Source organism: Microcaecilia unicolor, chromosome 2 (genome assembly GCF_901765095.1).
Source record: "Microcaecilia unicolor chromosome 2, aMicUni1.1, whole genome shotgun sequence".
In the NCBI taxonomy this organism is placed as follows: Eukaryota; Metazoa; Chordata; class Amphibia; order Gymnophiona; family Siphonopidae; genus Microcaecilia; species Microcaecilia unicolor.
The window spans coordinates 637,467,853-637,539,941 of record NC_044032.1 but is presented as its reverse complement, the minus strand read 5'-3'; positions in this window follow the sequence as shown (position 1 = coordinate 637,539,941).

The following is a 72,089-nucleotide window of genomic DNA, read 5'->3' as shown; positions in this document are numbered from 1 at the left end:
TCTAAATTTAAGTTTCCAAAAAAACCTGTACAAAAATCGTCGGGTGGAAAACTCATCATAACAGACAAATGGAACAAATGACAACCCATACTGAAGGATTTCTTTTTGAGGGGGTGTGAGAGTCTTAGACGACAAGTTATAGATCAATCTTTCTGAGCCCTTGGTTTCCGGCGCAGCCTGTCTGGTTTGGTGTATGGTTGAGACTGTTCCCCCAATGGCACGGTATCCCCTGTTGGTAAAAAAGACCCTGCTGATGTCGTAGATGGTAAGGCAGTATCCATATCTTGAAGCTGGTTCATATGCGTATTGTTGGCAGGACGTGTCAAAGGTATGTCATCCCCCGAGGATTCACTCGAGGTGTTAGTGAAGCCCACCCGTTTCATTCGCTTATATCACCTTGACCATCTATTAGTGTCCATCCATGGGTATACAAACCCACGGGTATAATCCCTCTTGAACTTAGCCACTTTCTGTGCCCTAATCTCTTGTGTATATTTATCAATAATTTTCATATGTTAATGATATTGTTTTGTTTTTTGTTACATTTGTACCCCGCACTTTCCCACTCATGGCAGGCTCAATGCAGCTTACATGGGGCAATGGAGGGTTAAGTGACTTGCCCAGAGTCACAAGGAGCTGCCTGTGCCTGAAGTGGGAATCGAACTCAGTTCCTCAGGACCAAAGTCCACCACCCTAACCACTAGGCCACTCCTCCATTAGGCATCTAATACCAACATTTCAACTCTGGCTTTAAAGCTATCCAGTAACTGGTTCAATTCCGATCTTTGTTGAACAAGCTGCTTCTGTAGCTTATCTATATTAAGCAGCATGAGGTCAAGGGAACATCGTGAGATTGCTTCATTCCAACTAATGAAAAAATCCTTATCATCTAAAAACCGGGGCTCTTTATTCCATCTCAAGCTCCGTGGTATCCTCTGCTTGTGGCAATACTCCACTAACATTTTAACATGAAACTCTGTCCGTATGACCAATTTATGTTGTCTCAAGATATCTTCCCATTCAACGCCAACATTTTCTGCATCTGTTGCAAAGAGTCTCTCACCCATCAGCAGTTCATGGAGAGAGTGGCATTTTGGGGGGTTTTCTTTGAGCATTGTGAGAGAATAGGAAATGATCTCATTAATATCTGGTTGACTATATTAGGGGTCCTTTTACTAAGGTGTGCTGAAAAATAGCCTGCAGTAGTATAGATGCGTGTTTTGGATGCGTGGTATAGACGTGTGTTTTGGTCACACACAGAATTATTTTTTAGCGCACCTACAAAAATTGCAGAAAATGGATGTGCATCCATTTGGGGTCTAAGACCTTAACGCAAGCCATTGACCTTGCAGTAACCGTGTGGTAATGGTCTTCGCGTGTCAAATGCCACTTGACGCATGTAGCTGCCGCGTGCAAGAAAATAAAAAACATTTTTCAGACGTGCATAATGGACACTCGCCAAAATTAAAATTCCTGCAGGGGCCACACGGTAACTGGGTGGTAACTCCAATTTGGCGCACATTGGGCACACGTAGGCGCCTACGTGGCTTAGTAAAATGGCCCCTCAGCATTCTATTTACACTAATCTTACACTAGAGCCTCTGAGCATTCTACACTTACTAATGTGCGTGCTATTCCAGCGCTAATGACCTCTAGCGACCGCATTTGCTTCTGAGCATCAGGCTCTGGGTGACATCTTCACACTGGAGAATAGCCCCTTCACACTTGAATTCCAAAGCAATCCCCTCCCCCACCTCCCAACACACATCTTTGAACCACCTCAGGGGCCCTTTTACTAAGATGTGTAGGTGCCTACGCACATGAGCTACCATCTGGCTACTGCATGCCCCTGGCGGTAATTCTAATTTCTAAGACCATCCAAAATGCGAGGCAGAAAATAATTTTTATTTTCTACCGAGTGGCGCTAACTGGGCGGTAATCGGCACTGTACGCGCACTGACGATTACTGCCCGGTTAACACATGAGACCTTACCGCTAAGTCAATGGGTGGAGGTAAGGTCTCAGGCCCCAAACGGACTGGCGCTGATTTTTATTTTGCCGCACGTCTATTTTCAGCAAAAAAGGCCTTTTTTGCAGGCGCGCAGAAAAATGGACCTGTGCGTGTCCAATATACGCATCTACACCAGTGCAGGCCATTTCTTAGCGCACCTTAGTAAAAGGACACCTCAGAGATTCCCCTTCTCACAGCTCAAAATATCAGTCCCCCAAATATTAAAACAATCGGGGTCCAAAACTGTGAAGAATCATTATTCTTCCCACCAGTACCATGGTTTAAGACCTTCTTTTTCCTACAGGGGTGTATTTTCCACCTGCAGTAATGGCACGGCCCTTCAGCATATCCTGTGTCCACAATGGGGGGAGGGGGGGTGAGAGGGATTAAAATTCATATTAAGGACCCTTTTTACTAAGCAGCGTTATAGATGTGTTAGTATATTTAACGTGCGTTAACCATGTACGCGCGTTAACTGTGTACGCGCCTACAATATCCATATAGGCTCCTACACAGTTAATGCGTGTGCTAATTTGTAAGTGTGTTAAAAATGCTAACTCACCTTAGTAAACAGGGCCCTAAGGGCATCTTTTACTAAGGCCTGCTCACGTTTTTAGCGTGTGCTAAAAATGTGGGCACGCTAAACATTAGGGACGCCCATAGGAATGCATTGGCGTCTGTTACGTCTAGCACACCTACAATTTTAGCGTGCGCCATAACCGTGAGCACACCTCAGTAAAAGACCCCCTAAGAACAGCCTTCTCATTTCTATGTCCCACTCTGTAGGATAGACTTCCCTAAAAGGTCTAGGGGTCTCCCGGAAAGCTAAACTTTTGCCATGTTTATTCTCCCTGACCTGTAAGCCATGAACTGTACGTAATTTATGTTTGCCAAGTACCTGTGTTCCATTTCATATATCATGCCTGTGCTGCTCTTGGGCACTTTGGCCAGAGTGAGGTATAAAAACTGAAATAAAATAAAAATTGTTTTCCTGTACCTCATACACCCAGACATAAAGTATTACTAATTCTTCTTATTATTTTGACAAAGTGCTTCGATTTGCTAGTCCTGTGGGCCGATCTGTTTACATATTTCTGGCAGGCAGTGACACATTGGAAGACAGACAGCCCGTAGGCAGTATGGGGTTATTTTTGCTGCAAACTCCTGGCACCAACATCACACTGCAGTACCTCGCTATGAATTGCAATCCCCCTGTGTACCTGTTTCTCCTTCTTTTGAATGGGAAAAGGAGCCTATTTAGGGGAGAGAAACACTTGATTTTTTTTATAGCCCCTGTTTCCCCCCCCCCCCCCTTGAATAGGATTAAAGCTCCTTTTGAAAGCCCCTTGCAAGAAATGAAATAGCGTCATGGTCTCTAGTTTCTTCATGTAATCAAGTAGAAAAGAAATACTTTTTTTTTATTGTTGGTGTTGTAACAGAGAAACTGTTTTATGCAAGGACAATTTTCAGGATATCAACACTTCTAGGTGGTAAATACATTCTCTTATATCACTTTTAGAAATGAGCTTTAACAGTTTAGTATTGTAAAGATGGTTCTTTATGTTGCCAGGGGCTGAAATTCAGACCACGGGAGGCAGCCTGAAAGCTGGACATGAGCCCAGATATTCAATGCCAGGCCGTTTTTGGTGACCGGCGTTGGATATACGGTTTGTTTTTTGAACTATAAACTTAGGGACCCTTTTACTAAGGTACTACTACTACTACTATAAATCATTTCTACAGTGCTACCAGTCGTACGCAGCGCTTCACAATTGAACATGAAGAAAAGACAGTCCCTGCTCAAAAGAGCTTACAATCTAAATCAGGACAGACAGACAGGACCAATAAGGATAAGGGTAAGACAGACAGAAGGACACATAGGGAAAGGGACTATTGAAGATAGGAAGACAAGATAAAGGTTACGAGTAAGTGACAAGTTAGGAGTCAAAAGCAGCATCAAACAGGTAGGCCTTTAGCCCGGATTTGAAGGCAGCCAGGAATGGAGCTAGTCGTAACAGCTCAGGAAACCCATTCCAGGCATAAGGTGCGGCGAGACAAAAGGAACGGAGTCTGGAGTTAGCGATGGAGGAGAAGGGTGCAATTAGGAGAGATTTGCCTAGTGAACGGAGTTCCTGGGACGGAGTGTAAGGAGAGATGAGGTTGGAGAGGTAGTAAGGGGCTGCAGAGTGAATGCACTTATAGGTCAATAAGAGGAGCTTGAATTTTATACGGAAACGGATAGGGAGCCAGTGAAGTGATTTCAGGAGAGGGGTGATATGGGCATAACGACTTTGGCGAAATATTAGTCGTGTGTACTAAGGTGCGCCAAAAATAGGCTTTGATAGTGTAGGCACGTGTTTTGGGCATTCACAGATCCATTTTCAGTGCACCTGTACAAAAAGGCCTTTTAAAATTTTTGACAAAAATGGACACATGACAAAATAAAAATTGGCGCACTACCAGCCATTGAGTTAGCAATAAGGTCTCACGCGGTGACCTTGCAGTAATCATCTACACGTGTAGAATGACGATTGCTGCCCGATTTCTGCCACGCGACAGAAATAAAAATTATATTCAGGCGCACGAGGCAAACGCGCGTCAAAAATGAAATTACCGCAAGGGCCACGCGGTAGCCGAGCGGCAACTCAAAATTGACACGCGTTGGGTGCACGTAGGCGTCTATGCGGCTTAGTAAAAGGGCCCCTTAGCTGGCTGAGTCAATATTCAGTGCTGGCCAGCTAAATTCATAGCTGCCCAATTTGGCCACCAAACTTAGCTGGCGATTTACTGAATATTCACAGTTAGCTGTTTAACCAATTAACAATTGCTTAACTAGCTAATCAATGCTGTTAATTGGATGTTAACAAGCAGTTAGCATTAATTGACATTAAGATTTACACGTAAAACTCACTAAGCGTATTCTGTAACGTGCTATGCCTCAATTCTAAGCCGCATATTTGAAGGAGGGGATGTGACTATGGGTGGGGCGTGGGCGTTTCTAAAATCTATGTGTGTTGTTATAGAATATACCTACTTTGGACGAGATTCTATATATGGTGCCTAAAAAATCAGCACTGATATCAGAGCTGACTGTGTATTCAATAATTGGCGCCTAAATCTAGGCATCGATTATAGAATGTTCTTAATTGATATTTCAGCGCCTAAATCTATGCGCATCCAATTACACCAACAAAAATATGGTGTAAATATTGATGAGTAGATTTAGGCAAACTGGGCCATATTCTATAACTAGGCACCTAAATTTCAGAATGCCCATAATGCGCCCGTTTCACCACTCATAGTAGATGACGGCAGAGAAAGACCTGCATGGTCCATCCAGTCTGCCCAACAAGATAACTCATATGTGCTACTTTTTGTGTATACCTGACCTTGATTAGTATCTGCCATTTTCACGGCACAGACCGTAGAAGTCTGCCCAGCACTAGCCCCGCCCCCCACCACTGGCTCTACCACCCAATCTCCGCTAAGCTTCTGAGGATTCATTCATTCTGAACAGGATTCCTTTATGTTTATCCCACGCATTTTTGAATTCCGTTACCGTTTTCATCTCCACCACCTCAGCAAGCATCTCCAGTATCTCAGTGGGGAAGACACAAGCAATTTCTCCAGAGTTATAAGCTATTCTTGGGAGTCCAGGAAAAGGGGTATATCCTCTGGCAGAACAGATATTGTAGGTACAAGCTGAGCCTGAAGAAACAAGCTAAGCCTGAAGAAGTCCTGCAGGGCAGGAGACAGTGCATAAGTCTCAGCCCTGTTCCCTGAATCAAGATACTATGGAAGTTATTGAACAAAGTACCATTTGAAGCTAGGACTGAGATTGAGATTTGTAGGATTTTTTTTTTCTTTTTGCTAAGTAGAGCAGCTGTAGGTGGATGTAGTATACATGTGTATTCACAGCTACAGAGGGAGTTGCTGCTCCAAGGCTGCAGTAAAGATAAAGTGAAGGGAACAAGTTCCTTAGGGGGTCTTTTACAAAGGCGTGCTAGTTTACTTATCATCAATGAAAGACACGGCTGTCAACACTGCAGGTTGAGCGCTGCCAGCTGAATATCAACCCCAGATTTTTAAATCTTTCTCAACATTCTATTCTGGACCAACAGGGGCAACACACCATGCCCAGTTCCTGTGGGGGGGGGGGGGCCCTAAGCCAAATGTATACCCCTTGGATTCCTCCACCAACCACTGAGAGGGTTAAACAGAATATAGATTACACCTTCTGGGGCATGCTGTGGGAATATGTTCAGTAACAGGGGGTTCTAGTGTAGGGGAATTATACCAGCCATACACATTATTTGGCACTTGTGTGTGTGTGTGTGTGGGTGGGGGGAGGGGTTGGCGGGGTAATCTGATTTAGATAGCTTCCCAAATGGGGGATTCCATACGCAAGAGTCGGACCTGTGGACTGTCCCTAGGTGGGCACTCTGATGTATGTATGTTCTCCTATGCTTCGGTCTCTCCCTCTATGGCAATACAGACACAGTTCAATACTCCAGGATGGTAGTTCTTTCTGATATACACCATCCAGCAGATGAATGCACACAGCTTCACTACCCTTTTTGGGCTTATAGATTTTTCATAGGAATATCCACTGCTTCATAATCTTCGTACATCAATTTTTTTAAATATACTACCTGCAACTGAACGTACACTGCTTCAATGACCTCTGGGCCTGCAGGTTGCCTATATCACAAGCACCTGAAAATACACTACTTCATACAGCCTTCGGGATGGCGGGTTTCTATAGACTGGCTGCAACTGGACATTAGCTGCACCTGTATACATACTGCGTCTATAGCCCTCGGTTTGTAAGTTTCTCAAACCCCACCTACACTAGAATGTATGCTGCTGCAATGTCCTAAGGGCATGCAGCCGTTTTTTCCTATATTGTACACAGCTTTGCCATTGGCAGGCAACTGTCCATGTATCACCTGCACAAGGATCTACACTGCTTCATTGGCAGGGGGTACGATGCGGCAAGAGCCTCCAACTGCACCTGTATGTTTGCGGTTTCTATAGCCTTGGGCTAGCCATTGGGATCAGGTTCTTATATCTGCTAAGACACACATCCATGCTACAAGTTTCTGTTCACAGCTTTATTAACCTTCGGGGCGGCAGTTTTCTTACGCACCATCTTCACTCGTCCTTCCCTACACCCCTTCCCGTGCACTACGCTCCATGGATAAATCCTTCTTATCTGTTCCCTTCTCCACTACTGCCAACTCCAGACTTCGCGCCTTCTGTCTCGCTGCACCCTACGCCTGGAATAAACTTCCTGAGCCCCTACGTCTTGCCCCATCCTTGGCCACCTTTAAATCTAGACTGAAAGCCCACCTCTTTAACATTGCTTTTGACTCGTAACCACTTGTAACCACTTGCCTCCACCTACCCTCCTCTCTTCCTTCCTGTTCACGTTATTTGGTTTGATTTGCTTACTTTATTTATTTTTTGTCTATTAGATTGTAAGCTCTTTGAGCAGGGACTGTCTTTCTTCTATGTTTGTGCAGCGCTGCGTACGCCTTGTAGCGCTATAGAAATGCTAAATAGTAGTAGTAGTAGTAGTAGTAGTAATATACAATACTCCAATACATTTGGTTTGCAGCTCTTTTATATACCAGCCAAACCTTGCAGTCTTATGATATGCCACAGGCATATGAAGGAATACTACTGCAATAGCATTCAGATGGCTGTTTTCTTCTATATCATAAACACTTGAATGTACATTGCATGCTTGCAGATCAATTCCAATGATTCATACATATCGTACATGGACTTCACATGCTACACTACTCCAACTACAGGTCATTTATAGCAGCTCTGGATGCCACATAATAGGGCCAAGACAATGGCGAAGACCACCGTCATGCTTTTGCGGCATTCCAATTACTTAGCTGCGGGGCACTGTTCCACTATTGAGTATTTCTACTTGAAACAGCGGAAAATATGGCTCTAATGCTAGCGCGGGCACAAGAAGCATTAAGAGTGGCCACAGCAAGGTTTAGAGTCGGTGGGGGGACCGCAGCAAGTGAGATGTTGCTGCCCTGGTCCATGGTGGTGGTCCTAGCCTGATAGAGTACACAGCAGTATGTCTTACACCAAATAAATGTCAAATGTGATATGGTTTTGTCCCGTGCTAGCAGTGGCACGGACAATATCTAAGACTTGGAACAGTCCCTCTCTTGTACGGAGGAGGGCTAGTGTCTGACAGAATGAGGAGACTAAAAAATTCAAGAAAGAGAGTCAATGGTTGAGAAGAACAAGATGTTTGGACGGCAATCCCATAATCAAGGCTGTAAGATTAGCGCCTAATCACGTCTAAGGCAGTGGCGTAACTAGGTGGGGCCACAGGGGCCTGGGCCTCCCAAATTTGCTCTGGGCCCATGGTTGGTTGGTGGGGGTCCCCAACCCCCCTAAAAGGAGCATGGTGGACATGAGGGAAGAGAGAACAGGGCAGGCAATGCGGCAGCGCCAGAGACCAGCGCTGGATGAAGTCTTCAGCTGGCGGGGGTTGGAGACTCCCACCAGCCAAGGTCTTTGCAGTGGCGGAGGTTGGGGATCCCCACCAGCCAAGATGTTACAGCGGCGGAAGTGGGCAGTGGAGAGGGGTGCAGATGTGGACGGGGCGGTGGCAAGATGGCAACCAAAATGTGCCCCCCCCCCCACCTTGGCTCTGGCCCCCTCCCACCTCAAGGTCTGGCTACGCCCCTGGTCTATGGTATGTGCCCCAGGTGGAACTGAGAATCATCTTAGTGAATAAAGCCAGAAGCAAAGGGAGCTGTCTGACTTAGGAGGCTATGCCTGAAATAGACTTCCTGAGCTGGTACGTCAAGCTCCATCTCTGGCCGTCTTCAAATCTAAGCTAAAAGCCCACCTTTTTTATGCTGCTTTTAACTCCTAACCCTTACTCGCTTGTTCAGAAACCTTATTTTATCATCCTCACTTTAATATTCCCTTATCCCTTATTTGTCCTGTTTTTTTCTGTCCTAATTAGATTGTAAGCTCTGTCGAGCAGGGACTGTCTCTTCATGTTCAAGTGTATAGTGCTGCGTACGTCTAGTAGCGCTTTAGAAATGATAAGTAGTAGTAGTAGTAGACCCCTTGCCATAAAATGCTCTAGATGGAAGGGAAAGTTAGGCATTTAATTGCTCATTACCTTGAACTGTATTCATGTATATAATTGTTCGCTACTGTGAATTTCTTTGCATATATAAGTTGTAGAATGCTGCAGCCATCATAAATTCCATTCTTCTCAGACAGCTTGTCAAGCATGGATATATGTGTGCTTGGTTTGAATGCAAGGAGAGTGCTAAGGTGCCGCCTGCCTAGTTTGTGCTGCTGCTTAGATAAATCAAAGATGGAATATAAGGTACACCCAGTGGCGTAGGAAGGGGGGGCGGTGGGGCGGTCCGCCCCGGGTGCACGTCGCTGGGGGGGGGGGTGTCAGCTCCGCTGGTTCACTGCTATCTCTGCCCCGGAACAGGTTACCTCCTGTTCTGAGGCAGAGAGAGCAGGGAATCAGCGGAGCCGGCGCAGCTCCCAGCGACGACGTGCACTCGGGGCAGAGCGCCAGTGGTAAGAATGCGCTTCGATGGGGGGGTGCGCCATGCTGCATCCGGGGGGGGGGGGGGTGCGCAGCGGTGACCCACCCCGGGTGTCAGCTGCCCTTGCTACGCCACTGGGTACACCCTCCACATAAGAATGGAAATCAGGATTCAGGACAGCCTGTGAACAAATAATGAAACTGTAGAGTTTCAGATCCATAGCAATAAACAAACAAACAAATAAATACATACATACATAATCATCACGTCTTAATAATAACCATGTAACAGCAGAGATTAGTTTTAAGAAATACAACATTCCTTAAAAAACAATAAGGCAAGGAGGGCATTTCAGAATATTATATATAGTGGATTTTGCAATGAGGTTTGACAGACAGAGTCTTTGCTACACTTTCCCAAAGCTTGTTGACAAAATCCAATATTTCTTCCACAGGAAAGGTTAGAAGCAGCTCAGCTACTGAACATGATGAAAGATGCAGACGGATTTCACTAATATCAGAGTTTGGAAACCTCACCATCAAAATTGTTCCACAAATTACCAGTAATGGATAAAAATACAGTGTGCTCACTAAAGATGCTTAGATGTAAGGTCTTTAAGGGCAAAGGGGTACCAGAAAAGAAAGCACGGAGGGATACGCACCAGTAAAGAAAAGCATACACCATAGGGTACTACCTTGTTAATCAAGCCCTAAGTTTAGGATGAATGCTCAGCCTTTAATGCAAATAGCTAACTCAGGTTTTCTGGTACCTACTACAATTATTATTGAAAGCCCTACAAGGACAAGGAAGTATTCCTGCTTTGTTTCAGAAAAAAATGCATTATGCTCAGAGAGAGCTGTTGTGCTTTATCCATCTAAGAACTGTGCTTTCCAAGCAGATTCTAAACAACTATAACTTTTTTTCCAGTACCATATACATTTTTGTTTGCATTCATTTATTACGTAAGTACATAAGTATTGCCACACTGGGACAGACCAAATGTCCATCAAACCCAGCATCCTGTTTCCAACAGTGGCCAATCCAGGTCACAAATACCTGGCAAGATCCCAAAAATGTACAAAACATTTTACACGCTTATCCCAGAAATAGTGGATTTTCCCCAGGTCCATTTAATAACGGTCTATGGACTTTTCCTTTAGGAAGCCGTCCAAACCTTTTTTAAACTCCGCTAAGCTAACCACCTTTACCACATTCTCTGGCAACGAATTCCAGAGTTTAATTACATGTTACTTTGTAGCTTCATCGCTTACCCCCTAGTCCTAGTATTTTTGGAAAGAGTAAACAAACGATTCACATCTACCTGTTCCACTCCACTCATTATTTTATAGACCTCTATCATATCTCCCCTCAGCCGTCTTTTCTCCAAGCTGAAGATCCCTAGCTGCTTCAGTCTTTCCTCATAGAGAAGTCGTCCCATAACCTTTATCATTTTCATTGCCCTTCTCTGTACCTTTTCAAATTCCACTATGCAGTGACCAGAATTGCACACAGTATTCAAGATGCGGTTGCACCATGGAGCAATAAAAGCCATTATAACATCCTCATTTTTGTTTTCCATTCCTTTCCTAATAATACCTAACATTCTATTTGCTTTCTTAGCCACCCGCCGAACACTGAGCAGAGGTTTTCAACATATCATCAACAGTGACTCCTAATGTGGAACCTTGCATCACGCAACTATAGCTCAGGTTCCTCTTTCTCACTTGCATCACTTTGAACTTGCTCACATTAAACATCATCTGCCATTTGGATGCCCAGTCTCATAAGGTCCTCTTGTAATTTTTCATAATCCTTTTGAGACTTAACAACTTTGAAAAACTCACATCTCGATATCATTTATGAATATGTTAAAAAGCAGCAATCCCAGCAAAGACCCCTGGGGAGCCCCACTATCTACCCTTCTCCGTTGAGAATACTGACCATTTAACCATACTCTCTGTTTTCTATATTTTAACTTGTTTTTATTCCACAATAGAGCACTACCTCCTATCCCATAATTCTCCAATTTCTTCTGGAGTCTTTCATGAGGTACTTTGTCAAATGTCTTTTGAAAATTCAGATACACAATATCAACTGGCTCACCTTTATCCACGTGTTTGTTCACCTATTCAAAGAAATGTAATAGATTGGTGAGGCAAGATTTCCCTTCACTAAATCCATGTTGGCACGTCTCATTAATCCATGCTTTTGAATATGCTCTGTAATTTTGTTCTTTATAACAGTCTCTAACATTTTGCTTGCCACCGACATCAGACTCACTAGTCTATAATTCCCCAGATCACCTCTGGAATCTTTTTTAAAAATCAGAGTTATATTGGGCACCTTCCAATCTTCTGGTACCATGCTTGATTTTAAAGATAAATCACATATACTAACAATAGTTCCACAAGTTCATTTTTCAATTCAATCAGTACTTTGGGATGTATACCATCTGGTCCAGGTGATTTGCTACTCTTCAATTTGTCAGATTGTATCATTACATCTTCCAGGTTTACGGAGATGTTGTTCAGTTTATCTGACTCATCAGCTTTGAATGCTATTTCTGGCACCAGTATCTCTCCAAATCTTCCTCGTTGAAGACTGAATTCAAAAAAATAATTTAATCTCTCTACTATAGCTTTGTCTTCCATGAGTGCCCCTCTTGCTCAACTGATTCTTTTGCTTGGTTCTTGCTTTTAATATACCTAAAAAAAACAAACATTTTTACTATATGTTTTTGCCTCCAACACAATCTTTTTTTCAAAGTCCCTCTTTACCTTCCTTTTCAGCCCTTTGCATTTGACTTGCCACTCCTTATCCTGTTTCTTATTATTTTCAGTTGGATCCTGCTTCCATTTTCTGAAGGATTTTCTTTTAGCTTTAATAGCTTTCTTCACCTTACTTTATAATCATGCCGGTTATCACTTGGCCTTCCTTCCTCTTTTTTAAATACATGGAATATAACTGGCCTAGGTTTCCAGGATGGTACTTTTGAACAGCACCCATGTCTGATGTAAATTTTTTTTTACTTCACAGCTGCTCCTGTTTTTGTTGTTGTTTTTTTTTTTTTTGCCATTCTACTCATTTTCTCATAGTCTCTTTTTTGAAAGTTAAATGCTAACGTATTGGATTTCCTGTGTGTACTTACTCCAAAGCTGATATCAAATCTGATCCTATTATGATCTCTGTTATCAAATGACCACAGCACCATTACTTCCTTCACCAGATCATGCACTCCACGAAGCACTAGGTCTAGAATTTTTCCTCCTCTTCTTGCCTTCTGTACCAGCTGATCCATAAAACAGTCCTTGATTTCGTCAAGGAATTTTACCTCCCTAGCATGCCCTGATGTTACGTTTACCCATTCAACATCAGGGTAAATTAAATCACCCATTATTATTGTGTGCCCCAGTTTGTTAGCCTCCTTAATTTTTGCTAACATTTCTACATCTGTCTGGTCATTCCTTTACACAAGGAATTTCAATCCAAATGGATTCCAAGATGTATTTTGTGTCCTTCAGAATTTTCAATCTATTTGATTCAAGGACCTCCTTAATATACAATGCTACCCCTCCGCCAACTTGATCTACCCTAACACTACAATATAATTTGTACCCTGGTATGACAGTGTCCCACTGGTTATCTTCCTTCCACCAGGTTTTAGATATACCTATTATATCTCATTTTCAATTTAGTGCAATATATTCTAACTCTCCCATCTTATTTCTTAGGCTTCTGGCATTCGCATAAAGACATTTCAAACTATGTTTGTTGTTCCTATTTACATCTTGCTCAGCAGTTGACACTGATAATGTGCAATCTTTTGTCTGCGTTTTATTTAAAGACACCTGGTCTACTATAGTCTTTATTTAAACCTCTGTATCGGGATACCCTATGTTCCCTGTTTTGGTTATGTCTTTGTAAAATACCTTGTTCTGAACCATATGCTTTTGAATGACTGTCGCCCTTCCTCGTTTCTAGTTTAAATGCTACTCTATCTCCTTTTAAATGCTGATGCCAGAAGCCTAGTCCCACCCTGGTTAAAGTGGAACCCATCATTCTGTAATAGGCTCCCCCTTCCCCAGAATGTTGCCCAGTTTCTTACAAATCAAAAATCCTCCTCTCTGCACTATCACCTCATTCACACATTGAGACTAGAGCTCTGCCTGTCTCTTGGGCCCTGCGCGTGGGACGGAGAGCACTTCTGAAAATGCTACCCTAGAGGTTCTGGATTTGAGCTTTCTACCTAGGAGCCTACATTTGGCTTCCAGAACCTCCCTCCCATATTTTCCTATGTCATTTATAGCCACATGTACCAAGACACCTGGATTCTCCTAAGCAAAATCTAAAATCCTATCTAGATGATGCATTAGGTCTACCATCCTTGCACCAGGCAGGCAAGTGACCAGTTGATCCTCATATTTACCAGCCACCCAGCTATCTACATGCCTAATAATTGAATCACTAACTACACCAGCCATCCTAACTCTTCTGTCCTGGAGACACAACCTCGGTGTGGGAGAATATTGTTTCCCCTGGTGGGCTGATCCTGGCTACGGGATTACTTCCAGCTTCACCAGTGTAATGCTCTCCTTATAGGAGAACCTTTTCCTCCAAAACAGCACAGGGGCTGACAGATTGGAGGTAGGACTTTTCTACAATGACCCTGTAGGCCTCTGTGTACCTCTCTGTCTCCCTCAGCTCCTCCAAGTCTGCTACTCTAGCCTTAAGAGAACAGACTCGTTCTCTGAGAGCCAGAAGCTCTTTGCATCAAAAACAGACATATAGCCTCTCACCAACTAGGGTACAAGGGATTTCAGATGAATATGAAGAGTCTTAAGATTATATGGTATAATATGTTAGTTGCCTATAAGCCACATGGAAACTGATATTGCACATAACATTTGCATTATCAAATAAATACATTTACAAAGGACTACAGGTGCCCCGTTTATAATACTTACGTCGAGCCCTGAGGTGCTGTCACACGCTCCTTATAAGGCCAGGGTTGTCCCTCCATATCTGGCGGTACCTCCGCCTCAGGGACTCTAAATCCCTGCGTATACCAAAGCGTCTGCAAGATACAATTTTGTACACCAGGAGTCAGGGGATGGCCCTTCTTGCCTTCACAAAACAAATTCATTTGGCAGCCAAATTGTAGAGACACACAACACTGATGATATGGGGGGGGAGGGGGAACATTACATTGGTACAGATGATGTCATTGAGGTGGACATGAGGACAGAGAGTACCGTTTGTGTGCAGTATTGTAGGGATGTGGGAATGTTTTTCCTTTCTAGTACATAGATTCTATTAATGAATGTGCATGTGTACATATCACTGGTTACCCTTGGATACAGACTACAGTTAGTGTTTACATTGCTGAGGGAGCTCTCATATGTGTAGCTACAGGAGGGGGACCTGGTAGCCCAGGACCAGTGTGGGGGGATGGATACAAACAGTTACCTTTCCAGCCTCTCTCCTATTAGAGTCCATGCTCTAATAGACACAGTCTTTCTCAGTGAATAACCATTGGAAAGTGTGCATCACCTTATATGGACGTCCATGCGTGATGGATGTCCTTACATGCACAGTTCCAATTATGGACGGATCAGCACATAGACGTCCTGGCACATAAATTATGCGGTCCGCACATGGACGACTGTCACGCATAGATGTCCATGACATGCATGGACTGTCGTCACGCGTGTGGGGCCTTATATGGATGAGTACTTGTATATGGTGTACAGCGCTGTGTATGCCTTGTAGCGCTATAGAAATGATAAGTAGTAGTAGTAGTACTTGTTCATACGTGCGGAGCCTTCCTTACATGGATCATTATCAAGTGTGCGAACCTCTTCATATATACAATAAAATATGAATGTTCCTAATATTTCTAGTACCTGGATGTTCCGCAAGTACAGTGAATGTAGTTGCGGAACATCCAGGTACGGGAAATATAAATAACATTCATAGTGCAAAGTACAGTAAAAAGGACGTGTTTCTCACAGAACTGCTGAAGGACGGCAGTTCTGTAAGATGGACGTCCTTCTACAGTTCTGCAAGAAACACGTCCTTTTTACTACACTTTGGACGTCCCTGATTTGGACATTTCACACTGCAATTTTGGAATGTCTAAGGACGTCCATACTATTTTTCCATTATAACTACCTGATTTTGGATGACTTCGTGAGGACATCCAAATTCAGACTTGGATGACCTTTTGAAAATGCCCCTCTATGTGAGTAGGTAATAGTAACATAGTAAGTGACAGCAGATAAAGACCTGAATGGTCTATCCAGTCTACCCAACTGTCACGCTCATTATCAATTCATGATTAAATCAACAATGAATGTGATGGTAAAATACTTGATCATGGTCTTTCTTTGGAGTTTCTGGGTCATAGGTCATAGAAGTCCACCCGACCCTGTCCTTATGTTCCAACTACTGGAGTTGCTGTCAAAGCGCACTTGTCATTTGTGGGACACAGACTGTAACAATAACCTACCATTCTAGCCCTTTAGCAGGGACTTTCCTTCCCCCAGGGCTCTGGAAAAATCTATCACTTTAGTAATATCATTCCCGTGGGATATTACACCTGTATACAAATACTAGAAGCTTACAAATTAAGATGAAAGAATTAGAGAATATAGAATTATATGAAAAGGTAGGTATTAGGCATCTTAGATACCTGGTGGAAGGAAGAGCACCAATGGGACATTGTGTTTCCAGGATAAAAATTATATTCCAATGATGGGATGGATCAAATGGAGGTGGTTGCCCTATATAAGGGGTGGGCAATCAATGGTCATTGAAGGCCACAACCCAGTTGGGTCTGCAAGATTTCCACAATGAATATGTATGAGATTGCTCTGCACGTACTGCTTCCATTGTGTGCGAATATTTCTTCACTCAACATATAATTAAACTCTGGTCTTTATAGTTTTTGAAAGAGTGAAAATCAGTTCACTTCTACCCTATTCTACACCACTCAGGATTTTATAGACCTCACCCATACCCCCCCCCCCCCCCCCCAGTCATCTGTTTTTGAAGCTGAAAAGCACTAACCTTTTTAGCCTTTCCTCGTAAGGGAGGAGTTCCATCCCCTTTATCATTTTGGTTGCTCTTCTTTGAACCTTTTCTAATTCTACTACATCTTTTTTTGCGATACAACCATAATTGAACGCAATACTCAAGGTGAGGTCGCACCATGGAACGATACAGAGGCATTATAATATTCTTGGTCTTATTTTCCACCCCTTTCCAGGTTATATTCTGACCTGTGGTTGAGAAGCCTCAGCCTGATACAATTTCTTATTAAAAGGACTATGAGCAGTGTGTTGCTGAGGTCTTTCCCCCCCCCCCCCCCCCCCCCCCCCTCCATGGTTGCATGGCTAAATGTGTGCACAGAAAATGTGCATTTTGAAAAGCTCTTTTGTCCAGGAAAAAAAATATTAGATATGGTTTGCTTAGGTACTTCTGAAGGAAGGATATATATAATTGTGGTTTAACATTTTACGACAAACTGTCTTCAGAAATCAGACCGAGGATTTATCATCATTCCTTTGTGATTTTAGTCATACCCTGAAGGATTTATGAAGATCACCACAGTCAAGGAAGAAGGAAGCCAAATAATGAAGATATGCATGAACAGAATACACTTATTTGTTTCTACATAAACAAAAATGTCCTTTAGGCACAATGCCCTATAATATGACATGCCAGTGTTTTGATTCGGTCTGTTTTCTTTTTTTTCTTCTTCAGTTTTATCACAGCCATTTCCCCCTATCTTGCTCTGAATTTTTTTTTTCTGTAGGCATCCACACAGTCCTTTTTTAATCAAGTTTCAACTGTTATTTATTATAGGGCTTTTATAAAAGCCCATCAAAACTGATCGGGTAAATCACTTCTATCGGTTCCTCCACCCTGACTACCCCAACGTAAATTATTCTCCAACTTATGGAAATGTTCAATCCCCCTCCAACTTCAAAACCTCATCCCACAGTTGACTGAGAGAAGTCTGAGGTCCTAAAAACACAGACACAAGTTCAATTGTGTCCAGTCTGCCTTCCCTCAGCCCAGGCCGAATTATACGGAGGCAGGAGTGATGAATGATCTTTGACTTCCCTGTATATCAGTGTCTACTGTAAGCAAGCATGTGCTGGAAAGAAACAATGTACTCTCACAGATGTTTAGTACCAGCCAGTCCGAGACTATTGGGGGGCCCTAGAAGAATCTTTAGCCTTACCCTCCCCTCCCACAATTAATTTTCAGGTCACTAGCCCATTGGTTGCCCAATCGAGGTTTTCCTAATAACACTCTACAGTCTTAAACTTGCTGAAGGCTTAGAAGGAAAAGTTTGCCTTTTTACTGATGACACCAATATTTGCAACATAGAAGACACCCCAAAGGGACTGGAGAGCATGAGAAGGGAGCTACAGAAATTAGAAGAATGGTCGAATGTTTGACAGTTAAAATTTAATATATAGCACGTTATTTTTTTCTGGAGTAACTGTTCTTTCTGGTTTCACTTTTTACTTTTTATACTTAATACAAAGACACCGATGTGCCTATTTTTAAAACTTTTTTTTATCTTGCTGTGAATTTTCTACTGTGTCTAATTTAGTTGTTTTAAATATTAATAACAGTGCTCAGTTGTCACATATTACTCCAGTCAAGTTTCTCTTAGTAATATGTCATAACCCACATCATTGCACCATAGCCCTCCCTTCCTCCTTTTTTGCTCAAACCTCTATATCTTGTTTTTGTGCATTTATTTTTATTTTTTTATTACATTTGTACCCCGCGTTTCCCACTCATGGCAGGCTCAATGCGGCTTACATGGGGCAATGGAGGGTTAAGTGACTTGCCCAGAGTCACAAGGAGCTGCCTGTGCCTGAAGTGGGAATCAAACTCAGTTCCTCAGTTCCCCAGGACCAAAGTCCACCACCCTGACCACTAGGCCACTCCTCCACTGTTGCTACTATTTGAGATTCTACATGGAATGTTGCTATTCCACTAGCCTGAAACCACTTAAATCTCCCTTATCCACAAAACTCTTTGGTAACTTAAATGCACTTCACATATCCAAAGATGAGAACTATGAGAATGTCCACAGTCTACTTACAGGAAATACGTTCGCCTAAATAATTGCAAAACTCAAACATCCATGTATCTTATTTCAATGCCTTCATAAATTCACTCATTTTTGGGAACCCTCGGACGATACCACTAAAAGGCAATCTCATAAATTTCTGCCTAGTGGCTCAGCATCTCTTCATAGGGTCTTCCCTCAATTTACTATTAGTGCTGTTTTTAATGCTGTGACACACAAACTCAAAAATTGCCAAAATTATATACGTGTTATAAATAAAGAACTCTAAAAGAACTTATCTTGAGTTCTAGTCCATGTCTCTCGCTGGTGTGATCCACTTAGGCTTCCCCTAAATTGCGCAATTTAGGGGAAGCCTAAGTGGATCACACCAGCGAGAGACATGGACTAGAACTCAAGATAAGTTCTTTTAGAGTTCTTTATTTATAACACGTATATAATTTTGGCACTTTTTGAGTTTGTTTGTCACAGCATTAAAAACAGCACTAATAGTAAATTGAGGGAAGACCCTATGAAGAGATGCTGAGCCACTAGGCAGAAATTTATGAGATTGCCTTTTAGTGGTATCGTCCGAGGGTTCCCAAAAATGAGTGAATTTATGAAGGCATTGAAATAAGATACATGGATGTTTGAGTTTTGCAATTATTTAGGCGAACGTATTTCCTGTAAGTAGACTGTGGACATTCTCATAGTTCTCATCTTTGGATATGTGAAGTGCTATTCCACTAGCAACATTCCATGTAGAAGTCGGCCCTTGCAGATCACCAATGTGGCCGCGCAGGCTTCTACATGGAATGTTGCTAGCAATTCCATGTAGAATCTCCAATAGTAGCAACATTCCATGTAGAAGTCGGCCCTTGCAGATCACCAATGTGGCCGCGCAGGCTTCTTAGCATAGCAGCATTCCATGTAGAATCTCCAATAGTAGCAATATTCCATGTAGAATCTCCAATAGTAGCAACATTCCATGTAGAAGTCGGCCCTTGCAGATCACCAATGTGGCCGCGCAGGCTTCTTAGCATAGCAGCATTCCATGTAGAATCTCCAATAGTAGCAACATTCCATGTAGAATCTCCAATAGTAGCAACATTCCATGTAGAATCTCCAATAGTATCTATTTTATTTTTGTTACATTTGTACCGTGCACTTTCCCACTCATGGCAGGCTCAATGCGGCTTACATGGGGCAATGGAGGGTTAAGTGACTTGCCCAGAGTCCCACTAGCAACATTCCATGTAGAAGTCGGCCCTTGCAGATCACCAATGTGGCCGCGCAGGCTTCTGCTTCTGTGCCTGCGCAGCCTTCTACATGGAATGTTGCTAGTGGAATAGCAACATTCCATGTAGAATCTCCAATAGTAGCAACATTCCATGTAGAATCTCCAATAGTATCTATTTTATTTTTGTTACATTTGTACCCCACGCTTTCCCACTCATGGCAGGCTCAAGGCGGCTTACATGGGGCAATGGAGGGTTAAGTGACTTGCCCAGAGTCACAAGGAGCTGCCTGTGCCTGAAGTGGGAATCAAACTAATGTTCCTCAGTTCCCCAGGTCCAAAGTCCACCACCCTAACCACTAGGCCACTCCTCCACTGATGCTACTATTTGAGATTCTACATGGAATGTTGCTACTCCACTAGCAACATTCCATGTAGAAGTCGGCCCTTGCAGATCACCAATGTGGCCGCGCAGGCTTCTGCTTCTGTGAGTCTGACATCCTGCACGTACGTGCAGGACGTCAGACTCACAGAAACAGAAGCCTGCACAGCCTCCTACATGGAATGTTGCTAGTGGAATAGCAACATTCCATGTAGAATCTCCAATAGTAGCAACATTTCATGTAGAATCTCCAATAGTAGCAACATTCCAGAATCTCCAATAGTATCTATTTTCTTTTTGTTACGTTTGTACCCTGCGCTTTCCCACTCATGGCAGGCTCAATGCGGCTTACATGGGGCAATGGAGGGTTAAGTGACTTGCCCAGAGTCACAAGGAGCTGCCTGTGCCTGAAGTGGGAATCAAACTCAGTTCCTCAGTTCCCCGGGACCAAAGTCCGCCACCCTAACCACTCTGTCCCGTTTATTCCAACGTAATGATTAAAGCACGTATCTTAGGGCTGGTTTTCTCTTGCATTGATTATGATGTGGTTGTTGCTCCGGAGTAACTACGTCAAGTCGTGCAATTTTGAGTGTGTGACCCTTTTCCCATGCGGCTCAATTCTCTTCAGCTATTGCTTCCTTTCTCCATTGCCTTCATTCCCAAGCGGGAATGAGAACCAAGCGGGAATGAAGGCAATGGAGAAATGAAGCAATAGCTGAAGGGAATTGAGCTGCACGGGAAAAGGGTCACAAATTCAAAATTGCACGACTTGACGTATGACCATTGGAGGGATTAAGGCATAGCACCTCCTTACTCCTTCAGTGGTCACTGACCCCCTCTCAGCCCCCTAAGATGTGACAATGGGTAGCGGTAAGGGCAGGGTCATGTGGTAAGAGTTCTCTTACCGCATGGTCGTGTGTGATGGGGGCCTTTTTACCCGCTGCGGTAAAAAGGGCCCTGGCATGTGGGAAAAACAGCTCCCAACGCTAGCACAGGGCCCTTTATCCTGTAGCTTAATAAAAGGACCCCTAAGTGACTTGCCCAAGGAGCTGCAGCAGGAATCAAACCCAGGTTACCAGGATCAAAGCCTGCTGCACTAACCATTAGGCTACTCCTATTCTATAACTGGCTACACGATTCTGCGCCTAACTTTAGGCACAATTTATAGAATCTGGGGGTATCTGTATATCTATGTAATTTGATTTTCGATTCCCTTTATTAAGTATTTTGGTTAGAAGGCTGAATATTGCTGCTATTCACAGAATGCCAGTGGTCACTGCTCTCTCTGTACTGTATGTTCAGTTCCGTTGCTTTTATTCGATAGCAGTGCTGAATATACATAAAATATTATAATCTAGGGAGATACCCAAAGCCATTTAAGTGGGCAGGAGGGGCACCTGTCTGCTTAAAACGCTCAGGGTCATCCAACCACTGATGTTCAGTGACACTTAACTGGGCAGTGTCGATGAATATGGGCTCTGACCGGCCAACAGAAACGTGGGCAGCTCAGGGGTGGTACAGGGGGTGGCACTGGGGAGGAGCCGACAGTTAAGCAGGTAATGGCAATATTCAGTGCTGGCTCATGCATAGCTAAGCGGGTGAATTTAGGACAACTCGAAAGCTTTTTTGGAGACCTCAGAGCCCCCTGCTGCCCCTCCACAACAGCCCCTTCCTGTCCATCCCCCTTCTCCTAGCTCCTTCCTCAATCCCCAAACCCCTCGGTTTGAAAAGGTCTCCCTGGGCCTACCTTAGATCCCCGGTGGTACAGTGGGGGGTGATGGGGGCAGCAGCAGCCTCAAAATGGGATGATACGATGTGACATAACATTTGTATATTTGATATTGATCTTCTTTTGCCATTTTCAGGACACAGACCATAGTAGTCTGCCCAGCACTGGCTTTAATTCTTAACAGTACATACATTTTTGGTGGATCTGACCTGCGTCTTCTGCTATTCTAGCTCCTTTTACTGCTTCAGTGCAAGTTCTTTTCAACTTGATTCCTGCTCTACCCTTTGTTCCTGTGTCACATCTGATTCCTGCACCACAATCAGGCCTGATCTAATTCTGATTCCTGTTTCATGCATATTCCTGCTCCCTGTAAGGGTAAGGGTAATGCATTTGCTATGCCATCTTTCTATGGTACAGACAAAACGGTTTACATATTATATACAGTACTTTCTCTGTCCCTAGTGGACTTACAGTCTAATATCTGGATCCTGATCTTTCCTGGTTTCCTTGTCCCGGGCCTCGCTTCCCCATCTTCGCTCTTGCCCTAGGGAGGTCCTGACAAAAGTATACTTAAATTTTTAATTTATTGACTAATTAAAGCAAATTGTGTTTGTCTAACATAATTTTGTTAATCAATTTTTAATGAGCTATTTTACACGCATTTGCTTGTAACATATCTTATTCATGCTATTCTTTGTAAGCCCATTTAAACTCTGTGCCAATGTTATCACAGATTAACAAGACATGTGCTAGAGTTTATGGGTCATTAATGCATGAGAAATTGGTACTTTAGTACATTGTCCCCAATTTCTAAAAAGCTTGTTTTTTTTTCACACATCTTTACGTTTATGAAACAAATATTAACAACTTCTGATTGTTTGACTCATGTTCAGTCTTCCACTAGTGTCTCCGTTCCCTCTTTTAAACTTTTTGTTTAAAATATTGTTACAAAGAACACAGATATTTTTATGGGTACAACTTTGATTGATCTTCACAGGTAGGAAGGAAACAACACAAAGAGGTTCTGGCATTGGGGACAGAGAATAATTATATCCGTACACAAAAGAATAACATCGATGCTCCTTCAACCGATGCTGAAGGGTGACCCAGTCATTGAAAAACTTACAAAAAAATATATAGGAGCTGATCATATTTCCCAGCATGTTGTAAAAGTCTCACACTCAGAAAAGAGAAAAGAATAAGGGGCCCTTTTACTAAGCCACATGGACGCCTACACATGCCCAACACTTGGCAATTTGGAGTTACCACCTGGCCCATGTGGTAATTTCATTTTTGACGCACGTCCACTACGCGTGCCAAAAAATATATTTTATTTTCTGGCGTGCGGTGAAAATTGGACAGTAACTCTGACTTGACGAGAGACCTTACCACTGAGTCAATGGCTGACAATAAGGTCTCAGACCCAAAACGGACGAGCACCAATTTTTATTTTGCCACACATCCATTTTCGGCCAAAAAAATGGCTTTTTTTGCAGGTGCGCTGAAAATGGACCTGCGTGCGTCCAATACATGTGTCTACACTAGTGCAGGCCATTTTTCAGCGCACCTTAGTAAAAGGACCCCTAAGAAAGGTCATGGATTTTTACAACCCAACAAATTCTGACAAGTGATTGGTGCATCTTGTTGTTATATTTATGATGAAGGTAATCAGTCTACAGAGAACAAAAGCCACATACAGTGGAGGTGCGGTGATTCCGTCGAAAGTAATCAGGTCAAGGAGAAGGGGGTAGGACAAGTTGGCTCTATCCAAAACCAAGGGTGACATGTAGATTTCAAAACTTTTATTGAAGCACATTCAAATGACTCGATACAGCTGCCGTGGCGATAAGCATGGAATCCAGCAAGGAGTTCCCTTTTGACATTCGAAAGGGAACTCTTTGCTGGACTCCACGCTTATCGCCACCTCTTGGGATTTTTTACCCAGTATTACTCCTGGTGATCATATCGTGTAACAAGGAAATGCCAGGTTACCTCATTCATAAGACTCCTGACGCAGGCGCTTTTTGCATGATCGATCTGCTGGGCATTCCCCGGATTTTGGGTCTAGACATTCAAGGATATTTGTGTACTCCATTATATTAGTAAGTATCATGAGTCGGAGCTTTGTGATTTTTCCTTGAAGTATTTTGCAAGATTGGTTGCTGATAATAATCCTTGACCTAACCTAAAAGAAGCACAAAGGTTAATTCCAGAATCAGTGTGAAGCAGGGGCGTAGTTTCGTCTCAGGCCCACCCTCACCTTCTCCCACCCCCGCCGTAGCGTTGCCTCCTCTCCTGCACTTCACGGTGTCTGTCTCCCACCCTCACGGCAGCGCTTTCAATTTGCTATCAGCGCTGCCTGCCTAACAGCTGACAGACGCAATGCAACGTCCTCCTGCTCCGGGGCCTTCCCTCTGCCGCGTTGATTCAACTTCCTGTTTACGCAGGGTGGATTGCACGCGGCAGAGGGAAGGTCCCGGAGCAGGATGTCGTCGCGCCGCGTCTGTCAGCTGTCAGGCAGGCAGCGCCGGTAGAGCGCTGCCGCGGCAGTGGGAGACGGAGACCATGAAGTGCAGGAGACGAGTCAGCGCCATGGTGGGAGAAGGTGATTGGAGGCAGCGTCGATAACTTTAAAGGTGCTGTGCGCTGCGTGGGAGGGGGGGGGGTTGCGGTTGGGGTTGTAGTGCCCACCCATCCAACCCGCTGGCCCACCCAAAAATTGTCTTCTGGCTACGCCACTGGTGTGAAGTGTCTTTATAATTTGTTATTTAGGATTGCTTTGCTTACAGTCTTTTTGAAGAAATTAATTCCAAAGGCAATGTACAGGAGACGTAATTTAGGGGTGGCCACGTATACCAGTGTAAATGCTCATGCCTAGATTGATTAAAAAATGAGTATTAATTTTAGCATTCTATTATTTACAGATGTAAATTTGTGCCCTGCCTAGGCTCCATTCAGACCACCCACATGAACGCCCACCTTCAAACAACACACCAACACATGTAGCCACCATAAGCGTGTTGATAACAGTACCTCAGTTGTTCACTCATTCACTATAGGGCTTATCGCTTGCTCTTCCGGGACTACCAATGGCCCAATGCAGCAGATGACGGTAGTCCTGCCCCAAGCATGCACCATTTCTGGAGGAAAAGGAAAACCCCCAGAAACGGCTTGTGCGGTGATAACCCGGCAGTAATCGGGCATCGCCGCGCACTGCCTGGTTACCACCGGGTTAGCACAGGAGCCCTTATCGATACCTCAATGGGTGGCAGTAAGGGCTCCACGCCGCATGGCCATGCGGTAAGAGTTATCTAACCGTGTGGCCATTTGGGGAGGGGGGCTTTTACCGACTGTGGAAAAAAAGGGCCCTGGCGCACAGGAAAAACAGCCCCGCCCCTACCGCAGGGCCCTGTTTCCCACAGCTTAGTAAAAGGACCCCTATATACATAATCCCTTCATCACATGTAAACTTTGTTGTTATAAATCAGCAGTTTTAGAACAGAATCACCAGGTTTTATTATTTAGAACCCGGGGCATAGCCAGACTTCACAGTGGGAGGGGGCCAGAGCCCAAGGTTGGGGGCGTCAGCGTGCACAGGAGGAGCAAGAAGAAAGAAGAGCAGGACAGCGAATGTGGCACCGGCGCTGAAGAAGGCTTCAGGTGATGAGGGGTTGGGGACCCCTGCCAGCCAAACCAGGGGCACGGACAAAATTTTTTGGGGGGTCCCCCATAGCTACGCCCCTGTTTACAGCAGACACAAGAAGGGCTGATGACCTAAAGAACTTTACACTGCTTTCTCAGAAACTATTTTGCTCTCAGGTTGCACTGGACGCAGTACCAGAAACACATCACAACAGCAGCAGCAGGAGACTTGCTCTCTGATTTCCTCTCATCAACCGCTTTTCTCTCCCTGTATTTCTCTCCCGTTTCCTTAGACGTTTTACCCGGCTTCTTTTGAAAGACAGGAGGGAAGTGATCTTTCCACCGGGTCCTCATCCTCGCCCCGCTTCCCTGAGAGTTGACAGCATTAACACATCAGGCCCCTGGAAAAATGGGATCAGCTGCTAACATCACTGGAAGTCCTCACAAAAGAAAAAACAATGGAGCCCTTTCACCAGGCAATGAAATGAGCTGTACAACTCCATTTCCATTCATTACAGATAACCAGCCTCTGAAGACGGTGCTCTGGAGGCCTTCAGTGAATATTACATGTTCTCTCAGATGGCAGGCAACACATTAAGAAGATTCATTTACTTTATTTTGATGTTGTCTTTCATGGCAGGTAGAACAAATAACCTGGCTCGGTACTTTTCTGCTAAATGGGGAACATAATTCCCAAGAACAGATGTGGACATCTTGATGTGGCTGTCATAGACTGTATGGACAGAATTGGAAAGTGATTTTTTTTTTTTTTTTTTGTAATTCATGGCTCCTTCTATCATTCTTGCAATACGGTAGGGTCGTGAGTACTTGCCTTTAGTCTGAGATTACCTTGGAACACTCTCTCCCTTCTGTGTCTCTCACTTTCCCATTTTGGCGGGGTGCCTGGCTCCCACTGGCAACTCTCTTTGTTCTGCTCCCTTCTAATTAAGTCTGAGTATTTTCTGCAGATTTGGACACCAATTCTTGAGTGACTGGGAGGCACAATAAAATGCTGATATCTTTTCTTTCCAGCATTGTATATAGTTTAGCATATGAACAAGAATTTGGCAAATATTTTCAGAGTTTTCTTTTGCCTCCCTAAATAGTTTCTATGTACCTCCAAGATGTCCTGGTGTGTTGCACAAAGGAAGAGATATTAGAGTAGATGGTACAAAGAACATGTTTATAATTCAAAAGAGCGGGTATTTATTTCCAGATAATTAAATGGAAGATTAAGTACACATGCCCTTTCAAACATTTTCATTGCTAGGAATTTATTTTATGTATTTGTTACATTGGTATCCCACATTTTCCCACCTATTTGTAGGCTCAATGTGGCTTACATAGTACCGGAGAGGCCTTTGCAGGCTCCGGTGTGAACAAATACAGGGTGATGTTGTGGTAAGATAAAGTTCATGTGGCACAACCACATTAGGGAATCGTACAACGGAAGAGTTGTGTTATGTCCATTACGTTCTTTAGTTTGGTTGTGTTGCAGAGATGAGGCATTTAAGTTGGATCGGTAGGGTATGCCTTTTTAAACAGGTTGGTTTTTAGTGATTTCCGGAAGTTTAGGTGGTCGTACGTCGTTTTCAAGGCATTTGATAATTCGTTCCACAGTTATGTGCTTTATATAGGAAAAACTGGATGCTTAAGTTGATTTGTATTTAAGTCCTTTGCAGCTTGGGTAGTGCACAGTTAGATAAGTTCGTGTTGATTCGGATGTGTTTCTAATTGGTAAGTCGATCAAGTCTGTCATGTATCTCGGGGCTTCACCGTAGATGATTTTGTGAACCAGGGTGCAGATTTTGAAGGCGATGCGGTCTTTGATTGGGAGCCAGTGTAGTTTTTCGCGGAGGGGTTTGCTTCACCCACATGCAAGCTTCTGTCTGTAAGAGAAACTTCAGTGTACCATACCGGCACCTTACAAGGCAACCTCAAATATGAGTGTGTTATATTTTAGTCAGTACAATAAAATAGGTGAAAATTCTTGCTATTATCAGTACCAGAATTGCTGACGCAGTCAAGATCTGCCAGGAATGCTGATAGGAGTTGTTGATTAATTTCCTAGCTCACCCATGGGCAGATGATCAAAAGCAAACGTGGACGCTAGAAGCTATTAGTGCCATAGTAGCACCCACGTTTGCTACTGCCCCATGATCCAAGCCCCCCGGGCTCATGAAACAATGTGCTCGTGGGCTCTGAGCGCAAGTAGCATGCAAATGCATGCTAAGCAGGTATTTTCTTATTCCTCCCCAAAGACCAGTGGGAAGTGCATCAAACATTGGTGCGGCTGTCTGCAGAAAACCCTACACCAGCTCAGAGCTGGCGTTAGGGTTTGCAGAGCATTGGGAAGGAATAGTGAGCCCTGTCCAGTATGATTTTGCATGTTAGTCGGCCCTCAATCCTCTCCAAACAGAACCAAACCCGAAGTTCCCCCCCCCCCCCAGCAGTAGCTCTGACCCCCACCCCAATCTAGCAACAAGGGGGCTAGATATCTGGCATACCTCCATCCCCCCGAACCCCCTGAATCAAGTTCATGGGGGGCTAGAGATCCACTACTACTACTACTACTATTTAGCATTTTTATAGCACTACAAGGCGTAAGCAGTGCTGCAAAAACATAAAAGAAAGACAGTCCCTGCTCAAAGAGTTTACAATCTAATAGACAAAAATAAAGTAAGCAAATCAAATCAATTAATGTGTACAGGAAGGAGGAGAGGAGGGTAGGTGGAGGTGAGTGGTTACAAGTGGTTACAAGTCAAAAGCAATGTTAGAGGTGGGCTTTCAGTCTAGATTTAAAGGTGGCCAAGGATGGGGCAAAACGTAGGGGCTCAGGAAGTTTATTCCAGGCTTAGGGTGCAGCGAGACAGAAGGCGCGAAGTCTGGAGTTGGCAGTAGTGGAGAAGGGAACAGATAAGAAGGATTTATCCATGGAGCGGAGTGCACGGGAAGGGGTGTAGGGAAGGACGAGTGTGGAGAGATACTGGGGAGCAGCAGAGTGAGTACATTTATAGGTTAGTAGAAGAAGTTTGAACAGGATGCGAAAACAGATAGGGAGCCAGTGAAGCGACTTGAGGAGAGGGGTAGTATGAGTAAAGCGACCCTGGCGGAAGACGAGACGGGCAGCAGAGTTTTGAACCGATTGGAGAGGGGAGAGGTCTGCAGCCCTCTAATCCCCCTTGCACCCCAAAATAAAAGTCCTGGTGGCCCACTGGTCCACAAATATAAGCCCCCAACCTGGTGGTCTAGTGGCACCCTTCTCCACCCCCTTGTAAGTGAAGTGATGGAGAAGACTCCCTCCTCTTCCAGTGCCAGCTTGAATATGGCGGCACCCAGCCCTGCACAGTGCATCCTGGGATGCGCTGCAAGGGGCTTCACCTAATGGTAACCTAATGGTTAGTGCAGCAGGCTTTGATCCAGGCTACCTGGGTTTGATTCCCACTGCAGCTCCTTGTGACCTTGGGCAAGTCACTTAACCCTCTATTGCCCCAGATTCAAAGACTTGGTTGTAAACCCTCTAGGGACAGAGAAAGTACCTGCATATAATGTGTACAGCGCTGCGTACATCTAGTAGCACTAAATAAATGATTAGTAGTATATAAGGGAGTTTTCCCTTGTATGGTGGTGAAGCCCTGCCCAGCACATCCCAGGATGCACTGAGCACCACCATTTTCAAGGTGGCACTGGAGGAGGAGGGAGTGCACTACTCCCTCCTCTGTCACATCAGGTACAGGGGGGACAGGGAAGCGGGCCACTAGATCATCAAGTAGGGGGGGGGGCTTGTGCTTGCAGCCCACTGGGCAACTAGGGTTTTCATTTTGGAGTGGGAGGGGGAGTTAGGGGACTGGAGATCCACCAATTCTCCAGCCCCCCATGAACTTGGGTCAGGGGGACTGAATGTTCGTAGGACCTCCAGACCCCATGTTACTGGCTTGGGATGGGGGTGTGGGGGTTTCGGGGGAGCACTAGACCACCAAGGTCTAGCATTGCACAGACCTGCTGCCCCTATGTTTAACAGGTCTGGACTTTTGACAGCCTGGACCTGTCAAACAAATGCGGGAGGATTGTGCCTGAGTGCATGCTCAGGCACGGTCCTCCCACATTTTCACCCTATGATCAGAGATAATAGTGTGATTAAATTTGCATGATCATAGGGGCAGTAAATCCCCATGATGTTCCAGCACTATTTTTAGAGCGTAGTTTGGAACCGCGTGGGGCTTTTGGTCATCTGCTTTTAAGGGAGCAGCAATCCAGAAAGAAGTAATGCCTTTATTGTGAGTACTAGGAATGTTTTTAGAGAATGAAGGAGCAGGATAATGGTTTGTAGGGATGGGCTGTCATTTGTAACGACACTGGAAATGTCAACGATACAACCTAGGTCATTCATGTCATTAACAAATGAAAATGTGCAGAAACGAAACACTTTTTTGGAAGAAATCCTACAACTGATGCTCAAAATTTGGTGCTGGATAAAATTGGCGTTAAGCACAATTCTGTAAAGGATGCACGCTCTTTAGCACTGATTCCCGTATCTATCTTTAGGCACAAGATTTATGCCAGCTAAATGCTGAGCCCATGTTAGGCACAATCAGACACACTGAGATTGTGTTCTGTAACTATGAGCCAGATGCACTAAGCTTTAACGAGCCAACAATGAGCCTTTAAGGAAGAATTTTCAAACCGTTGCATGCACTAAAGCCCATTTTCCGACGATGGTAGCAGCTAACGAAAACGGAATGCAGATGAGCAATTAGTGTAGAAACCCTATTGAAATGACATGCACTAACCTTTTCCGATTTGTTTAATGCAGGAAAACCGAACGAAACGCCGAGAAATCTAATGAGAGGTCTGTACCTCTCGTTAGGGCTGTCCGGCTAAAAACTTAAATGTAAAAACCAAAATGTAGCAATACAAAAAAAAAAAAGGATCGGGAGGGGGCTCGTCAAGAGCGTCCTGTATGGACGGCCTTGCTCCCCCCAACCCGCCCGAGGTCGCCGCTGTTCCCCGCTTCCCCCTGCATTATAAATTAAAAAGCAAAACAAAAATCAGCAGCCCCGGCCGGCCCCCTCCTTTCCTCTCTACTCTTTCACCCCACAGCTCCACCTCCCGACATCATCCGCCCTGTGCCCCGCCCCCTCCTGGGGTCGTCGCCGCCATTCCCCCCCTCCACCGGGCCCCCTCCCTCTTACCGGCCCATGCAGCGCTGTGTGAAGGCGCTGCACGGGCAAGAAAAACAGCTGATGCCTCTGTCTGTGCCCAGTCTTCCTTCGCGTCTCTCTCCTCTTGGGCCCGCCCCCGTCTGACGTAAGTAACCAATGTAGGTAAGACACCAAACCCCAAAACTACCCTGCCGGACCTCTGCCTGGAACTTATATGAACTTAGTGATAGCCATATTGGGTCAGATCAGTGGTCCATCTATTCCAGTATCCTGTTTCCAACAGTGACCAACTCAGGTCACAAGTACCTAACAGAATCCGAAGGACAAACAGGGACTTTTCCTATGGTTTATCTCAATAGCAGACTAGATGGTTCCTCAGGAACTTATCCAAACCTTTTTAAACTCAGATATACTAACCTCTGATACCACATCCTTTGGCAACAAGTTTCAGAGCCTAACTCTTCTTTAAGTGAAAAAATAGTTCCTCCTGTCCATTTTAAAAGTAGTACCATGTAACTTCCTTGAGTGTCCTAGTCTTTGTACTTTTTGAAAGAGAAAAAAAAATGATTTCTTTTATACGGTGTACACCACTTAGTATTTGGTAGACCTCTATCATATCCCCCTTCAGCATCTCTTTTCCAATATTGGTAATATTCAGACTGATTCCAGGATTTTTTGCTGTCCTAATTTTATCCAGGCACTTAGCAGACTGAATATCTCTGCTAATCAGGTAAATCATGACACCACACTGACTCCACCCTCTCACTGCCCCAGCACTAACCAGATAGTCCTGTGGTAGTCTTACTAAAGGCACTAGAACTAGAGGACATGAATTCAGGTTGAAGGGAATGGGACTTATATACCGCCTTTCTGTGGTTTTTCCAACTACATTCAAAGCGGTTTACATATTATATACAGGTACTTATTTTGTACCTGGGACAATGGAGGGTTAAGTGACTTGCCCAGAGTCACAAGGAGCTGCAGTGGGAATTGAACCCAGTTCCCCAGGATCAGAGTCCACTGCACTAACCACTAGGCTACTAGGCAGACTCAGAACTAATGTCAGGAAGAATTTTTTCATGGAGAGGGTGGTGGATACGTGGAATGCCTTCTCGCAGAAGGTGGTGGAGATGAAAACAGTAATAGAATTCAAACATGCATGGGATAAACACAAAGGAATCCTGTTTAGAAGGAATGGTTCCGAGGAATCTTAGCGGAAATTGGGTGGCGACGCCGGTAATTGGGAAGCAAAGCCAGTGCCGGGCAGACTTGTATGGTCTATGCCAAGATCGTGACTAAATAGATAGGGATGGGCTGGAGTGTAAATTTTAAGGGGCTTCGACATTAGCTCCAGAACTTAGTACAAGAACAGTACTGGGCAGACTTCTAAGGTCTGTTCCCTGAGAAAGGCAAGGACAAATCAAACTCGGGTATACTAATAAAGTATCACATACCATGTAACTGAGTCTTTATCTGCCATCATTTACTATGCTACTAGATTTTAGGTGCACCGATAACAGGTTATGCTGTATATTATAGAGGAGTCTGGTTGCCCAGATGGCATTACGGCATAGGCTCTCACTGTGTAGCACTGGATCACCTCAGTAGGGGTATCCACTTATAAAGGGGAGTCATCTTTTAAAGGCAGATATGTACACATGTTCCTTTTATTACTTAGGGACATCTGTTGTGCGTTTCAACTTCATATTGAAAGCTGTCTTATACAATTACTCTTGCTGTGCTTAAAGCTAAAGGCTACAGAAGTGAATCCTGGTTAATCTTTAGGAAATTTTGTTCATAGTTTCTGCTGCAAGCTCTTTATATATTTTTTCTTTGCTGCAACACATACAAGGGTTTTGTTTTGTTTTTTACAACTTTGTTTTAGTGGAGGAGAATTCCCCTTTGAGCTATTTTCACTGGAGTCACTTATTTGTTAGGTTGGAAACTAGCATTGATTTACCAAGTTGTTCTTTATTAAGAGTAATATAAAACTAAATAACAACAGACGTACCGTCTTAAGAGAAGTACAATCATTGTTTTATTTACCTTTCCTTTCATCCTGGAAAAATTCCCAGTAGTTTGTGAAGCAGCTGAAAACAGTAAACCAAAACTCTCGCCTGCATTTCATGGACTGTCTCCCTTTCCTTTCCTCCTAAATGGGAACACTGGTGATAGCAAACTGAAAACCAGCAGAACAATTTGTCTGGCCATCAATTGTTTTTGTGGCCGTTTTGTTTTCAGTGTAAGTTTGCAAAAAAAATCCATGCTGTTTATAAAAATGTGCACACTATGGACTAGATTTTTCATATCGTGCCTAAAAATTCTAGGCAACAAAAAATGCCTAGGCATCTACTATAATAACTACTACTACTATTTAGCATTTCTATAGTGCTACAAGGCGTACGCAGCGCTGCACAAACGTAGAAGAAAGACAGTCCCTGCTCAAAGAGCTATGTAATAAAAGTGAGCCAAGTATAGGACAATCAAGCCATTGTGACATCACTGATGAGGTTGGCTCTTATTGGTGGACTGAGGCATTATGACATCACAATATTAGCTCTGGTTACAAGAGACTACTACTACTACTTATCACTTCTATAGCGCTACAAGGCATACGCAGCGCTGCACAAACATAGAAGAAAGACAGTCCCTGCTCAAAGAGCTTACAATCTAATAAAACGCTCCCTCAACGTTCTGAGGTCACTGACATCACTGCAGGCAATCACACACCGGTTCGTAAGTTCATGGTGGTGAAGCCATCCAACTCACCATCTCTGTGCCCCGCCCTTGCATCAAACGTGGTGACGTCGAGGACGGAGCACATACACTCGACCAAACAGGCAGGCAAGCAAGCAGGCAGCCAGCCAGAACGTCCGAGGGAGGGAGGGAGGGACGGAACGAAGGAATCAGCGAGCCAGACGCCCACACACCCCCAAAGTCCCCGCCCCTCACCCCTACCAACTTCCCAACAGTACGTCGCCACAGCCCCCCAATCACCGTCCCTCACCCTTAACCCCCCCCAAGTTCCCACCACCCTACACCCCCCTAACATGTTGCCACCGCTCAACACCTCCACCCCCCAGGTCAAAACACCCACTGCTCCACCCTTCACCCCCCCAATGTCGCAACACCCACTGCTCCACCCTCCCCCCCAAAAACAGGTCGCCGCTGCACACGCACCCCCACCCTCTGTCCTACATCAGCTGAGCGCCGCTTCCCCCCCCCCTCCATCAGATAGAAAAACCAAATTTAAAAAGTTAAGCTGCCAAAACGTTTTTACGCACCAATTGGGGACCCACAGCCAGCCATGGGTTGTGAGCTGTGCATCTGCTCCTCCTCTCAGTGTTGACGTCACTGCCCCTGGACTGGAGGTGTACCCTGTAGCGACGTGAGAGGAGGAGTCCTCCTCTCACGTCGCTACGGGGTACACCTCCACCAGTCCAGGGGCACTGACGACAACGCTGAGAGGAGGAGCAGATGCACAGCTCAACCCATGGCTGGCTGCGGGGCTCCGATTCCTTCATTAAACCATTTTCGCAGGTTAACTTTTTAAATTGTGTTTCTCTATTTGACGGAGACGGGGGGGGGGGGGGGGGAGCAGCGCTCAGCTGAGGGACCGGTAGTAGTAGTATGTAGGACACGGGGGTGGGGGGGTGGAAGCGCCGGCAACCTGTTTGGGGGGGGGTGGATGGTGGTGCACTGGCTGCTGCCACCTTGGGGGGGGGGCACGGTGCATCACTGGCTGGTGTGACCTCGGGGGGGGGGGGGGGGGGTGGACGGCGCACACACCCAGGAAAACCTTGCTAGCGCCCGTTTCATTTTTCTCCGAAACGGGCCTTTGTTACTAGTATTCTATAAAGTATGTCTAGATTTGTGCATACTTTATAAAATACTCCTACATTTCAGTGTATAGAATATGCCAAGGACCATCCACGTGACATTCACTCTGCAGCTCACTCTGCAGCTCCTCAGTACCTCTCCACTCTCATCTCTCCCTACACTCCTCCCCGGGAACTCCGCTCACTGGGCAAATCTCTCTTCTCTGCACCCTTCTCCTCCACCGCTAACTCCAGACTCCGTTCCTTCTATCTTGCTGCACCGTATGCCTGGAATAAACTTCCTGAGCCGGTACGCAAAGCCTCATCTCTGGCCATCTTCAAATCTAAGCTAAAAACCCACCTCTTTGATGCTGCTTTTAACTCCTAAACCTAACCCTTCAACTGTCCCCTATCCCTGATATGTCCTGTCTGTCCTAACCCTTATCCCTTACTTGTCCTGTCTGTCATAATTAGATTGTAAGCTCTATCGAGCATGGACTGTGTCTCCATGTTCAGGTGTGAAGCGCAGCGTGCATCCGGTAGCGCTATAGAAATGATAAGTAGTAGTAGTAGTAGTCATCCATTTCGACCCTCCACTTATACCTCATACGATCACTATACAACTTTGTATTTGTTATCCACCGACTGGGCAAACGCCTTTGACGGTACTATGTAAGCCATATTGAGTCTGCAAATAGGTGGGAAAATGTGGGGTACAAATGCAATAAATAAATAAATACATGTGTATCAATTTACAGAATATGCTTAGACAGTTGTGTGCATAATTTCTAATTAACACTTTAGTGTCCAATGTTCCGATCAATCTGTTCCCATATGGCTTATTACAGGAACATTGGACACTAAAGGGTTAATGCCAATTTGTGTCAATAATTGCTTGTTAATACATCTTGAGCACTCATAAAACTAAGGAGTTTTCCTTGAAGAATGGACAAAACATGGTCTCACTGGAACTAGCCATTCATCTTTTGTGGCCTCAATACCAATGCTGACCAAAACAATTGAGGGTCTAGTAGCACAACAACTAATGGACCGCTTAACACACTTCTCACTCCTTCACAACTCACAATCAGGATTCAGACCATCATATAGCACTGAGACAGTCATACTCACCCTAATAACAAATTTGAGAAGGCTGAAATGCCAAGGACAGAACATCCTATTACTCCAATTCGACATGTGAAGTGCATTCGACCTTGTTGACCACACAACATTAATGACCCTATATAAGAATTAGCAACGCAGTGGCAGCCTGGTTAAATGGCTTTTTAAGAACTAGATCCTATATTGCAAAGATGTCCAACCAACTCTCAGCCTCCTGGATGTCTGACTGTGGGGTTCCACAAGGTTCTCCAATATCGTCAATACTGTTCAGTGTAATGATGGCTCCACTTGGCAAAAAAATGGGAACAACTAGGATTCAACCCATTCATATACGCCAATGATGTCACTACCTACATAGCCTTCAACAACAAAATCACAGACATCCAGGATTAAATCAAAAAAGGTCTCGAACTTATGGAAAACTGGGCCACAACCTTCAAACTGAAACGAAACAAAGATAAAACCAAGTTCCTGGTACTATCCAGCCCACATCACACTTCTTACCAAAACTTGACAATTGACAAACATACCAAATCGAAACACAACTAAAAATATTAGGAATCATTCTCGAAAAAACACCTCACTCTAGAGAGCCAAATATCAGCAATCATAGCAAAAAGCTTCATAAACCTGTGGAAACTGAAAAGGATAAGAGATTACTTGGAATGCCCTCCCGTGGGAGGTGGTGGAAATGAAAACGGTAACGGAATTCAAACATGCGTGGGATAAGCATAAAGGAATCCTGTGCCGAAGGAATGGATCCTCAGGAGCTTAGTCAAGATCGGGAGGCGGGGCTGGTGGTTGGGAGGCGGGGATAGGGCTGGGCAGACTTATACGGTCTGTGCCAGAGCCGGTGGTGGGAAGCGGGACTGGTGGTTGGGAGGCGGGGATAGTGCTGGACAGACTTGTACGGTCTGTGCCAGAGCCGGTGGTTGGGAGGCGGGGCTGGTGGTTGGGAGGCGGGGATAGTGCTGGACAGACTTGTACGGTCTGTGCCAGAGCCGGTGGTTGGGAGGCAGGGCTGGTGGTGGGGAGGTGAGGATAGTGCTGGGCAGACTTATACGGTCTGTGCCTGTGCCAGAGCCGGTGATTGGGAGGTGGGGCTGGTGGTTGGGAGCGGGGATAGTGCGGGGCAGACTTATACGGTCTGTGCCAGAGCCGGTGGTGGGAAGCGGGACTGGTGGTTGGGAGGCGGGGATAGTGCTGGACAGACTTGTACGGTCTGTGCCAGAGCCGGTGGTTGGGAGGCAGGGCTGGTGGTGGGGAGGTGAGGATAGTGCTGGGCAGACTTATACGGTCTGTGCCTGTGCCAGAGCCGGTGATTGGGAGATGGGGCTGGTGGTTGGGAGCGGGGATAGTGCGGGGCAGACTTATACGGTCTGTGCCCTGAAGAGCACAGGTACAAATCAAAGTAGGGTATACACAAAAAGCAGCAAATATGAGTTATCTTGTTGGGCAGACTGGATGGACCGTGCAGGTCTTTTTCTGCCGTCATCTACTATGTTACTATGATACTATAAGAGATTATTTTCCCAGACCAGACAACCATTTCGTCTAATAGTACAATTGCTGATACTGTACCAACTAGATTATTGTAATGCAGCATATATAGGGTGCAAAGAAAATATACTGAAATTGCTGCAGACCGTTCAAAACACGACAGCCAGACTGATATTCAAAAAGTAAAAATACAAAAGTGCAGCACCACTTCTCAAAGAACGATACTGGCTCCCAATCCGGGCAAGATTAATTTTCAAATCCAGCACCCTTCTCTTCAAAATTCTGTTCAACGTGTCTCCAAGCTACATGCTAGACCTAATTGATCTATCCTCAAGAAATGCAAAACCAGAAACCAGAAGCTACTTACTACTTCACCTACTACATTGCAGAAACATAGCATACAAATCCATCTACATGGCTGGATTTAACTACCTTGGATCCAAATGGTGGAACTGAATACCTGTCAAGTATCCTGGGACTAAGACGTGAATGATTTTGTGGACTAAAGTGCAGATTTTGAAGATGACTTGTTCTTTGATTGGGAGCCAGTGCAGCTTTTCTCGAAGGGGCTTGGTGCTTTCGAATCGTGTTTTACCATCTATCAGCCTGCCTGCTGTATTTTGGGCGGTCTGTTTTTTTGTGAGTTGTTCTTTGCATCCCGCATAGATTCCGTTGCAGTAATCTGCATGGCTTAGGACCATTGATTGTATTAGTTTACGAAAGGTATCCCTCGGCAAGAAAGGTTTTATTCGTTTGAGTTTTCTTTATTACGGTTTTTACTTGGCTCTCGAGAGTGAGATTGCGGTCGATAGTTACTCCAAGTATTTTTAGGCTATCTGAAATAGGGAGTGTGTGTCCTGGGGTGTGTAAGGCTGCGGGTTTGAAGTTGTTATGTTGAGATGATAAGATAAGGCAGTGAGTTATTTCAGTGTTCAGTTTCAGTTGGAATGAGTTTGCCCAGGAGTTCATAACGTTCAGGCCACCGTTTATTTCTTTGTTTTTTTCAATCAGGTCATGTCTGAAGGGAATGTAGATTGTGACATCATCTGCATAGATAAATGGGTTAAGGCCTCGTTTGAATAAGGACTTTGCCAGTGGGGTCATCATCATGTTGAAGAGTATTGGTGATAATGGTGAACCTTGGGGTACTCCACAGGCTGCATTCCACTGTGGTGATATGTTTGAATTTGATTTTACTTTGTATGTTCTGGTGGTTAAAAAGCCCTTGATCCAATTGTGCACGTTTCCAATAATCCCGAAGTGGTCGAGGAGTCTTAATAGTATATTATGATTAACCATGTCGAATGCACTCGACATGTCGAATTGAAGGAGTATGCTTTTACCTATGGCTATTTCCTGTTTGAATTTGGCCAGGAGAGTGACTATGACTAGGACAGTTTCGGTACTATGGTGGGAGCGGAATTCTGATTGTGAGTCATGTAGTATTGAGTGCTTGTGCAGGTATTTTGTATGGTAACCAACACCTTTATCATTTTCGTCGCTCTTCTCTGTACTACTACTACTACTACTTAATATTTCTAAAGCGCTACTAGGTTTTTTTTGTTTGTTTGTTTGTTTTTTTTGTTACATTTGTACCCCGCACTTTTTCCCACTCATGGCAGGCTCAATGTGGCAGGCAATGGACGGTTAAGTGACTTGCCCAGAGTCACAAGGAGCTGCCTGGTCCGGGAATCGAACTCAGTTCCTCAGGACCAAAGTCCACCACCCTAACCACTAGGCCACTCCTCCACTCACTACGCAGCGCTGTACAATTTAACATAGAAGGACAGTCCCTGCTCAAAGAGCTTACAATCTAAAGGACACATGAACAGTCAGTGTGATAGTTGGGTCTGCAGACTGGAACAGTCAAATTGGGGCAGTCTGGATTTCCTGAAAGGTAAGAGTTAGGTGCCAAACGCAGCATTGAAGAGGTGGGCTTTAAGCAAAGACTTGAAGATGGGGACGGAGGGGGCTTGGCATAAGGGCTCGGGAAGGTTGTTCCAAGCATAGGGTGAGGCGAGGCAGAATGAGCCTCTTCACCTTCCAGTATATCTTTTTTGAGATGCAGCGACCAGAATTGAATACAACATTTGAGGTGCGATCGCAACATGGAGCGATACAAAGGCATTATAACATCCTCATTTTTGTTTTCCATTCCTTTCCTATTGATACCTATCATTGTTTGTTTTCTTTGCTGCTGCTGCTGCACACTGAGCAGAAGGTTTCAACGTATCGTCAACAATGAGACTTAGATCCCTTTCCTAGTCAGTGACTCCTAATATGGAACTTTGCATTACATAACTATAATTTGGGTTCCTCTTTCCCACATGCATCACTTTGCACTTGCTCCTTTCTAGTCTTCCATTGACAAAATATATTGCTTTGCTTGTTTTCCTTAATAATGCCTTGGGACACTGTGTGATGCATGTTTAGAAGTGTACAATTAAAAAGTGTTTTATTTTGGTTACATTTTCAGGAAGCAAATATACCCTTTTATTTAAAACCTTAATTTTCAACAACATTTTCATTCATATAAAACAGATCATGACTGATTAGGCAGTTAAAAAGCTGAATGGAGTTAATTTGTTTAAGCTTAATAACATCCTTGGGCAAATCTGTATTTTCTTATAAAAATGTTTTATAAAGCCTATGCCTAGATGGCTGTTGCACTTAAAGACAGAATTTATTAAACCAATTGGGAATCAATGCACGCTGTTTTTAAAACAAACTGAAAAGGAAGTGGCCTAGTGGTTGATGTTATTGACCCTCACTGTGACCTTAGGAAATCTCCATCTTGGGACATCCACGAGATTATGCATGTTTCAAGAAAAGTACCTCAAACCATCTACATTTGGCTTGATTTATTAGTGGACTTTAATCTGTTAGCATGCACTAATGTACGCTAATTTGATCCAATCACTGATCCCCAGTTTCTGTATAGGTCACCCAAATTTGGGCATGGATCCCAGAACTGAGTAAATTAATTAATCAATTAGGTGTTAATAATCAGTAATTGGTGTAGATAAGCACTTAATTGGCAATAATTAAGAGTTATGCACCTAAATTTGATAGCACGCATATACATCTTCGGGTCATAAAGTCTTCTCTTATGTCTTTTGGCGCAAACCCCATTCCATTTTTGTCACTTTTCTCTGAATCGTTTCAAGTCAATATGGCTTTCTCAACTGAACACGGATGCCCATCTTCCGAAACAAATCGGGAGATGGGCGTCCTTCTCTCAAGGTCGACGAAATCGGCATAAACGAAAGATGATTTTAGGTGTCCTCACCTGCTTTCCATCGCGGGGACGACCAAAGTTCATGGGGGCGTGTCGGCAGTGTACTGAAGGCGGGACAGGGGCGTGGTTAAGAGATGGGCGTCATCGGCCGATAATGGAAAAAAGAAGGGCGTCCCTGATGAGCATTTAGCCAACTTTACTTGGTCCAATTTTTTTCACGACCAAGCCTCGAAAAAGGTGCCTGAACTGACCAGATGACCACAGGAGGGAATCGGGGATGACCTCCCCTTACTCCCCCAGTGGTCACCAACCCCCTCCCACCCCCCCCCCCCAAAAAAAAAAAAATTAAAAACATTTTTGCCAGCCTCTATGCCAGCCTCAAATGTCATACCCAGCTCCATCACAGCAGTATGCAGGTCCCTGGAGCAGTTTTTAGTAGGTACTGCAGTGCACTTCAGGTAGATAGACCCAGGCCCATCCCCCCCTACCTGTTACACTTCTGCTGGTAAATGGGAACCCTCTAAAACCCACCAGAAACCCACTGTACCCACATCTAGGTGCACCCCTTTACCCTTTAAGGGCTTTGGTAGTGTTGTATAGTTGTGGGGAGTGGGTTTGGGGGGGGGGGGGCTCAGCACCCAAGGTAAGGGAGCTATGCACCATGGAAGCAATTTATGAAGTCCACTGCAGTGCCCCCTAGGGCATGTGAGGGGGACCAGTGCAGTGGTCCTGGCATGTGAGGTGGACCAGTGCACTACGAATGCTGGCTTCTCCCACGACCAAAGTACTTGGATTTGGTCGTTTTTGAGATGGGCGTCCTCGGTTTCCATTATGGCTGAAAACCAGGGACAACCATCTCTAAGGTTGACCATCTCAACATTCAGGTCGACCATCTCTTAGAACGACCTAACTGTTGAGATTTGGGCGTCCCTGACCGTATTATCGAAATGAAAGGTGGACGCCCATCTTGTTTTGATAATACGGGAAGCCCCACCCTTTTGCAAGGACATCCTCAGAGATGGACGCCCTTAGAGATGGGCGTCTCAGTTCGAAAATGCCCCTCTATGGGGGTCAGTGCCCTCACCTCTTGCCCACTGTATCTTATCTTCTCACCAGACTTGGCATTGGAGCCGCAGGAGGCAGGTCTGCTTCTTCAAATGCTCAATGAATATTTGTAGTTCAACAAAAAGAACAGAAAGCTCAAAATAGACACTAAAAAAGCACAAATCCGCCAATTAATATGCATTAGTGTATTTTAGATGTACTATTTATAAAATGTTTTATGTTAATTATTATTTTTGACTGTGTATCTTAAATTTCATGTTATCCTAATGATGCACTGAACTGTGTTTGTTTAATTTTGGTTCCATTGTAAGCCACTTTTAGCAGTCTTTTTGACTACAAAGGAAGGGTACTAAACTAAAGCTGAAATAGAAATAGACATAAATAGTTGCAATTGAAAGTATACTGGGTATTTTGCAAGAGAGAGAGAGCAGTTTATATATGCTCAGAGATTGTTTTGCAAAACAATCTCTGAGAATATATAAACTGCTCTCTCTCTTGCAAAATTGGAACTCCCTCATTGGAACTCCCTCAAAATTATTTTTCTTTTTGAATTATATTTTCAGCAAATAATGGTAGTCAACATGGGTCCATAGTTCTGCATACATTTATGTGACATTGTTTTGTAAGGGAATGTACTTATACATTATTGTATATTAGTCATATGTGGCACTATGAAATATGAATTTGTGCCTTTTAAAAATATATTAATTAGTATGATCCCACATTGACATTTTTCTAGCATACAGACACCTTTCTGATCTCTTTTATGGATTTAAATTTGAAAATAGATCTATTTCAGCCTTTATTTATCCTACAGAGCTGATTGCGTTTTGTTTTGTTTTTTTGAAATGTGAAAGTTGTCATCCAGAATATTTGTAAGAAAACATTCCAGTCATCCAACTGGTATACCCAACTTTCAAGATTTGGATAGACAACAGATGTTGGCTGTTGCTTTAGTTTCAGCCTGGAAGAATGAGAAAGAGATATCTTTTGCTCAATCTCTGTGAACAGATATATGCCCTGATTTCCCCAGGTACTTTCTAGGAAGTATGCAAATGTTTAGCTAGTTTTCTAATTGATCCATATTTCAGTTACTTGATATTGTTTGCCAATTGCACTATTTTGTTCCACTGTTTTATTTATGTATTACATTTTTACCCCGCTCTTTCCCACATACAGCAGGTCCAATGTGGCTTACATAGTAAAAGAAAGCATCTTACATCGTAAAGAATACAGTAAAAACAAGGAAATGTTCAATATTTTTGTAGAGAATATACATAATTGTTTGTTTGCCTTGTTTGTCAGGACTGATAAAGAATCTTGGTGGTTTGTGTGTGCTTTCTGGGAACTGTGGAACCACTGGAAGTGTGGCTCCAGTAGCTTAGAAATCCAAGGCATTTGGTTGTGGGATAATTGGAGAGCAGGAGACTCACCCAGAGGCACTTGTGACCCAGTCGGTGGGAGGAGGGTGCTAGTGTAGAGCACAAGTGGCTGGTGCAGGCGGACTTGAGCTGACCCTCTAAGTAGCTGCCAGGCAACACCAGGCGGTGGCTAGGTGTGTCATGACAGTACCCAACTGCCACATTTAGGCGCAACCATTTATGTCAGCCACAGACATGGCATAAATGAACAAGCCTAAAATTTGATAAGTAACTGCGGACTTATGCTAGTATTCTATAACTGATTTGGTGCACAACTCCGCCATTACAGAATGCTAGCTTAGCACCCAGTTTTTTGGACCCTTTCACCACCTATATTGAAATTACTCCTATATAGCCAGTGCAACCAATATTCAGACAACGGGAGTTAGTCAGACTAACTGCTGCGGTCAGCGTTAATGCCGGATATTCAATGCCGGACCATTTCCAGTGAGTGGCATTGAATATTCAGTTTATTTTTGGCTGGTATGAACTTAACCAGTGTTGGCCGGTTACATTCAAACTGACCAAAGATACTCTAGCTATAAACGCAGCCAAAGTTGGCTGCCAAAACCATGCTAAAAATCAGTGGATAGACGATTATCCAGCTCATTTTCGAAAGTGATCGCCGGCCATCTTCCGACAAAAATCGGGAGACGGCCGGCGATCTCCTGAACCTGGCCATATCGGTATAATCGAAAGCCGATTTTGGCCGGGTTCAACTGCTTTCCATCGCGGAGCCAGCAAAATATGAAGGGGGCATTTCGGTAGGGTAGTGAAGGCGGGATGGGGGAGGGACGGGGGCGTGCTCACGAGATGGCCGGCTTCGCCCAATAATGAAAAAAAAAAAGACAGGCTTGTAGAGCATTTCGCCGGCTGTACTTGGTCCCTTTTTTTCATGACCAAGCTTCAAAAAGGAGCCCCAACTGACCAAATGACCACCGGAGGGAATCGGGGATGACTGTCCCTGCTGCCTTTAAACATGCTGTGGTCACACCTCTCCTTAAGAAGCTTTCACTTGACCCTACTTGTCCCTTTAATTACCGACCCATCTCCCTCCTTCCTTTTCTCTCCAAATTACTTGAGCGTGCTGTTCACCGCCGCTGCCTTGATTTTCTCTCCTCACATGCTATTCTTGACCCATTACAATCTGGTTTTCGCCCTCTCCACTCAACCGAAACTGCGCTTACTAAAGTCTCCAATGACCTATTACTGGCTAAATCCAGAGGTCAATATTCCATCCTCATTCTTCTTGATCTTTCCGCTGCTTTTGACACTGTCGATCACAGCATACTTCTTGATACCCTGTCCTCACTTGGATTCCAGGGCTCTGTCCTTTCCTGGTTCTCTTCCTACCTCTCCCTCCGCACCTTTAGTGTTCACTCTGGTGGATCCTCTTCTACTTCTATCCCTCTGCCTGTCGGCGTACCTCAGGGTTCTGTTCTTGGTCCCCTCCTCTTTTCTATCTACACTTCTTCCCTTGGTTCATTAATCTCATCCCATGGCTTTTCCTACCATCTCTATGCTGATGACTCCCAAATCTACCTTTCTACCCCTGATATCTCACCTTGCATCCAAACCAAAGTTTCAGCATGCTTGTCTGACATTGCTGCCTGGATGTCTCAACGCCACCTGAAATTAAATATGACCAAAACCGAGCTTCTCATTTTCCCCCCCAAACCCACCTCCCCGCTCCCCCCGTTTTCTATTTCTGTTGATGGCTCTCTCATTCTCCCTGTCTCCTCAGCTCGAAACCTTGGGGTCATCTTTGACTCTTCTCTCTCCTTCTCTGCTCATATCCAGCAGACCGCTAAGACCTGTCGTTTCTTTCTTTACAACATCCATAAAATCCACCCCTTTCTTTCCGAGCACTCAACCAAAACCCTCATCCACACCCTTGTCACCTCTCGTTTAGACTACTGCAATCTGCTTCTTGCTGGCCTCCCACTTAGTCACCTCTCCCCTCTCCAGTCGGTTCAAAACTCTGCTGCCCGTCTCATCTTCCGCCAGGGTCGCTTAACTCATACTACCCCTCTCCTCAAGACCCTTCACTGGCTCCCTATCCATTTTCGCATCCTGTTCAAACTTCTTCTACTAACCTATAAATGTATTTACTCTGCTGCTCCCCAGTATCTCTCCACACTCGTCCTTCCCTACACCCCTTCCCTTGCACTCCGCTCCATGGATAAATCCTTCTTATCTGTTCCCTTCTCCACTACTGCCAACTCCAGACTTTGCGCCTTCTGTCTCGCTGCACCCTACGCCTGGAATAAACTTCCTGAGCCCCTACGTCTTGCCCCATCCTTGGCCACCTTTAAATCTAGACTGAAAGCCCACCTCTTTAACATTGCTTTTGACTCGTAACCACTTGTAACCACTCGCCTCCACCTACCCTCCTCTCTTCCTTCCCATTCACATTAATTGATTTGATTTGCTTACTTTATTTATTTTTTGTCTATTAGATTGTAAGCTCTTTGAGCAGGGACTGTCTTTCTTCTATGTTTGTGCAGCGCTGCGTATGCCTTGTAGCGCTATAGAAATGCTAAATAGTAGTAGTAGTAGTAGTAGTACTTCCCTTTACTCCCCCAGTGGTCACCAACCCCCTCCCACCCAAAAAAGAACTTTTTTGCCAGCCTCTATGCCAGCCTCAAATGTCAAACCCAGTTCCCTGATAGCAGTATGTAAGTCCCTGGAGCAGTTTTAGTGGGTGCAGTGCACTTCAGACAGGTGGACCCAGGCCCATCTCCCCTACCTGTTACACTTGTGGTGGTAAATGGAAGCCCTCCAAAACCCACCCAAAACCCACTGTACCCACATGTATGTGCCCCCCTTCACCCCTTAGGGCTATGGTAATGGTGTAGAGTTGTGGGGAGTGAGTTTGGGGGGGGGGATTTGGGGGACTAAACAAACAAGGGAAGGGAGCTATGCACCTGGGAGCTATTTTTATTTTTAATTTTTAGAAGTGCCCCTTAGGGTGCCCAGTTGGTGTCCTGGCATGTGAGGGGGACCAGGGCACTACAAATGCTGGCTCCTCCCACAACCAAATGCCTTGGATTTCACCGGGTTTGAGATCGCCAGCGTTATTTTCCATTATGGCCGAAAACCGATGTCGGCCATCTGAAACCCGGCGAACTCTGACATTTGGCTGGGCCCAACCGTATTAGCAAAGAAAAAGATGGCCGACCATCTTTTTTGAAAATACAGTTGGCTCCGCCCACTTAAGGCGCCGGCCCCGAAGATGGCCGGCCAGCTATTTGGCCGGCGCCGTTCGATTATGCCCCTCCACATCACACAATATAACTGGCTACCCACTAGCTGCTATCCAGCGATATTTATTTATTTGTTACATTTGTATCCGTCTACCAAAATAGCGGGTGATAATCATGAGTTGTGAGATAAATGTATCAATAACGGAGGGGAAGAAGACCTCAGACCTGTGACAATTTTTGATCATAAGATCACAATAATATAGTCACCTCTGTGTAATCACTGGTCTTCTACGAACCTCCTCCCTAGATGTTCAAATCGTGCACTTTAACATCTATAAATACTATATATCAAAATCAAAATGTGAACCACAGCTACTTAGCTTATTATTGCTTAGTTAAGGGCCTCCCCAACGGTCCCGTTTCGCCAACTGTGGCTTCATTAGGGAAAGAGAACCCCGCAATATCAAACTGTGGAAAAAAACCCAGCAAGCTGTTAACGCCACCAGAGAAAAAAGCGCACCACGCGTACCCACAATCTAGGGAAGAGGTTGGTAGAAGACCAGTGATTACATAGAGGTGACTATATTGTTGTGATCTTATTGATCAAAAATTGTCACAGGTCTGAGGTCGTCTTCCCCTCCGTTATTGATAAATTTATCTCACAACTCATGATTATCACCCGCTATTTTGGTAGACTGTTATTTCATATAATCTAGCGGAGTTGCTCCCAAAGTTTTTTTGCTTCCTTGGTAGTTACATTTGTATCCCACATTTTCCCACCTATTTGTAGGCTCAATGTGGCTTACATATTACCGGAGGGCTTTTGCAGACTCCGGTGAGAACAAATACAATGTGGTGTTGTGGTAGGATAAAGTTCACGTGGCAGAGCCACATTAGGAATCGTAGAGTGGAAGATTTGTGTTATGTTCGTTACGTGCTTTAGTTTTCTTATGTAGCCGAGTTCAGGCATTTAGGTTGGATCGGTAGGGTATGCCTTTTCGAACAGGGTGGTTTTTAGTATTTTCCGGAAGTTTAGGTGGTCGTTTTCAAGGATTTTGTTAGCACGTTCCACAGTTGTGTGCTTATGTAGGAAAAGCTGGATGCGTAGATAGATTTGTATTTAAGTCCAGTGGGGGATAGCTAGTTATCACCTGCTAAATATTGGCAGTTAGCTTGAAGGCATTTAACTGGCCAGGCGCCGACCTTGGCCATTTAAAAGATGTTGACTATCAGCCGGAGTGAAATTAGTCTAGACGTATAGAATTGTCAGTCCCATGGAAGGAAAGGCATTGTTCTATTCATGAACATATACAGTTAATCATATATGTTTGCTACTGAAGATGACGGAAATCCCTTTGATTATTATCAGACAAAATAAAAAATCAAGACTAAATTCAATTCTATAATGAGCTTCATAAATAAGAGTGTCGAAATAGTAAGTCCACCAAAGACAGTGGACACAAGGTCAATATTACCAGTTAGCAAAGTGCTGGTCTGCAGGAGTCAGTACAAATGAAAAAAAATCCAAACTGCTGAATGGGAGAACCCAGGGCCATCTGATATGCCCTTTAAAATTCGCTTTGAATTGCAACTGGTTGGGGATTTAAGTCTGCTGTAAAAGGTGACATAAAACTCACTAATTACAATATACTAATTAATACCTGTCAAACGTACAGAAACCTTTCTGAAATCTTGCAGTGGGGGAGGAAATCTCAGGAGAGAGCCTCAACAGCAGCCTCGGCTAATAAAAACCTGCTCAAATCAAAGTTAACCAAAGCTCAACCCAAATTTTTCCTTATCCTTATTTACAACCCAAATCAAGATACGGCAGAAACAGGTCATAAATACAGTTAGCACTTCTGATTCTTGTCAAGGGCAGGGAGTTACAACACCAGAACATTAATTTAATCAGGGCCGTGCCGATGCGGTAAGCGGGGTAAGCACCGCTTGGGGGCGCTATCCTCTGTGGGGCGCCGCCGCTGCGTGCTTACCCTGCCCTCCCGCTCCCATGTAGGAACTGCCCGCCCTCTTCTCCCCCCCAAGATCCCGTTCCTTTTTTTTTTCTTTTAAATTTACCTTCATCCGTCAGAAGAAGGCGGGGCAGTGAGCAGCGAACAAGGGAAGGCTAGAGACGTCGGGACTGGGAGCGCCGCCTCCTTCAATGACGCTGCGCTGCCGGAGGAAGGTAAATTTAAAAGAAAAAAAAAAGGAACGGGATCTTGGGGGGGAGAAGAGGGCGGGCAGTTCCTACATGGGAGCGGGAGGGCAGGGGAGAGAGGGGAATCGCTGCCTTGGAGCCAGGCAGGTGCGGGGGGGGGGGGGCGCCGCCAAAGGGTAGTCTGCAGGGGGGCACCAGAGACCCTTGGCACGGCCCTGAATTTAATTGCAACGCCCAGGAAAAGTCAAAACACAACCAAAAAGAAAGGAGTGGACCAGTGGTTGTTCAAAGATAAAGTAAAACGACAAAGATTCAGGGGCCCTTTTACTAAGCCACGTAAGCACTTACGCAAGCCCATTTCATGTCAATTCTGAGTTCCCGCCCAGCTACCGCGTGGCCCTTGCAGTAATTTCATTTTTGGCACAAATCCACTACGCGCGTCCGAAAAATATTTTTTTATTTTCTGGCGCGCGTCAGCTACACGCGTCAAGTGGCATTTGATGCACATAGGTCACTACTGCCCGGTTACCGCGTGAGACTTTACCGCTAGGTAAATTGCTGGCAGTATGGTCTCAGACCCAAAATGGACGCGCGGCAATTTTCATTTTGCCACACGTCCATTTTCAGGGAAAAATTTTAAAAGGCATTTTTTTTTACAGGTACGCTAAAAAATGATTCTGTGCGCGCCCAAAAACACGCGTCTACACTACCGCCGGCCATATTTCAGAGCGCCTAAGTAAAAGGACCCCTCAATGCAGTCTGCATTTTGGTGCCACAATGCGCCTGCAACAGGAGTCAAAACAATTTCAAAGATTGTTGTGCAACCAAAAATAATAAGCACAATGTACAGTAAACAATTAATACTGCATCAAAAAACACCAAAGTGAGTTGCAAGTAAATTACAAGCCAAGCCTCGTCGATGTGCTCAGCATTTTTGGACATATTTATTTATTGCATTTGTATCCCACATTATCCCACCTCTTTGCAGGCTCAATGTGGCTTACAATACATCATGAATAGTGGAAGCATGTGAGAAGATATACATTTAGCATTATAGAAGGATCTTGAGTACATGAAAAAGATAGAACATAACAGTAGCTTAGCAAGCAAACATGATAATGATAGAACATACTAGTAGTTTAACAAGCAAATATTGTAAGGCAGTTCTGGATATTTGTATTAGAGTTCATATTTGTTGGTCTTTGTGGTATGCCTTGTTAAAGAGATGGGTTTTCAGTAGTTTGCGGAAGTTGGTTAGTTTATAGATCGTTTTTAAGTTGCGCGGTAGCGTGTTCCAGGATTGTGTGCTCACGTAGGAAAAGATTGAATCATGCATTAGTTTGTATATAATATTCTTCGAAATTGTTTTGGCTCCTGATGAAGGCTCATTGTGGAACCAAAACGCGGACTGCATCGAGCCTTTGTCATTTTACCGTATCTTTTAATAAATATCCTTCGTTGGAACCATTGGTCCACCCCCTTCTTTTTGGTTGTGTTTTAGACAGGGGGATTGCTTTCTCTTTCCTTTGAACTCCCAGGAAAAGAACATAGTAGTTTCATTGTCTCTGCTTTCAACATGCCTGGCAGTGGACACTTAGAGCTAAATTCTATATATGGCGTAGAAAAAAGTGCTATTCTATAAGCCATGCTTAAAGTTAGGTGTGGTTTATAGAATAGCGCTTATGCCTGGGAATTGCACATAACTTTAGACATGGCCATTTGCACCAACTAAAGCGTGGTGCAAAATACGCACCTAAATTATGTCTCCCCCCTGCGTGTAAATGTTAGAAACGGTCCCAATCCACCCATGACATTCCCATTTCTGTGCCCCCTTTTTTTTTTAACTCATGCATAAAATTTAGGTGCAGATCCCATGCCTAAATTTACATGTGGAAGTTCCAATTAATATTATAATTAGTGCCAATTGCTTGTTAAAAGCCAATTATTGGCACTAATTAGCTTATTTAATTAAATTACATGTGCAAATTGGGTGCGTACCCAAATTTGTGCATGTAATTTTGGTGACTTTTATAGAATTATGGGGTTAGAGCTGAACACTCTCAATTTCTACTCTTTCTTGTGGCCTTCCATCTTAAAAAGATGGTTTATTCAGTCCTTAAAATGTAAGACAAAGCTGTGAACTTCAGACTAAAGGAGTAGCCTAATAGATATAGCAGTAGACTTTAACCTGGGGAAATTATTTATTTATTTATTTATGTATTTATTTATTTGTAGCATTTGTATCCCACATTTCCCACCAATTTGCAGGTTCAATGTGGCTTACATTTGACGTAATGGTGGTCGCCATTTCCGGGTAACAGAATTACAAATGGTATTGCGTTCAGGTGCATACATACATGATAACGTGCATGGAACATAACATATATGGAACAGGTTATAGTATATATATCTATATATATGTATATCTATCTATCTATCTATAGATAGATAGATAGATAGATAGATAGATAGATAGATAGATATAGATAAATAGATATAGATAGATAGATAGATAGATAGATATCTATCTATCTATATATATATGTGCGGGCGTTTTTTAGTGCCTTCCATGCTGCTAGCGGAGGTGTGTTCCCAGCTGCTATCAGAAGCCGGCCGAATGAATAACCCTTGAAGACGCTACTGTTGGCGAAACACAATTGTGTCGGGTTTTACGCTTCAGTCTATAGCCTGGAAAAGTTTTAGAGCAAAGAAAACTTTATGGACACTTCCACTGGACCTATAATAAGTTTTGACGAAGTCAGAAGGATTCTGGTGTCCCAATATAGTGAAAGATAATCCACATGACATCTGGTGGAAAATCAGCAATGATGGATAACATCGAAACTATTCAAGATTAATATGGGACAATGAAAATGTTAAGACATGTCAAGATAGTTACATAACAAAGTCCAGTTGATGTGTGATGATCCATATGTGTAATAATAAGATGTTTTAATGATTTATTAGAGAAGTATGTTAAACTGGTGTGGATGAATGAAAGATTGAGTGTGCAAGTGATCCATTTTATTGGATGTGTGATATATAAAAATATAAAAAAAATTTTGAGACAATAAAGTTTGTTGTAGATTCAATAAGAAAACGGTTGTCTTTAATATTCTATATAGATAGATAGATATAGATATAGATAGATAGATACAGTGGGGGAAATAAGTATTTGATCCCTTGCTGATTTTGTAAGTTTGCCCACTGACAAAGACATGAGCAGCCCATAATTGAAGGGTAGGTTATTGGTAACAGTGAGAGATAGCACATCACAAATTAAATCCAGAAAATCACATTGTGGAAAGTATATGAATTTATTTGCATTCTGCAGAGGGAAATAAGTATTTGATCCCCCACCAACCAGTAAGAGATCTGGCCCCTACAGACCAGGTAGATGCTCCAAATCAACTCGTTACCTGCATGACAGACAGCTGTCGGCAATGGTCACCTGTATGAAAGACACCTGTCCACAGACTCAGTGAATCAGTCAGACTCTAACCTCTACAAAATGGCCAAGAGCAAGGAGCTGTCTAAGGATGTCAGGGACAAGATCATACACCTGCACAAGGCTGGAATGGGCTACAAAACCATCAGTAAGACGCTGGGCGAGAAGGAGACAACTGTTGGTGCCATAGTAAGAAAATGGAAGAAGTACAAAATGACTGTCAATCGACAAAGATCTGGGGCTCCACGCAAAATCTCACCTCGTGGGGTATCCTTGATCATGAGGAAGGTTAGAAATCAGCCTACAACTACAAGGGGGGAACTTGTCAATGATCTCAAGGCAGCTGGGACCACTGTCACCACGAAAACCATTGGTAACACATTACGACATAACGGATTGCAATCCTGCAGTGCCCGCAAGGTCCCCCTGCTCCGGAAGGCACATGTGACGGCCCGTCTGAAGTTTGCCAGTGAACACCTGGATGATGCCGAGAGTGATTGGGAGAAGGTGCTGTGGTCAGATGAGACAAAAATTGAGCTCTTTGGCATGAACTCAACTCGCCGTGTTTGGAGGAAGAGAAATGCTGCCTATGACCCAAAGAACACTGTCCCCACTGTCAAGCATGGAGGTGGAAATGTTATGTTTTGGGGGTGTTTCTCTGCTAAGGGCACAGGACTACTTCACCGCATCAATGGGAGAATGGATGGGGCCATGTACCGTACAATTCTGAGTGACAACCTCCTTCCCTCCGCCAGGGCCTTAAAAATGGGTCGTGGCTGGGTCTTCCAGCACGACAATGACCCAAAACATACAGCCAAGGCAACAAAGGAGTGGCTCAGGAAGAAGCACATTAGGGTCATGGAGTGGCCTAGCCAGTCACCAGACCTTAATCCCATTGAAAACTTATGGAGGGAGCTGAAGCTGCGAGTTGCCAAGCGACAGCCCAGAACTCTTAATGATTTAGAGATGATCTGCAAAGAGGAGTGGACCAAAATTCCTCCTGACATGTGTGCAAACCTCATCATCAACTACAGAAGACGTCTGACCGCTGTGCTTGCCAACAAGGGTTTTGCCACCAAGTATTAGGTCTTGTTTGCCAGAGGGATCAAATACTTATTTCCCTCTGCAGAATGCAAATAAATTTATATACTTTCCACAATGTGATTTTCCGGATTTAATTTGTGATGTGCTATCTCTCACTGTTACCAATAACCTACCCTTCAATTATGGGCTGCTCATGTCTTTGTCAGTGGGCAAACTTACAAAATCAGCAAGGGATCAAATACTTATTTCCCCCACTGTAGATAGATAGATACTATGTGCATACATACATGGTAAAGAAGAGTTCAATATGGTATTGCATTAAGGTTACTGAGTAATAAATTGGATTATAACATACATTTGGTCATCTAGTGATAATGCTTGATCATTCATAGCAAAGAGGATAGTCAATCATGTGATAAGAGTTTGCTTTTGTATATATCGTATATAATATTATTATTTAGTGTTTAAGATGGATGTTTGTACTACGCCTTCTTGAAAAGATCTGTTTTCTGTAGCCTTCAGAAGATGGTTAGGTCTTGCGTTAGGTTCAAATCCTACTACTGCTCATTGCGGTCTTGAGCAAGTTGCTTCAGGTACAAACATGAAAGGCAATTCTTTACATTTACATCTAGGCCTAGATGCCCCAATGCCATGAACTTAGCACCAATTCTACAACAGAAACTTGGCACAGAGATTCTGTTATAGAATACTAGAATAAGGTCATTGGTGCACCCTCTTATGCTATGTCAATAGCGGTGTATACTTAACTCCACAATCACTTCCATGTTTTATTTTCTTTTTAGATGCATCATGAGCTTAATAAACCAGAAAAAAAACTCACCTGTGACCTGCTTATGATTGGTGGAAAATCTTGTACCCAAAGATAGACATTCCAACTCTATAGTAGAATAATTACACAGACTCTCAGCTTTAATCTATCCTTGTACAGCAACAAACCCCTCTTTCTTTCTGGGAAATCCAATGACAATGGACTATGACCCTCATTTTCTGTAACAAAATCCACTACTATCAAACTGGTAGGGGCAATGATATCCAAAATCATATCTCCTCCTCTCATCTGTCTTTTTTCCAAGAGGGTAGAGCTCTTCAGCTTGGAAAAGAGACAGATGAGGGGAGATATAATTAGGTCTACAAAATCCTGAGTGGTGTAGACCGAGTAGAAGTAAATCAATTTTTTACTCATTCCAAAAGTACAAAGACTAGGGGACACTCAAGGAAGTTACATGGAGATATTTTTAAAACAAATAGGAGGAAATATTTTTTCACTCAACGAATAGTTAAGCTCTGGAACTCTTTGCCGGAGGATGTGGTAAGAGCGGTTAGCATATCTGGGTTTAAAAAAGGTTTGGACAAATTGCTGGAGGTAAAGTTTATAGTCTGCTATTGAGACAGACGTGGGAAGCAACTGTTTGCCCTGGGATTTGTAGTATGGAGTGTTGCCATGACTTGGGTTTCTGCCAGGTACTTGTGACCTGGCGTGGCAACTGTTTGGAAAACAGGATACTGGGCTAGATGGACCATTGGTCTGATCCAGTATGTCTACTCTTACGTTCTTATGTAAAATCCAACCTTACTCAAAAATATATTCTCAAAGTATTCAGAGAAGTTAAATAACAACACATGGGAGGAAAAAAAACTCAAAGAGCTCCAGGTATTACACATCTTTGGGGCAGAAATACTTCACCGTTGGCATTAAAAAAAACCTGCCACTTGTTCTGCTTCAAATGTTACTTATAAATTTTAATTTTAATTCCCCCCAAATTGCTTGGAAACACTCAGCTATTTAGAAAAATAACCTCAACTTAGCTGTATTATAGCAGTGTGGATGCCTTCATATCTCTTGAGATATCTCCTGAATAAACCCTAGATCAGCTTAGCTGTTTCGGGGTCGGTGATTTATAACTGTGAAAAGAAGAGCTATTAAAACAAAGGCAACAACATATAAATTTACATCTCACTAAAAGTTTACTTCTTACTAGCTCTCTTTCTCTAAGCCAAGTTTCAGTGATACATGCTAAAGCAAATTCGGAATCATCTACCATTTCCCTAATCAAATCATGTTTGTTACAGACTGATTTAACATTAAAAATAATACAAGGCATTGGAACATAACATTCCTCATATGAGCAAACTTAACTAATGTTTGAAAATGATTTACATGACATTTTTCTGTTTGAAATGGTTTATACCATATTTCCAAGCAAGAGCAGATGGAGTAGAAACAGCCAAACAAGACAAAACAGCCAAAGGATTCAGTCGATAATACATTTTATTCACATGGTGTCCTGACACAGCCACGTTTCAGCATGTACCTCCATCAGGAATACTAATTATTTGGATCTGTGTAAACAGTAGCAAGAAGATTGATTTCTATGATGTTAACTTTAACTGTTCTACAAATGTTTCCTTCTATCTTGAATGATGTAGTTGCTCCTTGCGGTCACCCTTGACCAATCTTAGTTCGCCTAATGCTTATGCAGTCCCTATCTTCAGGCCATTTCTGCTCTATCTGGTCTGCAGTCTGTGTTTTCTTTCTCCTGTTTACACCATATTTCTTCAATCCCTGAATCAGAGATATTTGGCTTTTAACAATAGAACTGCAATTAATTAGGTTATGCAGACAGCGTTATTCAAGTGCTTGATGCACAACTGGTGTACATCCTAAGTGAACTGAGATATATAAGATACAATCCATGATCTGTGGGATTCTATAATCATTAATTACACATCCCAGAACCAAACCAACCCACAAAAAAACAAATCTGATACCTCTTGAACTAAACATTTTCCATTACAAGAATAAAAACATGGCCTGCTAAATCACACATTACACATATAATCTCACTTGAATTCCTCCTACTGAAAGACTACACATTTTTACCTCCTTTGTTCATTGCCTTTCTCTTGGCTTCAAGTGCTACTCCCAACACTCTATTACCAAGTACTCCAGCCATCATTTCATTCACACCATTCAAACTTCTTGTGATTACTAGACATTCCCTGCCTCTGGAGTGTCCCTCGTACCCCCTTCACAGAGGGTATATTTCTTATTAGCAGAGCACTAAAGTTCCTACCTCATTTGCTTCACAAGTGCACACCATATAATTTTTGAGGCCTTCAATTGGTGCAGAAAATCATGACAAAATGTGTTAAAGGATTGAAGCAATCAGATTATGTCATGTTGGCCTTAATCCAACTGAACTGTCTGACAGCTCAATTCCAAATTTAGCAGAAGGTTCTTACATTAGTCTTTATGATTTTACATGATCAGGTGCTAAGCTATTTGATGTCAAGACTGACCTCTTGCATTCTAGAGAGGTCCTGGGATGGTTTGTTATGTATTCCTGCTGTTAGGTTTATGAGAAAGTCTTGCCATTTCAGGAAGGAAAAGAACCTGGCTGATTTTAAAGGTAGGTTTTCAAACTTCATTGTTACAAGTGTTTGTGTGTGGGGGTGGGGGTGGTGGGGGGGGGGGGGGGGGGGAATGCCCACTATGTTTTGTTTTGTTTTTTTCATTTGTTTTTTTTTACCTCATGATTTTATATGCATGTGTCTTATACTGATGTCTCTTCAGTCTACCAGAGTGATTACTTCCCAACCCCAGTCCCTGAAACTTGCCCATAGTCTCTGTCCCCTGAGATCTATTCAAGACTATTTTAGTCATACTTCTCCCCAGTCTCTTTATTGATGTTTAGAAAACAATTGAAACAATGTGTTTTCCTATCAGTTAAATGGATTTTAAAGTTATAGCGCCAAACATTGGAGTTGCTCACAGCCGTGGGCTGTCCAACCATGGATATGCAATGTCGGGGCATGTGCAGCTCTTGATATTGAATATCTCGGTATCAGCCAATATCTAGATTGTTGCCCCATTAAATTTGGCACATTAAATTAGGGCAACCTTTTTGCTGTTCTAAATTTATTTGGTTACTTAGATGGTTAGCGAACTGAAAGTCACTACTAATTGGCTGAGGAGATGCTCTGCCCTTAAAATAACTGGTTAGATGGCCAGTTAGTGTCAATATTCAGTGACAAGAACCAGTTAGGAACTACTGAATATAAGGTGTTGGGTGGCTCAGTGGGGTTTAGTCAGTAGGAATCTCTCCTGCCCTATTAAACCATTTTGAATATCAGGCCCTACATTTGTAGGATTTTAATGTGATGTGAACTTTTTTTTAGCTTTATTATGAATAGCTGTGCTATACTGTGATCCTTTGTCTGTTATAGTTTATTTATTTGACTATCCACCTTATAATTGAAAGAGAAAAACGCCTAGATTTCGACCCAAATCAGGAGATAGACGTTTATCTCACAAAAACGAATAAATCGGTATAATGGAAAGCCGATTTTGGACGTTTTCAACTGCACTCCATCGCGGAAGCATACAAAGTTGACGGGGGCTCTTTCACTGGCTCATCTTCCAATGTGGTATATATCATTCAGTGTAAAAAATGTAACGAAGGATGCTATATTGGAGAAACAGGCCAGATGCTTAAGACAAGATTCAATTTACATAGACATCACATGAACAATACTGGTGCCAGTAGGGCTCCCACCCCTGTTAGTCAGCATTTTACAGGACCAGAACACTGTACCAGTGACTTCACAGTGAGAATCCTGAAAGGTAACTTTAAAACTATCCCTTTTATCATTTTTGTCGCCCTTCTCTGCACATTTTCTAACTTCATTATGTCTTCCACTATATCTTCCACTACTCATGAGAGATATTTGCATGTACTGCCTCCACAGCACACAGATCTCTCTCATGAATATTCATTGAGGTACCTCCAGGACCAGGTTTGGGAACCACTAGTCTCTCCTATAAAACAGCAGCAATGACTCTAATGCAGTGGTTCTCAATCCAGTCCTCGGGACACACCTGACCAGTCAGGTTTTCAGGAGAACCATCATGAATATGTAGGAGGTAAATTTGCATGCAGTGCCTCCATTGTATGCAAACCGATCTCATACATATTCAGTGTGGGTATCCTGAAAACCTGACTGATAAGTCGTTGGTGAGGCCCCACCTGGAGTATTGTGTTCAGTTTTGGAGGCCATATCCTGCTAAGGATGTAAAAAGAATTGAAGCGGTACAAAGAAAAGCTACGAGAATGGTATGGGATTTGCGTTACAAGATGTATGAGGAGAGACTTGCTCACCTGAACATGTATATCCTGGAGGAAAGGAGAAACAGGGGTGATATGATACAGACGTTCAAATATTTGAAAGGTATTAATCCGCAAATGAACCTTTTCCGGAGATGGGAAGGTGGTACAACTAGAGGGCATGAAATGAGATTGAAAGGGAGCAAACTCAAGAAAAATGTCAGGAAGTCTTTTTTCACGGAGAGAGCGGTGGATACTTGGAATGCCCTCCCGTGGGAGGTGGTGGAGATGAAAACGGTAACGGAATTCAAACATGTGTGGGATAAACATAAAGGAATCCTGTTCCGAGGGAATGGATCCTCAGAAGCTTAGCCGAGATTGGGTGGCAGAGCTGGTGGTGGGAAGGGGGGCTGGTTGGGAGGCAGGGATAGTGCTGGGCAGACTTATACGGTCTGTGCCAGAGCCGGTGGTTGGGAGGCAGGGATAGTGCTGGACAGATTTATATGGTCTGTGCCCTGAAAATGACAGATACAAATCAAGGTAAGGTATACACAAAAAGTAGCATATATGAGTTTATCTTGTTGGGCAGATTGGATGGACCATGCAGGTCTTTTTCTGCCGTCATCTACTATGTTACTATCCAGCTTATTTTCGAAAGTGAAAAACGCCTATAGTGCGACCTAAATCGGGAGATAGACGTTTGTCTCGCAAAGACGCCCAAATCGGTATAATCGAAAGCCGATTTTGGGCGTTTCCAACTGCACTCCGTCGCGGAAACGAATAAAGTTGACGGGGGCGTGATCGGAGGCGTGGTGGAGGTGGAACTGGGGCGTGGTTATCAGCCGAGGAGAGATGGGCGTCTTTAGCTGATAATAAAAAAAAAAAGGCGTTTTTACCGCGATTTTGGGTCACTTTTGGACCCTTTTTTTTCACGAACAAGTCCCAAAAAAGTGCTCCAACTGCCCAGATGACCACTGGAGGGAATTGGGGATGACCTCCCCGCACTCCCCCAGTGGTCACTAACCCCTTCCCACAAAAAAACCGACTTTAACAACTTTTTTTCCAGCCTGTATGCCAGCCTCAAATGTTGTACCCACCTCCATGACAGCAGAATGTGTTCTATCCTGTCACAGCCTTTCCCTGGGTCAGATGTGGCTCTCGGGTTCAGTACAGGGTCACATCAGCATTGCATTGTGGTGGGTGTAGGGTATTGGGCTCCGTGATTTCATTAGCTTGTGTTACAGTCTCACGATGTTGGTAGTTGGTAGGCTCTTCTCCCATGGTGCTTTTCCCCCTGCCTACTGGGTCAGAGTGTGCCCTGTTGTGTTTCCTGTTGTAGTCCATGAGGTAGTGGCCATTTTTGTAAGCCATTTTTAGTTCCCTTTCCTGTGTTACCCACGTTAGAGAAGGTAGTTCTTACCTTCAATGGTGCTGAAAGAGGGCATTGTACACCATTGTGTCAGCTCTGACCTACTGCTAATCTTAGTACCAGGGGACTCTTTGCCAGTGGGGCACAACCTCTGATCTGCAGTTAACTGTGAGTAAAGGTGGTTATTCCAATAAAGGACGTTTTTGGAGAGATTACTCTTCAGGTGTCAACTGGTGTGCCAATGTTATATAGCAGCAACCAGTCCTAGAGGCCTGCGTGTATGCAGGTCCCTGGAGCACTTTTAGTGGGTACAGCAGTGCACTTCAGCCAGGTGGCCCCAGGCCCATCCCCCCCCCACCTGTAACACTTGTGCTGGTAAATGGGAGGCCTCCAAAACCCACTGTACCCACTTGTAGGTGCCCCCTTCACCCCTAAGAGCTATGGTAGTGTTGTACATTTGTGGGTAGTGGGTTTTGGGGGAGGGGGTTGGGAACTCAGCACCCGTGGTAAGGGAGCTATGCATGTGGGAGCTTTTTCTGAAGTCCACCGTACTGACCTAGGGTGCCCAGTTGGTGTCCTGGCATATCAGGGGGGCCAGTGTACTATGAATCCTGGCCCCTCCCACGACCTTATGGCTCGGATTAGGACGTTTTTGAGCTGGGCATTTTTAGTTTCCATTATCGCTAAAAAAAACAAATGCCCAGCTGAAAAACGTCCATTTTTTCGAAAATTCGGTTCGGCCCGCCCCTTCACGGACCCGTTCTCGGAGATAAACGCCCATGGAGATAGGCGTTTCCGTTCGATTATGCCCCTCCTTGTATATCCCAAAACCTTGGTTGCAAACTCTTATTCCAGTGTAAACAGAACAGTTTGCCCCTACCCCCTCGCAGGATATGGCTCAGGGTGTGCAAACCAAGAGAAAGAGACTTTAATGAGGAGGACTTTGCATCCAACCTGCAGGATGAGAGGAGGGCAGTATGCAGATGAAGAACCCAGGTTGAAATATTAGTCTCTCTGTATGGAAGTGGGTAGTAGGCAGCAATTTTTGTGTCTGTTGAACTAACGAGGTCGGAGGTAAAAAAAAAAAAGTTTTTATATACTTACCTGCAGGTTAATAAGCACTGAAATTTCTGCAAGACAGAGTGAAAAGAATTTTGCAACAAAAGATTACCAGATATTTTAGTATAAACAATTAGAAGAAAAAATGGTTATTAATGGAAACACACTGCTGATCTAATATATGTTGGACCATGCAGTCATGCTAAATTTGGATTGTAAAAGTCTAAAGAAAGAGAGGCAATTTCTTTGTGTACAAGAATTAATTTAAATACTTGGAATTGCCTGAAAAAAGAATTACAGTGTTGATGTTTAATAATTTGGTAATATACTTTACCAGCTGGAAACAAAATTAATTGTTAGAATTCATATAATTCAAGGTTCCGAGGTGCTAATTCATACTCACTTGTAGTTATGTATATAATTAGTGAGCTCACTCATTATAGTCCATACTACCATTCAGCCTTCTTAGCTGTGGGAGACTTTACTGGATATTTTAATACTCTGACAAAAAAAAAAGGATAAAGTGTGATCACCTCTGATGATGAGAGACTCTCGTAACTACACCTGGGTTCCTTAAACCATACATCAACTGGTCAGCGCTAGTGGTAGAAGGATTAACTACACATGCCACTGAGAAATTATAGTAAGGTTAAGAAACAATTTTATATTACTCACAGATAGTATTCACAATGGAGAAGGGTATTTAGTGGGGTTCCTCAGGGGTCTGTGCTAGGACCGCTGCTTTTTAATATATTTATAAATGATTTAGAGATGGGAGTAACTAGCGAGGTAATTAAATTTGCTGATGACACAAAGATAATCAAAGTCGTTAATTCACGAGAGGATTGTGAAAAATTACAGAAGGACCTTACGAGACTGGGGGACTGGGCGGCTAAATGGCAGATGACGTTTAATGTGAGCAAGTGTAAGGTGATGCATGTGGGGAAAAAAGAACCCGAATTATAGCTGCGTCGTGCAAGGTTCCACGTTAGGAGTTACGGACCAAGAAAGGGATCTGGGTGTCGTCGTCGATAATATACTGAAACCTTCTGCTCAGTGTGCTGCTGCGGCTAGGAAAGTGAATAGAATGTTGGGTATTATTAGGAAAGGTATAGAAAACAGGTGTGAGGATGTTATAATGCTGTTGTATCGTTCCATGGTGCGACCGCACCTTGAGTATTGTGTCCAATTCTGGTCGCCGCATCTCAAGAAAGATATAGTGCAATTGGAAAAGGTGCAGCGAAGGGCGACTAAAATGATAGCAGGGATGGGACGACTTCCCTATGAAGAAAGACTAAGGAGGCTAGGGCTTTTCAGCTTGGAGAAGAGACAGCTGAGGGGAGACATGATAGAAGTATATAAAATAATGAGTGGAGTGGAACAGGTGGATGTGAAGAGTCTGTTCACGCTTTCCAAAAGTAGTAGGACTAGGGGGCATGCGATGAAACTACAGTGTAGTACATTTAAAACAAATAGGAGAAAATTTTTCTTCACCCAACGCGTAATAAAACTCTGGAATTTGTTGCTGGAGAATGTGGTGAAGGCGGTTAGCTTGGCAGAGTTTAAAAAGGGTTTGGACGGTTTCCTAAAGGACAAGTCCATAGACCGCTACTAAAGGACTTGGGAAAAATCCACAATTTCGGGAATAACATGTATAGAATGTTTGTACGTTTGGGAAGCTTGCCAGGTGCCCTTGACCTGGATTGGCCGCTGTCGGGGACAGGATGCTGGGCTTGATGGGCATTTGGTCTTTTCCCAGTATGGCATTACTTATGTACTTATGACAATTTATAGAGGAAAGATACATAAGAGCATAAGAATTGCCGTGGTGGGTCAGACTAATGGTAAAAACTAAAAAATGAAATGGTAGGTAAAATGTAAAAATCAGAAAAAAGACGACACAAGCAAAATGCAAAGGATAAAAAAATGATGAATTTATTAGGGTGATATGACTCGACACAGCTGTGTTTCGGCCCAACTGGCCTGCGTCAGGAGTCTGTTACACCATATATGTATTCTCTGATAATGGAAGTCCTTGTGAAGTATTCAATTAAGCACGCCTTTATTCAGTAACACTCTACCTTTAAAAAGGCTGTGTGCACAGTTTAAAAAGAGTCGTTGTGGAGGACTCTGATGTTGTTGATATATATATATCTCTCGTGAACAGAAGTTCTAACGATACTTGTGTTCGCTGGCAATCTGTCATATCACCCTAATAAATTCATCATTTTTTTATCCTTTGCATTTTGCTTGTGTCGTCTTTTTTCTGATTTTTACATTTTACCTACCATTTCATTTTTTAGTTTTTTCTTTCCTCATCTATTTTTTCTATTTTTTATTTCTTTATTAATTTTGTTCTCGTTTTTGCTTTTTTCTCTTTTTTTTCTCTTTTCCTTTTCCTTTTTTGCGTCATCTTCGCTGTTTTTGATAATTGTCGTTTTGTGCGAAGACAGGTTTCTTCTGTATTTTTTATAGGGTCAGACTAATGGCCCATCTAGCCCAGTGGACAATCCAGGTCACAAGTACCTGGCAGAATCCCAAATAGTAGTAACAATCCATGATACTGAGCTCAGGAACAAGAAGTGGATTCCGCATGTCTCTCTCAACAGCAGATTATGGACTTTTCTTCCTGGAGCTTGTCCAAACATTTCTTAAAGCCCATATACGCTAACCACTGTTACCATATCTTCTGGCAATGAGTTGCAGCGTTTAACTATTCATTGAGTGAAACAAAAAATTTCCTCCTATTTGTTTTAAAATGATTTCCATGTAATTTCATTGTGTGTCCCCTAATCTTTGTACTTTTTGAAAGAATACAAAATCAATTCATTTCTACCCATTCTACACCACTCAGGATTTTGAAGACTTCTGTCAGATCACCCCTCATCCATCTCTTTTCCAAGCTGAAGAGCCCTAACCTCTTTAGCCTTTCCTCATATGAGGGAGTTCCATCCCCTTTATCATTTTGATTGCTCTTCTTTGAACCTTTTCTAATTCCACTATATCTTTTTTGCTTTTTGTGGCCGCAGCTGCACACTAGGGAAATCATTTCATAGTATTGTTTACAATGACACAAGGATCTTTTTTTTTTTTTGGTGCTGACTCCTAAGTTGGAGCTTAGCATCAGGCAACTATAAATTGGATTATTCTTCACAATGTGCATCACTCTGCATTTATCACATTAAATTTCATCTGTCATTTGGATGCCCAGCCTTCCCATTTCCTTTCCTGCCAATTTTCACAGTCTGCATGTGTTTTAACAACTTTGAATAGTTTTGTGTCATCTACAAATTTAATCACCTCACTTGTTGTTCCAATTTCCAGATCATTTAAAATTATGTTAAATAGCACAGTACATATTCCTGCTGCTCTCCATTATTTACCCTCTTCCATTGAGGGAAAAATGGCCATTTAGCCCTACCCTCTGTTTTCTGTCCAATAAAACAATCCACGACCACTTGAACTTCAGGAAATCACTAAAAACCTACCTCTTCAAAAAGGCCTACCCCAACGACCCCACGTAACCCTCTTCACCTACCAACACAGCATGACTATGATCGAACAGGACAACACGCAATCTTCATCCATTCCGACCCTCCACTTATACCTCATACAATCACTATACAACTTTGTATTTGTTATCCACCGACTGGGCAAACGCCTTTGACGGTACTATGTAAGCCACATTGAGCCTGCAAATAGGTGGGAAAATGTGGGGTACAAATGCAATAAATAAATAAATAACCAATTCCTAATCTACAACAGAACATTGCCTCTTATCCCATGGTTTTTAAATTTTCTTAGGAGTTTCTTTTGAGGAGGTTTGTCAAAAGATTTATGAAAATCTAGATGCATTACATCAACTGGCTGATCTTTATTCCCATGTTTATTCAAGCCTTCAAAGAAATGAAGAAATCTGATGAGGGAAGACTTCCCTTAGCTGAAGCCATGCTGACTCTGTCCCATTGAACCATGCTTGTCTATGTGTTCCGTAATTGTATTCTTTATGATAGTTTCCACTATTTTGCCCAGCACTGAAGTTAGGCTTACCGGAACTCTTTTTAAAAATTGACGTTACATTGGCCACCCTTCAATCTTCAGGTACTACAGACTATTTTAGAGGCAGGTTACAGATGACTAACAGCAAGTAAGTAATTTCATGATTTAGTTCTTTTTGTAACCTGGGATGTATACCATCCAATCCAGGTGATTTATCACTCTTTAACTTGTTGATTTTGCCCAGTACGTCTTCCAGGTTACATTTGTATCCCACATTTTCCCACCTATTTGTAGGCTCAATGTGGCTTACATAGTTCCGGAGCAGCACTTGCAGACTCTGGTGTAGACAGATACAAGGTGATGTTGTGGTTAAGTAGTTCGATAGAGTTAATGTGGCGCAACCACATTGGGATCATACAATGGAAGATTTGTGTCCAGTCTGTACCGTGATTTAGTTACATTGTGTTGCAGAGATCAGGCATCTATGTTGGATCGGTGGGGTATGCCTTTTTGAACAGGTGAGTTTTTAGGTTTTTCCGAAAGTTTAGGTGGCCATTCGTGTTTTTCAAGGCTTTTGGTAATGTGTTCCAGAGTTGTATGCTAATGTTGGAAAAACTGGACGCATATGTTGATTTTATTTGAGTCCTTTACATCTTGGGAAGTGAAGATTTAGGTATGTTCTTGCTGATTCGGATGTGTTTCCTGTTGGTAGGTCAATCAGGTCGATCATATATCCTGGAGCTAGACCGTGGATTATTTGATGAACCAGTGAGCAGGTTTTGAAAGCAATTCGTTCTTTGATTGGAAGCCAGTGTATTTTTTCGCGAAGGGGTTTCGCACTATCAAATCGTGTTTTACCAAAGATAAGCCTCGCTGCCGTGTTCTGGGCAGTCTGCAGTTTCTTTAGGATATGTTCTTTGCATCCCGTGTATATTCTGTTGCAGTAATCAACATGGTTTATCTAGTACAGGATGATCTCTTACATATTCTTATGTAAAGGCTGAAGCAAAGAAATAATTAAATATTTCTGTTTTAGCCTTGTCCTCCCTGAGTTCCTCTCTTGATCCCTGATGATCTAACAGTCCCACGGATTCCCTCACAGGCTTTCTGCTTCTAATGTACCTGAAAAAGCTGTTACTGTGAGTTTTTGTCTCTGTGGCAAGTTTCTCTTCATTTTCTCTTTTAGCCTTCTTTATCAATGCTTTGCATCTAACTTGCCAGTGCTTATGTTGCTTCTTCTTTTCTTCATTTGGATTCTATTTTCCATTCTTTGAAAGATGTTCTTTTGGTTCTAATAACCTCTTTCACTTAACCTTTTAACCATGCTGGCTGTCATTTGCTCTTCTTTCTACCTTTGTTAATAGGTGGAATACATCTAGTCTGGGCTTCCAAGATGGTATTTTTAAACGACTTCTATGCCTGGTTTAAAGTCCTAATCTTAGCGGCTGATCCTTTAAGCTTCTTTTTAATCATGTTCCTCATTTTATCATAGTCACTCTTGTGAAAATTAAATGCTGCTACAATAGGTTTCCTTAGTGACTTCACGCCAGATATTAGCTCAAATTTGATCACATTATGATCACTGTTTCCCGGTGGACCCAACACTGTTACTTCTCCTATTATGCCCTGTATTCCACTAAGAACTAGGTCACTAAGAAACACTCTCTTATTCTCTTTTTAAGAAACTGGAGCCCAGGAACATGCACATGCAACAGTTATCAACACCAATGGTGGAATTTGTTATATTACGTCTGAACCAATACACAGTAACACAGTTAATGATAGCAGATAAAGACCTACATGGTCCATTCAGTCTGAATAACAAGGTGGCCAGAGCCACGCCCACCACTCTGTGTGGGAACCAGCCACCCTTTCTTAAACACTGCTTGTCAAGTCTCCATCATGCCAAACATATAGGCAGCCAAAATTTTAAGCACTTATATTGCTGTTTGTGTGCATTGTATTTAACACCAGTGAGTGTTATGTTAACAGACTTTTAAAATACATATCATTTGCAGCCAAGTGTGGGCATATTTTCATGATAAGGTTGCTTTTGAGTTTTGGATTGTGGTAGCTGGAATATGCAAGAAGGTATTCTGATCAGTCGGCATTTTGGAAATGGTGGTCTAGAAAAATACTCATTCTTGGTTATTGTTAAGTCCAAAAAGTGAATTTTATCCATGCCGTATTCCATTTGGAATCTGATAGGTTCATCAGGTTAACTCGCGAGAGGATTGTGTAAAATTACAGAAGGACCATACGAGACTGGGAGACTGGGCGGCTAAATGGCAGATGACGTTTAATATGAACAAGTGCAAGGTGATGCATGTGGGAAAAAAGAACCTGAATTATAGCTACGTCATGGAAGGTTCCACGTTAGGAGTTACGGACCAAGAAAGAGAGCTGGCGGCTGATGTTGATAATACACTGAAACCTTCTGCTCAGTGTAGGCTGCGGCTAGGAAAGCAAATAGAATGTTGGGTATTATTAGGAAAGGTATGGAGAACGGGTGTGATGATGTCATAATGCCGTTGTATTGCTCCATGGTGCGACAACACCTTGAGTATTGTGTTCAATTCTGCTCGCTGCATCTCAAGAAAGATATAGTAGAACTGGAAAAGGTGCAGCGAAGGGCAACGAAAATGATAGTGGGGATGGGACAACTTCCCTATGAAGAAAGACTAAGGAGGCTGGAGCTTTTCAGCTTGGAGAAGAGACGGCTGAGGAGAGATATGATAGAGGTATATAAAATAATGAGTGGAGTGGAACAGGTGGATGTGAAGCGTCTGTTCATGCTTTCCAAAAATACTAGGACTAGGGGGCATGCGATGAAACTACAGTGTGGTAAATTTAAAACAAATTGGAGAAACGTTTTCTTCACCCAACGCATAATTAAACTCTGGAATTTGTTGCAGGAAAACGTAGTGAAGGCGGTTAGCTTGGCAGAGTTTAAAAAGGGGCTGGACGATTTCCTAAAGGACAAGTCCATAGATCGCTACTAAATGGACTTGGGAAAAATCCACAATTTCGGGAATAACATGTATAAAATGTTTGTACGTTTGGGTAGCTTACCAGGTGCCCTTGACCTGGATTGGCCGCTGTCGGGGATAGGATGCTGGGCTCGATGGACCTTTGGTCTTTTCCCAGTATAGCATTACTTATGTACTTATGTCTTTTGTACAGTGTTTCTTTGAGTATTTTCTACACCTTTCACATCCAGCTTCATTTTTTAGCACACCTAATAGCAATTATGTTTCATTATTTTTCAGTGAAAAATAAAAAAGGTGGGAATATAAGCTAGGCTATCCAAAGAATGGAACCAAATTGTTTTTAAAATAAGCAAAATATAATAATTTTCAAACAAATGATAATATAACAATCACACATTAAAAATGACTCGTCGTCGATAACACACTGAAACCTTCTGCTCAGTGTGCTGCTGCGGCTAAGAAAGCGAATAGAATGTTGAGTATTATCAGGAAAGGTATGGAAAACAGGTGTGAGGATGTTATAATGCCGTTGTATCGCTCCATGGTGCGACCGCACCTTGAGTATTGTGTTCAATTCTGGTCACCGCATCTCAAGAAAGATATAGTAGAATTGGAAAAGGTGCAGCGAAGGGCGACTAAAATGATAGCGGGGATGGGACGACTTTCCTATGAAGAAAGACTAAGGAGGCTAGGGCTATACAGCTTGGAGAAGAGACGGCTGAGGGGAGATGATAGAGGTATATAAAATAATGAGTGGAGTGGAACAGGTGGATGTGAAGCGTCTGTTCACGCTTTCCAAAAATACTAGGACTAGGGGGCATGCGATGAAACTACAGTGTAGTAAATTTAAAACAAATCGGAGAAAAGTTTTCTTCACCCAACGTGTAATTAAACTCTGGAATTCGTTGCCGGAGAAAGTGGTGAAGGCGGTTAGCTTAGCAGAGTTTAAAAAGGGGTTGGACGGTTTCCTAAAGGACAAGTCCATAAACCGCTACTAAACGGACTTGGAAAACTCCAAAATTCCAGGAATAACATGTATAGAATGTTTGTACGTTTGGGAAGCTTGCCAGGTGCCCTTGGCCTGGATTGGCCGCTGTCCTGGACAGGATGCTGGGCTCGATGGACCCTTGGTCTTTTCCCAGTATGGCATTACTTATGTACTTATTGTGTTTTGGCCGGATAGGCCTACATCAGGAGTCTATAAACATAAACAAACAATAAATAAACAAATTATGCATAAAAATAATATACATCAAATGATATACTGAAAGAGGAACATATATAGATTATCAAAGATATCAAAATAATCGCCATATAAATGCAAATAGTAAAATTCTATTAACATAAAACCAATTAAAAACTATATATATATATATATATATATATATATATATATATATATATATATATATATATATATATATATATGCCAAATAATATGCTAAACGAACATACTAAAAAAAGGAACATTAAATAAGAAAAGGAGCAAAAAATGTTGAGGAAATATGTGCATGAAATATTGGGAGTCCCCTCTGAGGGATTCCCTCCTATTATAAGAGTACAATATATTTCTGGTGCAAGAAAGGGTGATATTCCTCAAAATCCTCAAGCTGCTTTAAATTTAACTGACTTCCTGGAAAGTTTTATGGAGGTCATAACTGAGAGAACCACACTGCTTGCTACATTTGCACTGCAAACAGACCGTAATAACATCTTGAGACTTTATTTTCGCCATATTAACTCCATTTTTCTTGGGTCAAAAATACAGATTTTCCCAGACTTTTCCAAGGACACCCAGAGAAGAAGAAAAGTTTTCCTGTTACTAAAAGAAAGAGTTCTCCGTTTAGGTGGAACTTTTCAATTGAGGTTTCCTTGTAAATGTTTTATTACTATTGAATCTATATCATATATTTTTTTTGACCCAGGAAAACTACAAGAATTTATTACCTCTAAAGAATAATGTTGTAATAGGCACTGTATTAAGCGCTATTCGGCTGCGAATCTTCGCCATCTCTCTCTGTTCACTTAATTTGATTGCTTTTTGATTTCAGTTATTTTCCTAGATCTTGGATCATAATTTGTGGTCGATATAGTAGGATAATTTCCGTTTTGATTTAAGTTCCTTTAATGTTATCTTGATTGATTTATGTTGTATTGCATAAATGTAAAATTGAAATAAATATTAAAAAAAAAAAAAAAAAGGAGCAAAAAAATGAAACCAAAAAGCAAATTAAAATATACATACATGGGGATAAAGGACATGTGAAAAATTGAATGAAAAAAACTAACCTTTTAATCAAGGTGAACAATGAATATAACACATCAAAGGAATCTCAAAACGCGAATAAAAGATTCCAAGGATAAAAGATCTGCAGACAAGACCTTAAAAATGGTCTGTGGAAGACAGAGAAAAAAATTAAATATAAGCACATATGTAGTTGAAAGCATAATGTGCATGGATAACAAACACAAGAAAATAGTCCGTATGATCACATGTGTAGTTAACATTCACAAAGAAATATACGTTTAACCGTTTAGTCGCGCCAAACAATTAAAATAAATGAATAGGAGAAAGCCAATCGCTGTGACTGCCAAACTTCTATTCTCTGGTATGAGCACACAGGTTAGTATAAGCACTCTGGATATTTTATATATATATATTTAACATTGATTTTATTTTTCCATCACTTTTATGATCATTTCTAGAAATATTATTTCACTGCAACATTAGATTGTTTTTAACATATTGTTTCACATTTTGATATCTTCAATAAGCTTTTAATATATTTGTAATGCAGAGGATTTCATGACATGTTATTAACAGATTTGTCTTGCATATTGTGTTTCGACCTATCACATAATACATACATTTTGTCTATATATCATTTTATATTTCTGTATGTTCACAAGTTATTTGTATTTTATTTTATTTTTATATTTTTTTAGACTCTTGATGAAGGCCTTTTGGCCGAAACAGAGCGTTGTGTTGAGTCACTTTGATTTGCAATAAACATTGTTTCACCCAAGATCTTTTGTGATCCTGTTTGTGGAAACCCTGGATTTTATTCCCACTCCCCTCCTTGACTTGTGTTTCCTTGAGGGATCTTTTGAGTTCTCCATGCAAATGGATTCTCTTTGCACTATGCTCTGGCCACAAATATTCAGCGATAAAGGAATCCTGTGCAGAAGGAATGGATCCTCAGGAGCTTAGTCGAGATCGGGAGGCGGGGCTGGTGGTTGGGAGGCGGGGATAGTGCTGGGCAGACTTATACGGTCTGTGCCTGAGCCGGTGGTTGGGAGGCGGGGATAGTGCTGGGCAGACTCATACGGTCTGTGCCAGAGCCGGTGGTGGGAGGGAGGCGAGGCTAGTGCTGGGCAGACTTATACGGTTTGTGCCCTGAAGAGCACAGGTACAAATCAAAGTAGGGTATACATAAAAAGTAGCACATATGAGTTGTCTTGTTGGGCAGACTGGATGGACCGTGCAGGTCTTTTTCTGCCGTCATCTACTATGTTACTATGAGAGATAGCTGACTATAACCTGCTGAATATTCATAGATAGCTGGTTAAGTGCTATTTAACCAGCTAGGAGCTGACTTGCCAACAGTTAAATAGTGCAAACTGTGGGCAGGTCAGTCTTTTATCACCTTCCTCGTTAGTAAAATGATATTATCAGGCAATTGCATAGAAGCACGTTCTTAAAGAACAATGGAGCCCTTTTACTAACCCTTGTTAAGCGTGTACCCCCTCATTGTATAACACGCACATGTATGTTTCTGCTTAGGCTACAAAGATGTGTGAACAGGTTAAAGAAGTGTGGCGGTTACATTCATTGCTTAATTGATAAATATGGGGTCCTTTTATTAAACTCCGGTAAAACGTGGCCTGCAGTAGTGTGGGCACATGTTTTTGGCTCTCGATGGGCCATTTTTTTTACCATGGCTGGGAAAAAAAGGCTTTTTTTTAAAAAATGGGGCAGTAAATGGCCTTGCACTAAAATTAAAAGTAACGCATGGCTATTTACTGCCTGAGCCCTTACCCGCCAACCACTGACCTGTATTAAGCTCACATTAGCAGCTGACACAGGGGCCCTTTTACTAAAGGGTTGGTGCTCAGCGACAGACTTGCCGCATGCCAATCCAGAACTACCGTCGGGGCTACCGCAGGAGCCCGACAGTATTTCCCAGCCCCAGCGTGTGCCATCTCCAGTGCTGCAAAAATAGTTTCTCGTTTTGTAGCATCGGTGCTTACCCAGTGGTAATTGGACAGCACCGCACACTGCCCGGTTACCACCGGGTTAGCAGGGGAACTCTTACCCCCACCTCAATGGGTGGCGGCAAGTGCTCCCTCTCAAAATGGCTGTACGGCGAGTAGTTCACTTTACCAATGGCCATTTTTTTTCCGGATAAAAAAGGCATCAAAAGCACTCGCTGACTCTATCACAGGTCCCCTTTTACCACAGCTTAGTAAAAGTACCCCACAATTTATTAAAAGGGCCCCTAAGTAGACAAAATGCTTTTTATTTGTCAAAATGGTTCTGAAAACTTTCCCTCAAAGTGTGCATGATAAGGAAGACCATGAAGGAAAAGTGGGCAAGCATCTATCTCTAGCAGGAAAAGTTGACCAAACAGTTATTTCCGATCTGAGGAAGAAGGGCAACCTTCGAAAGCTAATCAAGAAATGTATTAAGTTATGTCCAATAAAAAAGGGATC